This window comes from Puma concolor, chromosome A3 (assembly GCF_028749965.1).
Source record: "Puma concolor isolate L17-30 chromosome A3, mPumCon1.1.hap2, whole genome shotgun sequence".
NCBI lineage: Eukaryota > Metazoa > Chordata > Mammalia > Carnivora > Felidae > Puma > Puma concolor.
In genome coordinates this window covers 13,887,105-13,959,193 of record NC_141669.1, presented here as the reverse complement: position 1 = coordinate 13,959,193, position 72,089 = coordinate 13,887,105, and the positions used below count along the sequence as shown (strand labels likewise).

At 44.0% G+C, this 72,089-nt stretch overlaps 1 protein-coding gene and 1 pseudogene across 3 annotated transcripts; one reads left to right on the top strand and one right to left on the bottom strand.

Moving 5' to 3' along the window:
• Positions 1–26,235: 26,235 nt before the first annotated feature.
• On the bottom strand, positions 26,236–65,845 carry KCNS3 (potassium voltage-gated channel modifier subfamily S member 3). Of its 3 annotated transcripts, none has more exons than XM_086700071.1 (3): positions 65,665–65,845; positions 40,402–40,593; positions 26,236–28,248 (listed from the first exon to the last, which is right to left on the bottom strand). In XM_086700071.1, exon 3 carries the CDS (start codon positions 28,187–28,189, stop codon positions 26,714–26,716), a length of 1,476 nt encoding a protein of 491 aa, XP_086556197.1. In that variant the 5' UTR covers positions 28,190–28,248; positions 40,402–40,593; positions 65,665–65,845; the 3' UTR covers positions 26,236–26,713. The 3 variants fall into 3 exon arrangements, with proteins under 3 accessions (XP_086556197.1, XP_086556198.1, XP_086556196.1); XM_086700072.1 differs by having other exon boundaries at positions 65,669–65,845; XM_086700070.1 differs by lacking the exon at positions 65,665–65,845 and adding an exon at positions 64,907–65,072.
• LOC112864328 (10 kDa heat shock protein, mitochondrial pseudogene) lies at positions 55,746–56,089 on the top strand (annotated as a pseudogene).
• Positions 65,846–72,089: the final 6,244 nt, after the last annotated feature.

Genomic DNA, 72,089 nt, shown 5'->3' with positions numbered 1-72,089 from the left:
CCTTTATCTGTCTACCTGATATAAGGGGGAAACCCATGTGGGGAAAACCTCCATAAATGATTAGGCATAACAGGGGTGCCTGGGTGGCTCAGTCGGTTAAGCCACCGACTTCGACTCAGGTCATGATCTCACAGTTCATGGGTTCGAGCCCTGCGTCAGGCTCTGTGTTGACAGCCTGGAGCCTGTTTGGATTTTGTGTCTCCCTCTCTCTGCCCCTCCCCCACTCGTGCTCTGTGTCTCTCTCCTTCTCTCTCAAAAATAAATAAGCATAAAAAAATTAGGCATAACAGAAAACAAAGTGGTCTCAGGGGCCACCAAGGACACTAACTGGAACTGGAAACATATTACTGTCATACAGAAGAGGGGACTGAAGTCAGATTTAAAACATCAAGTGAGAAATCATCACAGTCCTGTCCATGCTCCTCCATAAGATGCCCTCACTCCCAAGAACACATAGCTTCAGAAAAGCTACCTTCTCCTCATCGGGCAGTCATGTCCGAGGGAGATTTTTCTGAATAGAAGAATTTGATAATTATCAAGTGTTGCAAGCTTGCAACTATTTGCTTAGTGGAAAAAACATTTCCAGCAACCAGTCATCCCTGAAATTAAACAAATAGCTTAGAATGATGGCTAGAGATGGGGGCCAGGAAGCAGTGAAAGGAATGCCTTCCATCTTGAAGGAAATAGAAAATGGAATTCGTGGTAGAATCCAGAGAAGCGGCTCTGAAGTCTGATCCACAGAGAACCCCTTTCAAGACAGCAGGAAAGATGCCTGTGGCTTTTTCAATGGGTGTATTGCACAAAGAGAGAAAGTGCGGTGCAGAAGCCCCAGGACAGTGCTCAGCAAAATGTGGGCACTTATGTAAGGTCTACCCCTGGTCTGCACCCTGGGTCCTTCCAAGTCTTCTATAGTGTCCCCGACAATGAGAAGAGTTTGTCTTTTATGACATTTTGTGCATGTAATCTCAAATGCCAGGTTAAGAGTAAGTAAATGTATGAAAACATAACATGGGAAATATATTTTATAATCAGAAGAATTATTAGTGTGCTTATGAAATGTAATAGAGGAAAACTTGAAATAGAGGAAACTTGGAATAGAGGAAAACATGAAATCATGTTTCAAGTTATTCAGGACAGCATTATTCAAGGAAACTTTTATCCCTTTTAAAACTTGAATTCCTGTAAAAAAGAATAAAATTGCCTCTCTCTGATTTGTGTTTTCCTAAAGATCCCATTTCACTTTTCCCGGGTCCTAGGGAAACTACCTTCACTCTAAATTTAAGAGTAAAACGTGGGGTAGGGGTACCTGGGTGGCTCATGGGTTTAGGCATCCAACTCTTGATTTTGGCTTAGGTCATGACCTCACGTTCGTAATATCGAGCCCCATGTTGGGCTCCACACTGAATGTGGAGCCTGTTTGAGATTCTCTCTCTCCCTCTCTCTCTTCCTCCCACCAAAATAAATAAAAAATTAAATTAAATTAAATTAGAAGAGTAAAAACAGGGAAAACCCCGAAAAAAATCAAACTAAGGACATGTGGACCAGAAACCAACAACAAATCATTCTAGAATCAACATTTTATCTTCAATAAATCCTGGGGAGCCACACAGAGCCCAGCCTCTACATGAATCACATTGAAAGGAAACATAAATCAGACCTTAGCAGCATTAAAGAAGAATGTTGTTGTTTAAAAGGCGGCATGAGAGACCAACACTAAACCATCCTCACACCTAGAAAACCAGTTGGAGGATTAACACAACAATCTGCACAACCTGAATCACAGAATTCAGCAGGTATACGGCACAGAGAGGTGAACTTGGGGAGCGAGAAGGCGCAGGAAGAGAGGTGCTTTTGCGAGCGGAGAGAGGATGGAGACTGGGGGGGAGGGAGAATACGGGAAAAGCACCCCTCCCCAAAAGCAGCTGGAGAGAAAGTGGAAAATTGGAAACAGCGGCAGGGACTAAACTAAAAAGAGAGAAAGGAGAAAGGAGAAAGGAGAGGGTTTAAATTCCATTAAGACTGTAAACAAGGGGAGCGCAAAGTCTGCAACTCCACAGCTCAATACCTGGCGGTGCTCTGGTGGGAAGGGCGAATCCTCAGGAACAGAGTGGGGTCCGGGAGCTTCTCGGGCCACACAGGGAAAGCGGTTCCACTCCTGGAAGGACATTTGGTAGAGGCTGTTGAAGCCACCTGGTCCCAGCAGACCCCGGAAGGCAGACACATTCGTTGGTGCTGGGGCAAGGTCGTTGAGGGTGAAGCCTGGTGCCAGATATGTGTTGCGATTTTCCATAATCCCTGAAATGCTGATGCTACTCTGTCTCACGATCTTTTCTGGGGACGGGCTGGCACCTGGCTGCAGTCTCGGGGCACAGGGAGCAGCAGGGTCCAGCAAGCATTCCTGGGTGCAGCCTACATTCGGCCATTGCTCATTCGGCCTCTGCTCAGCGAGACCCTTCCACAGAGGGGCGGGACGGGTCAAAGCTGCAGTCCTTCGGAAGTAAGGGGCTGGGGAAAACAGCCACAATTTGAGACAAAACTCGGGAGAGAGGTACTGCCTGGGGCCCGGTCATGGAAAGTGAAAAAGCGGGGAGTGAATGAAAGCTGAAGATAGAGGACCGATGCACAATTGCCGAATGGGGAGAACAGACTACGCCATTGTCACCACTCCCGCGCATGCGCATACACACCTACAAGCGCCACAAAACTCCACCCCAGTAGGCGAGCAGCGCCATCTAGTGGAGAGTGAAGCCGTTACACTGAGCCCCGCCCAACTGGGCCAACTTCGCTCTTCAAATATTCAAGTCTCACCGCCTGCTTAGTTTATGGACTATAAAGCGCTATATAGACTGACTTCTAGGGGAAAATGAAGTAATTTCAGTCCTACTTCAATCTGTTAGCAGGTCCATCTATTCAATTTTCTTTCTTTTTTGTTTCTCTTTTACACTCCTTTTTCTTGAATACAGAAAGAGAAAAAAATTCGTTTTTATTTTCAATTTTTAGGGAAAATACTTTTCTTTAATTTTTAGTACTATATTTTTTACTTTTGTGTAAATTTTTTTCAAATTCTAGTTTACTTCCATCATTTTATTTTAGTCTATTTCAGTGTATTCACCTTTTCAAATTTTCAAACGATTTCCTTTTTTTTCTTTTTTTTTCTGTTTTTCGTTTCTTTTCTTTTTCACGAATGCAGAAAGAAAAACTTCATTTTTACTTTCAATTTCTATTAAAAATATTTTTCTTTAAATTTTTTTACTATATTTTTTGCTTTTATGTAAATTTTTTCAAATTCTAGTTTACTTCCATCATTTTATTTTAGTCTACAACAGTGTATTCACTTTTTCAAATTTTCAAACAATTTCCTTTTTTTCCCTTTTTAAAATCTTTTCTCTCTTTTTTGTTTCTTTTCTTTTTCTTGAATACAGAAAAAGAAAAAATTCATATTTATTTTTAATTTTTATTTAAAATATTTTTCTTTTTTTTCTACTATATTCTTTACTTTTGTGTATATTTTTTCAAATTCAATTTTACTCCCATCATCTCATTTTAGTCTACTTCAGTGTATTCATTTTTTCAAATTCTCAAACTATTTCCTTTTTTTTTCTCCCTCCCCCCGCTTTTTTTCTCTACTCTGTCAAACCACTTTCAACACCCAGACCAAAACACATCTAGTATCTAGCATCATTTATTCGATTTGTGTGTGTGTGTTTAATTTTTTAATTTTAATATTTTTTTAATTTTAATTTTTCTACCTCATTAATTCCTTTTCTCCCTTCAAAATGACAAAGCGAAGGAATTCAACCCAAAAGAAAGAGCACAAAGAAACGACAGCCAGGGATTTAACCAACACAGATACAAGCAAGATGTCTGAACCAGAATTTAGAATCACGGCAATAAGAATACTAGCTGGAGTCAGAGAAAGATTAGAATCCCTTTCTGCCGAGATAAAAGAAGTAAAAAATAGCCAGAATGAAATTAAAGATGCTATAACTGAGCTGCAATCACGGATGGATGCAGCGGCGGCAAGGATGGATGAGGCAGAACAGAGAATTGGCGACATAGAGGACAAACTTATAGAGAATAATGAAGCAGAAAAAAGGAGGGAGATTAAGGCAAAAGAGCACGGTTTAAGACTTAGAGAAATCAGTGACTCCTTAAAAAGGAACAACATCAGAATCATAGGGGTCCCAGAGGAGGAAGAGAGAGAAATGGGGGTAGAAGGGTTATGTGAGCAAATCATACTGGAAAACTTTCCTAACCAGGGGAAAGACACAGACATCAAAATCCAGGAAGCACAGAGGACCCCCATTAGATTCGACAAAAACCGACCATCACCAAGGCATATCATAGTCAAATTCACAAAATACTCAGGCAAGGAGAGAATCATGAAAGCAGCAAGGGAAAAGAAGTCCCTAACCTACAAGGGAAGACAGATCAGGTTTGCAGGAGACCTATCCACAGAAACTTGGCAGGCCAGAAAGGAGTGGCAGGATATATTCAGTGTGCTGAATCAGAAAAATAAGCAGCCAAGAATTTTTTATCAAGCAAGGCTGTCATTCAAAATAGAAGCAGAGATAAAAAGTTTCCCAGACAAACAAAAATTAAAGGAGATTGTGACCACTAAACTGACCCTGCAAGAAATTTTAAGGAGGACTCTCTGAGGGGAGAAAAGATGAAAGCAAAAAAAAAAAAAAAAAAAAGACCAAAGGCAACAAAGACTAGAAAGGACCAGAGAACACCACCAGAAACTCAAACTCTACAAGCAACATGATGACAATAAATTCATATCTTTCAGTATTCACTCTAAACGTCAATGGACTCAATGCTCCAATCAAAAGACATAGGGTAACAGAATGTATAAGAAAACAAGACCCATCTATATGCTGTTTACAAGAGACACACTTTAGACCTAAAGACACCTTCAGATTGAAAATAAGAGGATAGAGAACCATCTATCATGCTAATGGTCAACAAAAGAAAGCCAGAGTACCCATACTTATATCAGACAATCTAGATTTTAAAATAAAGACTGCATTGGGGCACCTGGGTGGCTCAGTCGGTTAAGCGGCTGACTTCGGCTCAGGTCATGATCTTGCAGTCCGTGAGTTCGAGCCCTGCATCGGGCTCTGTGCTGACAGCTCAGAGCCTGAAGCCTGTTTCAGATTCTGTGTCTCCCTCTCCCTGACCCTCCCCCATTCATGCTCTGTCTCTCTCTGTCTCAAAAATAAATAAACGTTAAAAAAAATGAAAAAATAAAATAAAATAAAGACTGTATCAAGAGATGCAGAAGGGCATTATATCATAATCAAGGGGTCTATCCACCAAAAAGACCTAACAATTGTAAACATTTATGCGCCAAATGTGGCAGCACCCAAATATATAATCAGTTAATCACAAACATAAAGAAACTCATCGATAGTAATATCATAATAGTAGGAGACTTCAACACCCCACTCACAACAATGGACAGATCATCTAATCAAAAAATCAACAAGGAAATAATGGCTTTGAATGACACATTGGACCAGATGGACTTAACAGATATATTCAGAACATTTCATCCTAAAGCAGCAGAATATACATTCTTCTACAGTGCACATGGAATGTTCTCCAGAATAGACCAAATACTGGGACACAAATCAGCCTGAAGTAAGTACAAAAAGATCAAGATCATACCATGCATATTTTCAGACCACAACGCTATGAAACTTGAAATCAATCACAAGAAAAAATTTGGAAAGGTAACAAATACTTGGAGACTGAAGAACATCCTACTAAAGAATGAATGGGATAACCAAGAAGTTAAAGAGGAAATCAAAAGTATATGGAAGTCAATGAAAATGATAATACCATAACCCAAAACCTCTGGGATGCAGCAAAGGGGGTCATAAGGGGAAAGTATATAGTAATCCAGGCCTTCCTAAAGAAGGAAGAAAGATCTCAGATACACAACCTAACCTTACACCTTAAGGAGCTGGAAAAAGAATAGCAAATAAAACCCAAAACCATCAGAAGACAGGAAATAATAAAGATTAGAGCAGAAATTAATGCTATCAAAACCAAAACCAAAACCAAAAACAAAAACAAAAACAAAAACCCAAAACAAAACAAAACAAAACAGTAGAACAGATCAATGAAACCAGAAGCTGGTTCTTTGACAGAATTAACAAAATTGATAAACCACTAGCCAGTTTGATCAAAAAGAAAAAGTAAAGGACCAAAGTAAATAAAATCAAGAATGAAAGAAGAGAGATCACAACCAACACAGCAGAAATAAAAACAATAATAAGAGAATATTATGAGCAATTATATGCCAATAAAATGGGCAATCTGGAAGAAATGGACAAATTCCTAGAAACATATACACTACCAAAACTGGAACAGGAAGAAATAGAAAATTTGAACAGACCCATAACCAGTAAGGAAATCGAATTAGTAATCAAAAATCTGCCAAAAAAACAAGAGTCCAGGCCCAGATGGTTTTCCAGGGGAATTCTACCAAACATTTAAGGAATAGTTAACACCTATTCTCTTGAAGCTGTTCCAAAAAATAGAAATGTTAAGAAAACTTTCCAACTCTTTCTATGAAGCCAGCATTACCTTGACTCCAAAACCAGACAGACACCCCACTAAAAAGGAGAACTATAGACCAATTTCCCTGATGAACATGGATGCAAAAATCCTCAACAAAATATTAGCCAACTGGCTCCAACAATACATTAAAAAAATTATTCACCACGACCAAGTGGGATTTATACCTGGGATGGAGGGCTGGTTCAATATCTGCAAAACAATTAACGTGATTCATCACATCAATAAAAAAAGGACAAGAACCATATGATCCTCTCAATAGTTGCAGAGAAAGCATTTGACAAAATACAGCATCCTTTCTTGATAAAAACTCTCAAGAAAGAAGGGATAGAAGGAGCATACCTCGAGATCCTAAAAGCCATATATGATGATCCAATGCTAATATCATCCTCAATGGGGAAAAACTGACAGCTTTCCCCCTAACATCAGGAACAAGACAGGGATGTCCACTCTCACCACTGTTATTCAACATAGTATTGGAAGTCTTAGCCTCGGCAGTCAGACAACACAAAGAAATAAAAGGCATCCAAATTGGCCAGGAGGAGGTCAAACTTTCACCTTTTGCAGATGACATAATACTCTATATGGAAAACCCAAAAGATTCCACCAAAAAACTGCTAGAATTGATTCATGAATTCAGCAAAGTTGCAGGATATAAAATCAACGCACAGAAATTGGTTGCATTCTTATTCACCAACAATGAAGCAACAGAAAGAGAAATCAAGGAATCGATCCCATTTACAGTTGCACCAAAAACCATAAAATACCTGGGAATAAATCTAACCAAAGAGGTGAAAAATCTATACACTGAAAACTATAGAAAGCTTATGAAAGAAATTGAAGAACACACAAAAAAAATGGAAAAAGATTCCATGCTCCTAGATATAAAGAACAAATATTGTTAAAATGTCAATACTACCCAAAGCAATCTACATATTCACTGCAATCCCTATCAAAATAATACCAGCATTCTTCACAGAACTAGAACAAATAATCCTAAAATTGGTATGGAACCAGAAAAGACCCCAAATAGCCAAAGCGATCTTGAAAAAGAAAACCAGGGGGGCCTGGGTGGCTCATTCGGTTGGGCATCCAACTTCAGCTCAGGTCATGATCTCACAGTCCATGAGTTCAAGCCCCGCATTGGGCTCTGTGTTGACAGCTTAGAGCCTGGAGCCTGCTTCAAATTCTGTGTCTCCCTCTCGCTCTGCTCTTCCTCCACCCATGCTCTGTCTCTCTCTCCTTCAAAAATAAATAAAAACATTAAAAAAAAAAAAAAGAAAGGAAAAGAAAACCAAAGCAGGAGGCATCACAATCCCAGACTTCAAGCTATACTACAAAGCTGCAATCATTAAGACAGTATGGTACTGGCACAAGAAGAGACACTCAGATCAATGGAACAGAATAGAGAGCCCAGAAATGGACCCACAAACGTATGGCCAAGTAATCTTTGACAAAGCAGGAAAGAATATCCAATGGAATAAAGACAGTCTCTTCAGCAAGTGGTGTTGGGAAAACTGGACAGCGACATGCAGAAGAATGAACCTGGACCACTTTCTTACACCATACACAAAAATAAACTCAAAATGGATGAAATACCTAAATGTAAAACAGGAAGCCATCACAATCCTCGAGGAGAAAGCAGACAAAAACCTCTTTGATCTTGGTCGCAGCAACTTCTTACTCAACATGTCTCCAGAGGCAAGGGAAACAAAAGCAAAAATTAGCTATTGGAACCTCATCAAAATAAAAAGCTTCTGCACAGTGAAGGAAACAATCAGCAAAACTAAAAGGCAACCAACAGAGTGGGAGAAGATATTTGCAAATGACATATCAGATAAAGGGTTAGTATCCAAAACCTATAAAGAACTTATCAAACTCAACACCCAAAAAACAAATAATCCAGTGAAGAAATGGGCAAAAGACATGAATAGACACTTCTCCAAAGATGGTATCCAGATGGCCAACCGACACATGAAAAAATGTTTAACATCACTCATCAACAGGGAAATACAAATCAAAACCACAATGAGATAACACCTGACACCTGTCAAAATGGCTAACATTAACAACTCAAGCAACAACAGATGTTGGTGAGGATGCGGAGAAAGAGGATCTCTTTTGCATTGTTGGTGGGAATGCAAGTTGGTGCAGCCACTCTGGAAAACAGTATCGAGGTTCCTCAAAAAACTAAAAATAGAACTACCCTACGACCCAGCAATTGCACTACTAGTCATTTATCCATGAGATACAGGTGTGCTTCAAAGGGACACATGCACCCCCATGTTTATAGCAGCACTATCAACAATAGCCAAAGTATGGAAAGAGCCCAAATGTCCATTGATGGATGAATGGATAAAGAAGATGTGGTATATATATACAATGGAGTATTACTCAGCAATCAAAAAGAATGAAATTTTGCCATTGGCAACGATGTGGATGGAACTGGAGGGTATTATGCTAAGTGAAATTGGTCAGAGAAAGATAAGTATTATATGACTTCACTCATATGAGAACTTTAAGGGACAAAACAGATGAACATAAGGGAAGGGAAACAAAAATAATATAAAAACGGAGGGGTACAAAACAGAAGAGACTCATAAATATGGAGAACAAACTGAGGGTTACTGGAGGGGTTGTGGGAGGGGGGATGGGCTAAATGGGTAAGGGGCACTAAGGAATCTATTCCTGAAATCATTGTTGCACTATATGCTAACTAATTTGGATGTAAATTTTAAAAAATAAAAATAAATAAATAAATAAATAAAATAAAGTAAAATTTTAAAAAAGGTGGCATGAGTGCAGAGGTTTCTACACATCTCATTACTCAAAAAAGCATCCTAGAAATACCTTCAGACGTTGTTTGCCGTCTCTCGCTCTCATGCAAGCAGCTCTCATACCACCATGCTCTCTTTCCCTAGGCCCTCTTCCCTCATATGCACAGGACACACATTACCCTGGCACCTGACGTATGCTCCTTCCGCAGCCTGCTGTTCGCAATACCTGGTCATGTTCTTCCAATCCAGGAAAGGCTGAAGGAGCCAGAAGCGTCACACCTCCCTCATCCACTTTTACTCCCCCACTGGAAAGCCACCGGATTCCCCTTTGTAGAGCATTCTTCTCGTGCTCTGATCACCTTGGGAGAGACCCTTATGGAGCATTTCCCCCTCATTAGAATCGATGCTCCTGCTCTATCCTCCCAGAAGCAAACAACGCAAAGGAAATGGAGAGACAACACTTCCACAAAGAAAATTCACAAAGAATCCCCTCAAAAAACTGGGAGGAGTGAAGCACAAAGGCTAACTAGTCCAGGTGAAAGAACATAGACTATCTTTGTAGAACAGAAATTCCTTTTGGCCACCTTGGATAGAGAGTGGCTGGGCAGCGAGCAGAAAGAGCTGCCATGTTGTTGTTCTCTGGGTGGGGGAAAGGCAGGGTGGGCTCTGGAGATGGGACTTGGTTCAAAAAATGATGTGGCTGGTTTGTACATTGATGTCCATGGCAGCATTATTCATAATAGCCAAAAGGCAGAAGCCAGCACCCAAGTGTGTATCAACAGATGAACGGATAACCAAAAGGTGGTGTATCCAGACAACGGAACATTATTCAACCTTAAAAAAGGAAGAACATCCTGTTACATGCAACAACGCACGTGAACGTTGAGGACATTATGCTAAGTGAAATAAGCTAGTCAGCCACAAAAAGACGAATACTGTAGGATTCCACTTATGTGAGGTACCTAGAATAGTCAAAGTCACAGAGACAGAAGGCAGGATGGTGGTTGCCAGGGGCTGGAGAGAGGAGAAATGGGGAGTTGTTGCTTAATGGGTACACGGCTTCAGTTTTGCAAGATAAAAAGAGTTCTGGAGATTGGTTGCACAACAACGTGAAAATACTTAACACAGCTGAACAGTACACTTAGAAATTGCTAAGTTGGTAAATTTTGTGCTATGTGTATTTTTAACACAATTTAAAAATTTTTTAATGTGCTTTTTTAAAATGACATGGTCAGGAAGACCAAACGAATATGAGCGTATAAGCAATATGTATTGGATGAGAAGGTAGAGGTGGACAGACAGATGATGAGGCTGATATAAAAGTGCAAGGGAGGGGCGCCTGGGTGGCTCAGTCAGTTAAGCATCAGACTTCAGCTCAGGTCATGATCTCATGATTTGTGGGTTCAAGCCTCACATCAGGCTCTGTGTTGACAGCTGGGAGCCTGGAGCCTGCTTCGGATTCTATGTCTCTCTCTCTTCTCTCTCTTCTCTCTCTCTCTCTCTCTCTCTCTCTCTCTCTCTCTCTCTCCCTTTGCCCCTTCCCTGTTCACACTCTGTCTCTCTCTCTCTCAAAAATAAATAAACATTTTTTTTAAAGTGCAAGGGAAGGGTAGCAGAGGTGCAGTCCCCAAAGAGGCCGAGGGAGAGCCTCAGCCTTGAGCTGCCTCCCCATGCCCCTGCCCAGCCACTGGGAAGAAGCCTCAGCTCCTCTCGAGCTCTGAGACGGCAGATTTGGCAGCACTGTGCTCTGGGTCACACAGGCTGGCCTGCTGACCAGAGCCACAGCAGAAAATGGAGGGGGCTCCTACCTGTGCAGCGCAATCCTGCCGAAAGAGGACTGTGACACATGCCTGGAACACAGGCCTCAAGACTCTCCAGTCCCTCAGCCACTCAGACAGGAGCCCCAGTGCTGCCATACTTCATTCTCCTGGCATCACTGGGGTCGAGATCTCGCCAGGCATGTGACCCAAGAGGGGCCCTGTCACATGGCCAACTCCCGTAGGAAAAAAAAAAAAAAACTGGAATAGAAATATAAAAGGAAACCATTCTGGACACCGAGCCACACCAGACTCCATGGCACCTCTGCAGGTAATGGAAGGTGGGTGTACACAGGGGCCCCATTCTAGGGCCACTGCAAGTCTGGGCTATGAGACAATCTAAAAGATGAGAACTTCTGTTTTTCGTTTTTAAGTTTATTTATTTTGAGAGAGAAAGAGAGAGCACAAGTAGGGTAGGGAAAGAGAATTCTAAGCAGGCTCCACGCTCACGCAGAGCCTGACGCAAAGCTCGAACTCACAAACTGGATCATGACCTGAGCCCAAATCAAGAGTTGGATGCTCAACCAACTGAGCTACCCAGGCACCCCAAGATGAGAACTTTTAAAATAAGATCCCACTTTACTTCTGGAAACTTCCTGCATACTGTTCGCTTCTAAACTTGAGTAGCCTGTTGCAGAACAGTTGAAGAAGATTGTTACATGTCCCATTTATATGTCCTCACCTCATTTTCCATCTATTCTTACCACCCTCGCTCTCTCTCCACCTGTTCACACAGCTACCAAAGAGAGCTTTCTAGAATACAAATACACATAAAGTAGTCCAAGACTTGATCCACAGTAAGGAGAGGCAAAAGGCCCCAAAGCCGGGCTCCACACCCATGGCAGCTGATCTGGTGAGCCAGACACATATGCAAATGACAAAACCAGACCAGGTCATCAATCAGTGTGGGTGTGGGGCGACAGATGGTGCAGGATATCCCATTCTCCCAGACAGCACCTGCCCATACGGGGGACTGAGATGGAGCAGCCAGGAACAGAGTGCTGGAGGGGTCCTGAGCCAGAGTCCTGGGAGAGTACGGGAGAACAGGGTTTGGTGCACAAGCCAGACGGCAGGAGCAGGACTGCAGGGGAATCTGAGTCGAGAGTCAGGGCGGAAGCTGAAAGGGAACCGATTGCAAGCAAAGCAGGGGAAGCCAGATGACTACAGAAAGCCATGTTCAAGGTCTTCAGCTTGCCCCTGCAGGTGTTCATGGATGTGAGATAAAGGTCAGGACAGATTCCAGGGGCCACTCGCTGTACACAGAAACCCCACACTTAGCATCTCGACTCTATTCAATTTTCTTCTGCTAACTCATTTTTGTTCTTTCTCATTATTAGTAACTTCCTGATATTTGTTTAAGTTTATAAGTTGAAGTCCCCTGGGGAAGCAGTCAGGGCACGAATGCATATACTGCAGTCATTTTAATTCTGTTGTGACGTATCTTTGTAAACTACTTTAAAACCCTCCGCTAACAAGTGGGAGCACACATAATTAAGTACCATATTTTTTTAAGTTTGTAACTATGTAGGGTTTTCCATTTATTTTACACTTGCCACCTTTTCTTCATCTAATTCATTCTTATCTTCTCGTGTCTCACATCTCTCTTTTGATCTGTTCTGATCAAAGTCGGTAGCTGGGGTCAGAGCGTGTTCTCTGTACGCTTCCCCAGTATTTCGGTGGGGGGATGAGGTGGGGTGTTATTAAATAAGTAAACAAACAAATAAATGAATGTGGCCTGTTTCTATACTAACAATAGGTACCATTTACAGAGCACCTGCTGTTCACTAGGTACCTCGCCGAGTACTTGTCATTTCACGTAACCCTCCCGATGACTAAATTGGGTGGACTTCATCATCCCCACGTGACTGATGGGGAAACTGAAGGTGGAAGTAGTTACACGGGTCCCTCAGCTAGTAAGTGATCAGAATCCAGGATTACCAGAGTAATCCCCACCAAGTTTTGGCTTTTTCCTCTAACATGCAAAATGCGTACCTGTGTGCACACAGACACCCTATAGAATACCAAATCGTAGAAAGCACCGGAATGTGACAGCAATTGTAACCGGTTGCTCTGACGTCTCCAGGGAAGTCCCCATGTTCAAAGTCTCCCTCCTGGAACTCAGGCATGGGAAAAATCGCTTTCTGCTGCTCCGTGGTCCATATCAAGGCCATTTCCCAGCTAAGAACCACCAATTCACTGAATTGCACATCTCTTGAGAATTCACGGATGGAAACGATGAATGCCCACAGAGTCCTCAAACACGCTGCGTGCCTCAGAAAGGGGTGGCACACACCTCAGTCCTTTGAGGTTTCAGACTCATGAAAACTAAGCCACCCTGGGAAAATAAACTTGTTTATAGCCTTTCCTGGTAATGCTTGTTTTTCTCAAAACTGGCTCTAGGTTTGCATATACGGATCATTTTCCTTCATCGTGACCTTGAAAGCTGGCTTAAACTATCAGCGAGCAGAACCTACTTTCATTCCTATGGACAGAACAGAGAGGGATGGAGCTCTGTTGTGAAGATACTATGTTCTTCTCTGGCCTACTGCTTAGAATCCCACCACCCATGATTCCTTCAGGGAAGGAGGTCTCAGCCTTTGGGATCTTTATGAGGCCTCTCTGAAAATCAAGACGCCCTTGGAAGGACAGAAGGTTAGGCTAAATGGGATTCGTTCCCCCCCCCCCCCACCGCCAACTCTTTCTAATCCTGATTTTTACCTTTGACTAATCCCCTATGAGAAAGGGGTAAATCAGAGGGTTGGGAAATGTGCCAGGTGATAAGGTAAGGAGGAGCTGGAGAAGACAGTCTGTACCCAGAGCCAGCCCTGCCTACTGCCTTCCTCTTCAAGCCCACGTGCGGTAGTGACAACGAGGCCATGATCTGCTGAGCATCCACCATGAGGGTCTTGACTTAGAGATCCATAGATTCCTTTGTTCATAGAATCAACTGTTTTCCTTCACTCATTGGACAAATATCACTGAGGACCTATTACCCACTCTTTAAAAACCTACAGTCTAATGGAGAAAGAGACACTTACATACACACTTTATAGTACAATGGAAGTAAATACAGTAAGATATAGATAAATGATAGATGGTGGATGGGAGGGAGGAAGAAATCTATTTAGGAGCATTAAGTTTAGTTGTCTTATTTTTAAGGAGGAGGTAATTCTTGAGCTGATTCATAAAGGATAAACCGGAGTGAACTAGTAAGATGATGAGAGAGAAAGCTTTCCAGAGAGAGAGAGAGAGAGAGAGAGAGAGAGAGAGAGAAGTATAAGCAAAGACATGGAAAATCAGTACTGTGTGTGTGTGTGTGTGTGTGTGTGTGTGTAAACATCACTTTTAGTGGGAAGGTGAAGCAGAAGTGGCAGACCTGAGCCAGCTCTCAGAGGTCATGTGAGTAGAGTTATGGAGTCAGAACTTCATCCTTGGACAATGGGTACAAGTGATGGATTGATAGCGATAGTGACACTAACAAAGAGAGGAAAGTCAATGTGGGCTATGAGAAGGGAGATGAGATGCCTGTGTCTTGGTGGTAAAGATAGGAGATGTCAACAATTACTCAAAGAATCTGGATAGGGGGCGCCTGGTGGCGCAGTCGGTTAAGCGTCCGACTTCAGCCAGGTCACGATCTCGCGGTCCGTGAGTTCGAGCCCCGCGTCGGGCTCTGGGCTGATGGCTCAGAGCCTGGAGCCTGTTTCCGATTCTGTGTCTCCCTCTCTCTCTGCCCCTCGCCTGTTCATGCTCTGTCTCTCTCTGTCCCAAAAATAAAATAAAAAAAAAAAAAAAAAAAAAAAAAAAAAAACGTTGAAAAAAAAAAGAATCTGGATAAATTGTGGCCAGACCACAAACTTTCTTCAATATAAAGAAAATCCAACTCATTTTCTCAACTCCCCATTAAATGTGTAGGTAAGCAAAAGTCTCTCCATTTTTTTACTATGATATTGACTGAAATTCTGATCCCTATATCTGCAGGTAATAAGTATTCATACCCTATAGAAAAGGAAAGTAAAAGTCAATAAACAATAGCCAGATGGTTCAGAGGGATTGCCTGCGGCACATGACTAATAAACAACTGAGTCATGACTAGAACCCAAATCTTCTAGCAAGTCCAGTGTCCAGTGGTGGAGTACCTAGCCTCAGCTGTGACACAGCATAAAATGTTCTCCTTTATTTCACTCTCCAATGTATTCTGACTTAGAGAAATCTCTCCTGATCCAAAAAGACTTCTACACCCACCCACCCTAGCTCCCCATGACTTTTCCTTCCAAGAGGCCCTTTATATTTGCCGTCCAGACTATGTGATACCTGTATATTAGTCTGATATTATTTTATGACTGTTATTCATAACCACACATTGAAATTCTAGATTCTTGGAAGTACAGAGACCTATTGGGAGACAATTCATGTTCACAAGATGAGAAGAAACACAAGAGACCCATGAAACGCCTTCATTCTGGTCTACTTTTTCAAGGATATTTGTAGAGCAAACAGCCTTGAAAGATAGAGTGTTTCCAGATATTGCTGTCCATAACAAAAGGGCAGATGGTTTACTGTTCAGTATAATAAAGGTAAAAATCAGCCTCCAGAGTGAAGGACAGACATGCTTGCTTCCCGTTATGAAAGATTCGTGTTCCCTCAGCTCAGGTGTCCACTTCAGGCCCACTTTGCATCACCCTATGGAGACAGGCTCAGGGAGCAGATATAAATGCTGATATGCTAGTTATTTCCATTGCTGTGACTGATGAACTGCCCTTTGTCTCTGGCCCAGGAATCATGTGCCCTTTGCCAACATCCATGAATCTATGGCAGACTAACTTGTTACTATGCAAGCAGGGTAAATTTCAGACCCTTCGCAGTTCTCAACATGATCATGTGGAACAATTCTCCAGTCTTCTCCTGGATACCCAAGAGAATCTTCATCACAGAGCAGGGCCTCAACAATAACAGCAACACCAAGAAATCAGAAGCAAACAATTCTCAGTGCTCAAATTTGGAAGTCATACTATTGTATGTATTTAAACCCAGCCACTTGAGATCGTCAAAATCTTGTCAATTAAATTTCTAAATAACCATTAGTCATGGGACTTAAATTAGTATTGAGTCAGTGCATTATAGTCATTGACAGCATGAATTCTGAGGTCAAACCAGGTGCCTGGATTCAAATCCTAGCTCCCTAATTACTAGCTGTGTGACTTTGGACAAGAAATAACCCCTCTGTTTTTTACTTTTCTCAATGGTAAAGTGAGGATGAGAGCAACACCCTACCTCATGGGGTTGTTGTAAAGATTAAGTGGGTGAATTCATATAAAGCATCAATGCCAAGCACATGTGTAATATTATTATTGTACAGCTGCCATTCCAAATACAGCAGCATATTTCAATGGCATCTAAATTACTTTTAAAACTCCAGCTTTATTAGATCCACTGATTGCACACAATTTCCTGACATAGGCTGAAACATTTAACCATCAGAAATGAAGGACACACTGGTACAGCTCTATTGTAGAAGTCGGATGCTCAGTGAGGGATAGAAACCTTTGCCAAACCTTTTATCGACCATGGTGATGACTGTCAGCACTCAAATACCGCATTCATGAAAGTTATTTTGGGTCCATGTTGTTTTTAGAATCCCCCATTGTTTGAAGGCAATATTGGATCACGAATGTCAAGTCTGTAGCTGCCTAAAGACACTCCTAAGGCTCAGGTGTCTCCTGCCTCATGATGCACATGATCATCAGAGAAAGATGAAAAGGTCTGTACCAGCAATCAGTGAGGGATGGAAGAGGCTGCTCTTGACCTCAGAGCAGCACTGGCATTTAATACCACACTGATGAACCACTATGAGTTTATTCAGGCAAAGCATGAGGTGGAGAGCAAGGAGATTGTACCTCTGAATCATCTGGTTTACTGTTCACACTATTCAGATTCACTAAATAAATACCAAGGCTTCAGTTCATCTTATATAATGAAACCTTAGCCAAGAGTGCCATATTAGGGAACAGAAAGAGGAAGAAACTAATGTTTATTCAGCACCTCCTATGTGTCCTTAATGTGCATTATCTCAACCCTTTTGGGCTGTAATAGCCCCCTTTGAATAGTTGAGAAAATAGGGGTTTCAGAGAGGTTAAGTAACCTGACCATGATCAAAGAGAAGTAGATGGTGAAGACAGCCCCTGAACCAAGCTCTATACCCCAAGACCTATGCTCTTTTCCTTCCCTGTCTTGGGCACCATAGCCCCAGATGCCCATTCTACCACACCATGAGCTTCTTGTGAGCAAGAGAGTTGTGTCCTTATCACCCACATACATATATCTCAAAGCGAAATCTTTAATAATTTTTTTGTTGAACAAATGAAATTGGACATCCAGCAAAATCATAATAAATAATTTGGGTTCTAGAGGGAAATTACCAAGGATAAGTGCTCAGGGATCCTTTTCTATCATGCTGGGAAGCTGCCATAAATATAAGGGGCTTCATGGACTTGTGTAGAGTCCACGAAGTCCCTTATAGACAAGCATCCAGAGCCATAGGGCCTTCTGATCAGGAGGGAGGGCAATCATGCTGGAGGAACTAAAAATACACAAAAGAAGGTTCTATTTGAAGTCCCATTATATATACATCATGCAATACCTTAGGTTTGACATGGACTCCCAGTGCTAGTTGATAACTCTTGCTATGAAGCCTGGAATGAAGCCTGATCAGGCCTACATTGATCACCTGAGCTCATGGACTTCAACAGCCTGAAATGTCCAGGTGTCTCCCTGCAGGGCTTGGAGCAGGTGGGGCTGAACCAGCCGGCTGGTGTTTGGGGTTGCCCTAAGAGGCTGGCTGGGATAGACATTAAACATGGTCTGAAATGAGGAGACACATCAACTGAGGGTATGAGGGCAAATTGGAGTAAACAACAGAGAAATCGTTTGCCGAGTCCCAAGGGCAGATGGTGAACAAAAGTGAAAGCTGAGAATCGGGAGCCAGATCATACCCAGATCAACTGGAAGTTGGAGGGAGCAGGGAAGACGGCCTGGGTCCCTGGCTTCCAACACCATGGAGGGCTGGCCACTCACTTCCGTGGCCCGGCGAGGCGGTCGGTCTCACCCAGAGGTAAAGGATATAGCAAACATGAACCTTTCTTGCCTCCATCTCCAACAAAGCCAACCTATCCCCTTGAGAGCCTAGAAAGGATTCAAAAGTGCTGACCTCTACAGACCCGCCAGCAGCTGGGGCAAGACTTGTCTGAGATGGCTCTGAACACTCTCTATGGCTAGGCAGCAGGAGAGATCAAAGCGAGACCTGACAGTGCTAACCTCCTACAGCTCACCTTCCATGTGACACGATGCACCGGATACCATGACTCTTCCTTGGCTTCTGGAATCTGCTAGGGTTGGCCCAGGGATGAATGAGCCAAGTGTCTGACCCAGAGCCTTACACTCTGTTCAGTGCGGGATTAGAAGTGCACGTGCTAGAGTCTTCACCATTTATGGAGAGAATCCCTCGCGGCCACAGATTTGCTGACAGAATTTATGAATCCATCATTAGCTGTTCAGAACCGATGCGGTTATTTCTTGCCAGCAGTCAGGAATGAATGCATGTGCTGTGCATACTGACAAACATCGTTTACAGTTTATAAATACCATAGCACGTGCTCCCTACTCCAATGGGAACAGATCCGGTTTGCCTGCTGCAGACAAGGCACAATTTCATCGGGTAATTGCTACTGGAAAAGGGGCCCTGTGTGTGCTTCATACATCTGGCCTTACAGCACCATGGAGCTTTTCCATAAAATGTATATTCACGTTGGTACTTGGCAGGATTCATTTAGGAAGAAAGCTGTGTTCAAATAAAGCTACACAGCGCTTCAGGAACCAAATGTTCTGTTCATTGATTTTCTTTTAATGATGCAGTAAAACTCATCCTAGACACAAGAGTGGTTGCTTCTGCTCTTTGTCTTTCCTATCAGGGAAAGAGGGCCTCACGATAGCTTCTTCCTATGAAGTGTTACTAGAACATGTGTGAAGCATTTTTACATCCTCACAGCCATGATCTTGCTGTTCTCTTTTCACCCATTGAGACCCCGAGGCTTAGAAAAGTCAGGTGGCTTCCCCAAGCCCATCAACAGATCTGGAATGCAAACAAAGGTATTCCGACTCCGGGACCAGTGCTGTTTCCTATCTTCAAACCTATTGCATCTCAGTGATGTTTTCTGTTTTCAGGAAACGTTTACAATCCACTTAAAAGTTGCTCCAGCATGAAGTGTGATTCTTCTATTTTAGATGTATATTTCTTACTTTCGAATTAGCTTCATGTCTTTTCACACAATAATACTTCATAAATTACCTTTCTCCTGACACCTGTAAATGTCTTCACATCAAATTCTATCTAATCTCATTAGTGTACTGCAATCAGATGGAAACATACTTGCTCCTACACGAGTGCCGCCTGAGATAAGCCTAAAGGAGTCTTGCATCACGATTACATACGGAAGACCATTTGTGGGGTGCGTGCTGTATGCCAGGCACTGCACCAGACACTTTATAGAGAGACAGCCAATTTAATCCTTACACTATCTGTGTAAGAAGGTCGGTATCAACCCCAAATACAGATGAGAAAACTGAGGGTCAGAGAGATTAAAGAGCTTGTCTATGATCACAGACAAAGCTAGGATTACAACTCAAGTTTGTTTGATGCCAAAACCCATGTTCTTAGGCACTCTTCCTTTTTCCCAACCAACGTGATGCATTTGTATTAGCACGCCATTAAAATCAAGGCTTCTTAGTAGCTGTGTGACCTTGGTGAAGAAAGATGAATATTGACCCCTGCAGATATCCAGGTCCTAAACCCTGGAACCTGTGAATGTCACCTTATATGGCAAAAGGAACTTTGTAGATTTGATAAAATTGGGGATCTTGACCTGGGGACGTTACCCTGGATCTTAAATGTAATCACAAGTGTCTTTAGAGGGAGGCAGAGAGAAGTGTGACACAGAAGAGAAGGAGGCAATGTGACCACGGGTGCAGGGACAGGAATGATGTGTCTACAAGCCGAGAAATGTAGGCAGAGGCTGGACGAAGCATGGCACATACTCTACCCCCTGGAGCCTCCAGAAGTGCAGAGCCCTCACAGCACCTTATTTCAGCCCCTGAAACTCAGTTCAATCTCCTGGCCTCCAGAACTACGAGGCAATAAATCTCTGTTGTTTTAAGCCACTAGGAGTTTGTGATACTATCTCAGTAGCCATAGGAAACTAATACTCAAGAACATCATTTAAACCCTCTACTAAACCACCAACCTCACTTGGATGTTGGTCAACTTGGGTAACACCTAATAAATATCTTCCTTGTTTTCCTAGGGAAAACAAAAAACAAATACATTTCTCAAAATTGGGATTCTTTACAGCAGGAGAAGAGAGTACAGAGTGGAAATTGATAGGTTTGAGGAACACAGACATTCCTTGTTCCGGGGCAGTTAGCAACCGCTTCTACCTTCAGCGAGTGTGAAGCAAAGACAAATGAATTTTTAAGCACTTTTGGTAACTGTTCGCTTAAATGTAAACTGTAAGGTGTGTTCTCTCAGCCTCCAGAGATCTTTAAAAACTGAGGAAACAGTAATCTGTCTCACTAATTTGAGGGTCTCAGCAGAAATCATTTTCATTACTCCTTGAGGCTCCCTGCTTCCCTGTGATGCTTTAACACATAATTTGTGGAATTCTTTTACCTGAACCAGGTGTTCAGAAATGCCAAGTAACTGGAGCCTAGCAATTATGCAACTCCTTCTGATACCAGATATTAGATATTATTAAGAAATTGTTGGGGCATCTGGGTGGCTCAGTCAGTTAAGCGTCTGACTTCAGCTCAGGTCATGATCTCGTGGGTTCTCAAGCCCCACATCGGGTTCTGTGCTGACAGCTCAGAGCCTGGAGCCTGCTTCGGGTTCTGTCTCCTGCTCTCTCTGTCCCTCCCCCACTCATACTCTGTCTCTCTCTCTCAAAAATAAACATTAGAAAAAAATATTATAGAACAAATTGTTAATTTGGGGCCACATGGCTGACTGTTGGTAGAGCATGTGACTCTTGATCTCAGGGTTGTAATTTCAAAGCCCATGTTGGGCAGAGTTTACTGTAAAAAGAAAAACAAACTTGGGGCTCAGTCGTTTAAGCTTCCCACTTTGGCTCAGGTTCATGATCTCACAGCTCATGTCAGCTGTGCTGACAGCTCAGAGCCTGGAGCCTGCTTCAGATTCTGTGTCTCCCTCGCTCTCTGCCCCTCCCCCACTCATGCTCTGTCTCTTTCAAAAATAAACATTAAAAAAAAACTTAAGAAAAAGAAATTGTTAATCTTTAGTTTAATTAATGGCATTGCATTTGTGTTTAGAAGGAGTATTTTTTTAAAGATACTTACTGGAATACTTCTAGATTAAATGATATGCCTGACATTTGCTTGCAAAATACACTGGAGAGGAAATGAGTTGAGCAAGAGAGGAAATGAGCGTCTAATGAGATGATAATATTCACAGATGGTAGGTACATGTAGTCTCATGATGCTATGCTCGTAACTTTTGTACATGTTTGAAATTTTTCTAATAAAATGTAGGTAGGGAAGGAGGCAGGGAGGGAGCAATGCATTGTGGTTGTGGTCCTGTCTGGATCTAGTCTCTCTCTATGCCTCGAGCTGCACGGCCTCCGGTGAGTCACTCCTCTTTCTCATCTGTTAAGTGGGGAGGGGGGCCAGATGACCTCCCAGGTGCCTCTGAGCTGTCACACTCCTGGCTTTAAGCAGGGCTTAGCCCTCCTGTGTGCATTCTTCCTCAGCTTACCCCTCCATTCCCCTGTGTTCCTAAATGCTTTGGCATTCTTCCCGAGAAGGGCAGACTGTCAGATGCCAAAACGACCAAAGGTTAAGCCACTGGGTGACTTCCAAGCAAATCAAGTTCATGGATCTACTGATGTTCAGGAGAACTTTTACCCACATCACCCTCCAGCAATTTCAGGGGCCTTTACTCCTCGTCACCAGATAAAGTGAAAGAAATGGCTCTGCAAATGTCTTTAATAACCTAAATTACAAAAAAATTTATGTTTATTTATTTCTGAGACAGAGAGAGACAGAGCATGAATGGAGGAGGGGCAGAGAGAGAGGGAGACACAGAATCAGAAGCAGGCTCCAGGCTCCAAGCTGTCAGCGCAGAGCCCAACACAGGGCTCGAACTCACAAACCGTGAGATCATGACCTGAGCTGAAGTCAGTCGCTCAACCGACTGAGCCACCCAGGTGCCCCTGTAACCTAAATTTTAGAGCAAGCCAATTCCCTGTGTCCTCAACAAGAAGATCTCATTGGTTAGGACTCCACTGACAGAGAATAAGACCAATTCATTGGCAGGTTAAAATCTGATTTTGCTATGTAAATTTCTAATGTAAACAAAGTTAGAGGGGAACTAGCTAGTTTGCAGAAACAAAGTAGATTACATAAATGTCAGCGACAGAAAGGATTCTGGTGATTATTACACTTAAATCCAACCGAAGAAAAGAAGCTCAGAGAAGGGCTGGCTGCTGGGCCTCCTGATCACACAGCTCGTTAGCCCTAGTGCTGATACCCAATCCCCAAGCTTCCTGATGCCCACTTCTTCCTTAAAGCAGACATGCAGAGACAACCAGTCACAAATTTGCCTAAGAACATGAGAAATACCTTTTTGCTGACATAAGGCAAACCCCCAATATCGCATTGAATCATATGGAAGCTGCTGTTATTCTAGACTTTTAAAAACTGATAGAAGGGGCGCCTGGGTGGCGCAGTCGGTTAAGCGTCCGACTTCAGCCAGGTCACGATCTCGCGGTCGGTGAGTTCGAGCCCCGCGTCAGGCTCTGGGCTGATGGCTCAGAGCCTGGAGCCTGTTTCCGATTCTGTGTCTCCCTCTCTCTCTGCCCCTCCCCCGTTCATGCTCTGTCTCTCTCTGTCCCAAAAATAAATAAACGTTGAAAAAAAAAACTGATAGAATAATGACAATGTCATATGGTGCAAATCATCCTTTTCTGAATGCTAGAAAATGTTTTTCCAATATTAACCAGGGCACATAAACCCCAAGACAATGCACAGCACTGTGCCCTGCTCTAGATGGGGATAATACAAATTCCCCCCCAAATTCTAAGTTAAATATAAAACCAACACAAGGGGATGAGCTCAGGCATATACAAAAGCAACTGTGACTAACATAGGCATGGTTAAACTTCCACAGGAAAAAAAGGGGTGGGGAGACCATCACATCTAAAGGTGGAAGATCCTTTAACTAAAGAAGGGTGGTGGTTGCCAGAGTGGGGAAAGAGAGGCCCCAAAGGCAGAGATTAGCACCGTCTGCAGCTGGGATCCATCCAGTGGCAGTGAAGGTTCTATCTTTAAAACTGAACCAAACTCACCAGGATCTCAGACTACAGTTCCCAAACAGCTCAGGTATGACCTCCTCCAGGAAGCCCTCTCTCTCTCTCTCACACACATACACACACGTACAAATACATGTCAGCTGTAGCCCAAAGTCTCCCTGAGGGCAAGGACCATATCTCTGTCTTTTATTCCCAGTGCCCACCCTGAGCACCTGTCCCAGGAAGCACTCAGGGAATGCCAAGTGTTAGCCTGGGCAAGCTGAGACAGTAAAACAAATCTGAGGACATGGAAGAGGAGGTCACAGGGTAGGGACAAGGATTTTGAAAGAACTAAAAGACCAAACTCTCTCAAAGTGGCCTGGTCCCACTCAAAGGGACCCCAATGCCCAGAACTGATCACACCACAACAGGCGGTGCCAGAGGTAGGTCGATCGGGTTGACTGGCTTCCTCCTCCGCCCCTCAGTCCCCACTCACAGGCCAGCAAACCTGTGCAGTGGGCGTTTAGCGGCTGGCTCAACCCTTAGGCAAGAAGGAACCCGCCATCTCACCACGTGGGATGAACAACAGGTGACCTGCACGGACTGTGGGAAAGCTAAGAGAGGCATACACCCAAAAAGGCACTGCAGCTTTGTGTCACTAGAGGCCCAGTGACCCGGCAGGAATTTTGACTGAAGAGCGTGGCGGGGACAGAGGTGAGAAGGTTCCGGGGCAGAGGCTTCCAGCCAGTGAGCCCAGAGGGAGGCCTACTACCACCACTGGCAGGCACACGCTGCAGAGTGCCCTGGCAAGCCACCATCAGGGAATTAATTCAAGTTATAGGCAGAAACAACTCCTGTTCTGCTCCAACCAGAAAAGCTCAGGTAGAAGGTACAGGATTCTAGCTCTCCTTCAGTACCCACCCGCTGAGAGACATTCCTGAACTCTTGTGCCTGCCACTCACTCGTGCCCAGGAAGCACCCTCACAGTCTGCCTCTGCTTCAAGGGAATTCTAGAAAACTCTTCTCTGTAAACAAATGTGCCTGCTTTGTGGGTCAGGAGAGGACAGGTACATAGCCAGCATTTTCCCCTTTCGACTCACATCCTGGAAAGATCAGAGTCCGACAGTTGGTTGCTCTTTGTCTGTTCAGATGAACTCTGCCCTGATGTGTCCTTAAATCTACTCCCCAACACAGTGGAGCCAGAGGCAGTGTGATGTAGTGTTCAAAGCACAGCCTCTGGAACCTGGATCCTGGGGTCCTCGGCACGACTCCATCATTCACTGTGTGCACTGGCACTTTTCTTGCAAGCCTCAGTTTCCTCATCTTAAAATGCAGACAGGAACAAACCCTTGCCGATAGTGATGTTGTAAGCAATCAGTGAGATGATAACAGGCGGGGCACTTACATAGCAGCCAATTATCATTATTGCTGTTGCTATTATTACCATTACCATTACCATTACCAGTGCCATTGCTGTTACTATTATTACTATTACTATTGTTGCTGGTATTACTATTATTACTAGTACTATGATTACTAGTACTATTGTTGTTACTGTTACTGTTACTATTACTATTACTATTACTATTACTATTACTATTACTATTACTATTACTATACAAGCAGTCTTCAGCTACTTCACTACTAATTGGGAAATCTTTAATAAAACTGGATCCCAAATTCTATTGCTATGCTTCAAAACTATATTTACGCCAACATCAAAAAGGCGTTTGGGGGAAAAGAAAGATTTTTCAAATGGGCAGGGGATGACACACATGAATGAATAAACCTCCAGATTTAAAAGTGACTGTAAACTCTGTTCAGTTATATCCGTCTCAGAAGTCACGGAAACGTTAAGAGGAGAGATGAGTCAGAGTTATCTTCATCAGATAACCCACAGGCAATGTCCTTCTTTCAATGAAATGCATCTACAGACATAGGAAGTAGGGTAATAAATCCAGGCGGCTTTTCCATTCAAAAAGATCTCGGGGAAAGGACTCAGTCTGACAGCATGAGTTAGAGTCATATACATCTCCAAAATTAAGATTTTTCACTACATTCTCTCCACATGGGATGGAGTTGTTCTGGAAATGAATATGTATGTCTTCTTTCATCATGAGGGGCTTTTACATAAGATGCAGACATTACTGTCTCGAAGGCTATTTTTAAGTGGTGGCTTATTTTATAGCTCCTGGCGTAGCTTTTCCCAGTGATTACAGTTTCACTCCTCTGGCCATAGTGAATCATATCTGTGTGTTTGGACACCATTTCTCCTTCCTTCCACTCATGGAGTCTATCTCTGCCTGTGAATGTGGAGATTTACTCTGCTCTGCATACTTTTCAGGTGATGAGGTTTTATCTTAACAGGAGAAATTATAAAACACAAAATACACAGTAGAAACATATCTGTAAGGGCACATGCTTCATTCACATATGGCAACTTGAGTATGTCCCAAACCTGTACACGTGTGATCAATATACCCTGGACGGCATGGTTTCATCACGGACATGATCCTTCTGCCTGCCGCCCACCACCACCACCAGTCTACTGAACAGAAGAACTAGCCCATGGTAGATGTGTATCCAAAATTCAGAAACTAACAGAAAGGGCTCTTGATGCTCCAAAAAGAGCAGTTCCCTTCCAGACCAAGTTTGAACATCCTGAAATATACTTACTTGACGTAAAAACGTACAACCAAGACATTCTCCACACTGAATTAGGCAAGTTTATTAGGCTCCTAATTTCCATGTCTAGAACGTGAACATGGATTTACATGCATTGTCTCATTTTGTGGATCTTACATGCATGGAGTCTTCAGTCAGCCGGGCCTTTGATTCTACTTGTCAGTAATTTACAGTTAGCTCAATGTGAGTAGATGACAAACACAGAATGATACATAAGCCGTAGCAATAAATCCCACCCAGTCCCATTTACCTTTTTTTTTTCCAAAATCATATCACAACTCTCTCTTGTAAAAAATAAATTTCAGAACAAGGCATTTAATTCACTTTACTGAGAAAAATAAAGAAGATTCTATCATTTTGGAGCAATGAATGTCCAACTATGGCTGAAAGGTACACCCTGAGAATTAAATTATTTTAACGAACCCATTGAGGTTTATAAAGCTGTGTTAACCTAACGTCAGGAAGGGACACAAGATACAGGCACAAATGTCCCTGCTCATTTTGCTGTGCAATTCTCCAAGGATGCTGTGTTATAAACATCCTCATTGTCTTCAATGCTTGAAGCATCTGTAGAATCGGGATCGCTCACCACAATTCCCACAGAAGACAGACTGGTAATGAAGGCGTGCATCCGCTGGGCATAAATGTCCCTAATGTTAAAGTAAGGTAGCTCGTGACACTTCTCTGGTGGGTCCTCACTGCACTGGTCCACATCAATGTCCTTCTGCTTCTGGTAGTACTTGGAAAACTTGTTGAAGATAATGGTGATAGGGAGGGCCACCACCAAGATGCCACAGATGATGCACGTGCTGGCGATAAGCTTCCCGGCCAAGGTGACTGGGTGTGTGTCTCCATAGCCCACAGTGGTCATGCTGATGGTGGCCCACCACCAGCAGATGGGGATGCTGGTGAGGCTGGATGTCTGCTCGTCTTTCTCCACAGAGTAGATAAGCACAGAAAAGATGGAAATGCCCACAGAGAGAAAGAGAAGCAGGAGCCCAACTTCATGATAGCTGTGTCTCAGGGTGGCACCTAGAGACCGAAGTCCCACTGAGTGCCGGGCAAGCTTGAGGATTCGGAAAATCCTCATAAGCCTGAGGATCTGGACCACCTTGCCCATGTTTTCAATGTCCTCACTCTCTTCCTCCTTGGTGTCTACAGCCAAGGTGGCATAGAAGGGGATAATGGAGACGAAGTCAATTATGTTCAGAGGGTTTTTCCAGAATTTCTTTTGACAGGGAGCAGCGACCAGCCGGATGGCAAGCTCGCCAGTGAACCAAGCAATGCACGCGATCTCCACACCTTCCAGCACGGGGTCATCCACCTCTCCGTCCTCGTTCTGGAACTCTGACATGCTGTGCACACACATGGCCACAATGGAGGCCAGCACCACGCTCAAGGACGAGATGGCAATGAGCTTGGCAGACAGGCAGTAGGCTGGGTTTTCCATGCGAATCCAGATCTTCTTCCGGAGCTGACCAAATCGCAGCTTGTCAAACTTCTCCAGCTCCTTCTCAAACAGGGACGACTCTTCAAAGGAGGTGTCGGTACTCACGTCATTGCTCTTCTGGTCCCAGTCCTTCTCGTGGTTATCCTCCTTGCGTTCCTGGTAGCGATTACTGCAGCAGGAATCGATGAAGAGCTCGTTGATGCCCCAGTACTCGATCTCCTGGCAGAATGAGAATACGCACAGCTCCTCCATGACATGCAGCTTCCCCGTGTAATAAAAATTCAAAACGTATCTGAACAAGGAGGGGTTCCGATCAAAGTAGTACTCCTTATCGGCCACACTGTAGTCATCGCACAGCTCCAGGATGGCCTCTTCCGAGTGGCAGGTGAGCAGTTTTCCGAGTCTGGTGTGAGGAAACCGCAGGAGGGTGCTTTGGTCGACGGACTGCTTAAAGCCCCCCACGTTCAAGTTGACAAGTTCCTCGTCTTGTCCAGGGCGATGGAAAAACTCACCAAACACCATGGTGGATACAGGAGGCAGGGAGCTGGATGGGAAGGGAGATGAGGAAGTTCACGCTGCACCTGGAAGGAGCACAAGACGGCATTAGCACTGCCCCGTTGTGCCTTGCCAAGCTTATTTTTAATCTGCCCTTTCCAGGATGATGGGCTACGTGAAGAGCAAAGCAGGAAATGGAATAAGAAGGAAAAAGCATTATGCATTTTAACCGGAAGAAAATGAACGCAAAACAGATTGTTCTCCAAAAACTGGGGTTGATGGATCCATTTTTTAGGAAAAAGAAGACTGCCATCTAAGTTTGATGAACCTTCATTCCTAGTTCTTTATTTTTTTTAAGCATACAAAATTTACCTCCAGGCCCCCAAAAAGCAACGCCTTGTGGATCACTTACACAACACAAGCATCCCCAGTCTCAACCATGAGGCTCCCGCATTTGGCAATGCTCAGTTCAAACGTGACAGGCTGGTTGCTGCCTGACTTGTAGCTCACCTCTCCCTGTGCCCAGGTCTCAGTCATGCACCCTCACAAACAGTTCTCTTCTCTGCTCTGACCCTCGCCCCCAACCCACACATGATTAGGGGCTCAGCTCAGCTCTTATAAAAGATGTAGCTTTCCCCTTCTGCTCCCATGTTTCACTCCTTTAAGAGAAAGCCCCATTCCTACGTTTGGATGTGGACAATCAAGAGCATATAATTATCTCCCTGTCCTTAAGTACCCTACATCTTAAAGATATAGTTACACTTCATGGGATAGTGTTTCAGGTACATCCACAGAGAAGACAGTGACTTGGGGAAACCTCTATAAGTTAATTGCACTATCAGTTTCCTCATACAAACACTCTCCTCTCTCTCCTGCTCCCTCCCCTCGCAGACAGTTCCCCACACACTCGCAATTGCCCCATAGATACCCAGTCTATACTGGCCCAGCACATACTGCCTGTTTCTAGTTCTGACACTAATTACGATGTACCAGATCCATTTCTCAGGGAGAAAGGAATAGATTTTGACTATCACCCAATACAATGATACTTCCTCAGAGCAAATGGTGCAGAAAAAAGAAAGGTAGGAGACTATCATATACTAAATTCCTACAGGGTACTATTAGATGCTTCGATAGACACGATGCCATTTAATCCTGCCAACACTTTACAGAATGTGTACAGAAAAATGGATGCTCAGAGAGGTTGAGTCAAAGATCACAGTATAGGTAAATGGTAGAGCCAGAATTTAAAACCAGGTTGGATTAATGCAAATCCATGCTACTCCCACTATATACACCCTCTCCTCCATCCACTTTCTTCCTTATTATAATCCAATAATGCAATGTGGGAAATGCTATAACAGAAATGAGTCAAGCATCTCTGGGCTTATTGAGAAAAGAGCAATGACCCTTGTCATTGGTTACATTTGGCTCAAACATTAACAGTTCAAGCAGAGTTGACCAAACAAGGGGAATGGGCATTCCCAACAGTTGGCACCAAGGGTTGGGCATAAGCAAGATTGGGAAGAATCTTGTATATCAGTCTACAGAGTCTGGACTTTACCTGTAAGCAAGACCACTAAACAATCTTTTTTTATTATTTATTTTTTATTTTTTTAATGTTTATCTATTTTGAGGCAGAGAAAGACAGAGAGAGACAGAGAAAGACAGAGAATATCCCAAGCAGGCTCTGCACTGTCAGCACAGAGCGCAGTGCAGGGCTCGAACCCACAAACCATGATTTCATGACTTGAGCTGAAATCAAGAGTCAGACACTTAACCGACTGAGCCATCCAGGTGCCCCTAAACAATCTTAATCAATGACTGGACACAGCTGTCTTTGCCAACGGTGACTTAGAAAGACCCCACTGACAGTGGAGCAGGGGTCTGCTTGGGGTGAAAGTTCAGGGCCAAAGAGACAGGGCTACAACAGAACAGGTGAGAGGAAGGGAGAAGACCCCAACTCACATAGTGGTGGTGTCTGTAAAGAGGAAGTGACAAAAATCAAGGAAAGTTTATAATGTCAAATCAGCAGTACTTGGTGATTAATTTGAAAGAAAAAAAAAAGGACAGGAAAGTAGAAAAGCAAAACGAGAATGTGTTTTCTACTCTGCAGTAAGTGGATGATACGGGGACACTACTAGAGGAGGCAAAAAGATCAGGAAGGAATTTCTTGCCCCTTGTGTTTACGAAAAGCCAAGGCTGTGGGTGAGACAAGAGACTCCTCCTTTGAAATGGATGCACCAGAGAACACAGCCTTAAAGTCCAGCCTTCTGCCATCCAGCCCAGGAGGAAGCCTACAGTCATAAAGTATGCATGGGCATTCGCTCTCGAGACACTAACCGAACGTGCTCCCATGAGTGTGTTCCCATGAAACCAGAGACCACAGCATAGCTTGACATGCCATTTAATAGATTTGCTGACCTCTTCAAAATACTTGGGTTTTTTTCTGCCTCTGCTTTCTATTTTTAGTTAGATATCTTCTTTGAAGGGCCTAAATCAGAGCTCCTGGCTTGGTCCAAATATTTATGGAACTTCAGATCTCTAACAGCAGGCTTGAGCTCATGGCAAGTATAGTAGTAAAACGTTCCAAGGACCTAGTTTTAGCTAAGCTGGCACTAAGACTTTAATGGACATTTTCTTCGGGTGGCTTATTTTTCATCTCTTTGGCTCTTCTGGAAAGCCCCAGCAATAGAATGCCAGGGTCTGCCTTCATGACACACGTGCATAAGCCGGTCTCAGGGGGTGTGTCATCCACTTCCCGATCATTCTGCGGGCACTTTTCTACAGGACCCTGTTATCACCCTTGATGCCAGACTTCCCATTCTGTCCTCCTCGCTTTGCATTCGCTCTGTGCTGGTGAAAGAGAGCCCTTCGTGAGGCCCACTCATGCCTCAAAGTCTGATCATTAAACCAACACACATCGTAAAAGAAGGGGCTCCTGTTGGGGGCTTTCGGGAGAGAGGAAAAGGGAAGCATCTCCAGATCAGGTCCAATGCTTGAGCTCAGAGGGCAAGCTAAGATGTCCCAGGACACAGAGGCCAGAGGACGGGGTTGGTTTCCTTGGCTGTGTCCATCCCACAGCAGCCAGCAGGGGGCAGGGAAGAAAGAGTTCTCACCTTACCTTCTGTAGCTAGGCTCCCTGGCATGCAGACAGCCCCTTGCCAATCACAAACATCCCTTCTGTCATGTGTCCCTCACTACTACTCTGGGATTTTGCCAATGAGGAGGCAGGATCAGAAGAGATAAGTGGGCATAATGCAGCTATTAAGGGTTAGAACAGAGGCGCAAGCTGGGGTTCCTTACACCAATTCCAGGGCTTTGTACAGCACTGCCTCACACATCTAAAGCAACATAAAGAAAGGCAGATACTGAACATCATTATTTCCAAGTTTCCTATGTCAGACCAGCATCTATTTAACAGCCATTCATTTACTCCTACCCAGAACACATTCACCAGATCAAAGGTATATTTACACATATCTATGTACATTTATGATTAATATAAATTACACATTTATAATTTATTTATATATGTAAATGTATACATTTATTTATAGATGTAAACATATACACATTTATGTGTATTTATAAATACATAAACTTAAAATACATTAAAGCATTTCCTTTATGCATGTTCATGTGATCTATAATCCAAAAATTGCCTGCATCCTCTATTAATGAGTCTGTGGGGAAGTGGGTGAGGAGAGGTGGGCGATGCAAAATGAAGGGGAACCCTTTTGGAGGAGAATTTGACAAGATGTAGCAAAACTGTACAGGCATTTACCCTTTGCCCCAGCAATCCCTCTTCTAGAAATCTCTCCAAAGAGAAACAGACAAAAATTAAAAACACTTGCATAACTGGAAACAATCCAAACAGCCATCAATAGAAGATTGGCCAAATAAACTACGGTCTCTCTCCCTCTCCTCTCTCTCCCTCTCCTCTCTCTCCCTCTCCTCTCTCTCTCTCTCTCTCTCTCTCTCTCTCTCTCTATATATATATATATATATATATATATATATATATATATATGCAATGGAGTGATTTCTAAGATATATTATTTAAGTAAAGGGAAAATATGTGTGTGTGTACATACATCATATACATGCATATACACACACATACGAACACACACACACGCATGTACACACATGCTTATGTAAAGAAAAAGAAATGGCAAAAGGATAAACCAAAAATGAAAAAAGTGCCTCCCTATATGGGGAGAGAGGGAACAGGATATAGGGCACAGTGTTGGAAGCTGGACTTGGAACTGTGTAAATATTTTACATAATTATGAAACAAAATTAAATTTAAAAAAGACAATCCTTAAAAATGTAACCTAACTGTATATCAAGTTGGTCAGTAACTTCAGAGAGATAAATTATTCCAAGGTTTTTTTTCATTTGTTTATTTACTTTCGAGAGAGTGCAAGCAGGGGAGAGGCAGAAAGAGGGGGGCAGAGGATCCAAAGCAGGCTCTGCGCTGAGAGGCAGACAGCAGAGAGCCTAATGTGGGGCTCAAAATCATGAACTGCAAGATCACGACCTGAGCCAGGTCAGACCTTCAACCAATTGAGCCACCCAGGTGCCCCTCAAGGTTTTCTAAATTTAATTTAATTTCAATAATCTGACTGTACATCCATAGTGGTATACACCATAGGACAAATATAGTATAGAAATCTTAAAATATTTTTAGTATTCATGTTGGTATAATTATTCTGAAACTTTTATGCATACACATAGGTTAAAGCAAGTAAATGATTATGTTAATATCATTATCCCCCAAGATTTTGAGGGCAAAATAAAAGAAATATAAATATAAAATCAAATAAATAAAATAAAAACCCAATGATCCTAAATCTGAACTAGGAATATCATTATGGACTGGTAATTTAATTTTTCTTAAAAGAAAATCTTATTTCCACTGAAAAAAACCTACAACAGAATGACTATCTCCAGTGGATGCTCTGAAGCATCACTTATATTTCCCCTTTAGAATTGAAACACTCATTCTCACACTTGCTGGAAGTGTTAATAGCTAAAGGGCTCTCAGTTAAGTCCCTCTTTGGGAATCACCCTCAGCCAAAGAGAGCTGCCTTGCCCAAGGTCACACTCTTTCACCAGGCAAGTTCACATCCAGTGGCTTATGTATGGGGAAGCTACAACGACCCAGCACCTTTTTCTCAAGGTGGGCACCCGAGTTCCAGAGTTCCCGTAGGATCAGCTAAGATTTCTGTCACAACTTCATCCCAGTTCAACGCCTCTCCTTACCCAACCCTACTTCCTTCAATTCCCACTAGTATTTGTCCCAAGGGAACCTCCCAACAAACTTTCTGAACATAAATTTCTGTCTTAGTCTATTTCCCTGGGAACCCAACCGAAGACACCAAGTCAAGAGCAATGAACATCTCGAGTTTGTGCAGATTGAGGTATCAAAATACAATTTCTCACTAAAATAACAAGGGCTTCTTGGAGAAATAGACAATCCCAGGTCTGGGGTAAGAAATACACAAAATAAGCCTGGACTATCTTGTTACATGAGAAAGCAAGGAACAGAAGGACAAGGGAAGGGAAGGACAAGGGAATATTCAAAGGGACTCAGGACCAACTGGAGACTCACACTGGCCAAAGATTTGTGCATCAAAAAGAAAAAATCTCCAATAGACTGAAACACATCAAGTATGTTAAAATCCCCGAGTTCATAATAATATTTTTTAAGAAAGAAAGAAAGAAAGAATACATTGGTCACCTTTGAAGGGTACTAAAGTACCAACTCGTTACTCTGGAATGTGAGACAAAAAAGGAAATCAAACATTTATCTTGTTTTCCTGCATGAATTATACCTTAGGAGAACCATATAGTAGTTAAAGAGGGAAATTTTTCTTTATAAAAATATTCCAACTCAAAAACAATTGTAACAGAAACAATTAAAATAGTACACTAGAAAATATTTATCTAGATTGAAAAACACAGTTTGAAAGTAAAAGCATGAAAACAGTAACCAAAAGAAAGCAGGAGTGGCTATACTGATAACCACACAAAATAAAATTTAAGACAAAAATTGTTACCAAAGACAAAGAGCATTATATAAAAATAAAACAGTCAATTGATCAAGAAAACATAAAAATGACAAATATAGATGTACCCGGCAATAGAGCCCAAAAATACTATCTCTATTTGTAGATGACATGATTATGTATATAGAAAATCTTACAGAATACACACAAAAAATGTATTAGAACTAATAAATAAATTCAGCAATGTTGCAGAATATGACGTCAATATACAAAAATCCATTGTATTTCTGTACACTAGCAATGAGTAAACAGAAATATGAAATTTAAAAAACAGTTCCATTTATAGTAGCATCACAAAGTTATTATTTAGCAATGAATTTAACAAAAGTGGTACAAATTTGTGCCCAAACTACAAAATATTGTTGAAAGAAATTAAACAAAAATAAATGTACAGACATCCCCATATAGCAGTACTCCCCAAATTAATCTATAGATTGAACACAATTCCCATCAAAATATTAGCTGCCTTTTCTTTTCAGAAATTGACAGACAAGCTGATTCTAAAATTCATATGGAAGTGCAAGAAACCCAGAATAGTCAAACAATCTTGAAAAAGAAGAACAAAGTCAGGAAACTCATACTTCATGATTTCAAAAATTGCTACAAAGCTACAGTAATCAAGACAGGGTAGAATTGGCATAGGAAAGAGAGGGAGATCAACGGAGCAGAATTAAGAATCCAGAAATACGTCCATATCTACTGTCAACTGATTTTCAACAAGGATGTCAAGAGAATTCAATGGGGAAAGAACAGACTTTTCAATAAGTGGCACTGGGACAATTGGACAGCCACATGCAAAAGAATAAAATTGGATGCCTACCTCACACCGTATACAAAAGTTAATGAATCAGTGGATCAGAAACCTAAATATAGGTGCCAAAACTATAAAACGCTTATAAGAAAATACAAGCATAAATCTTTGTGAGCTTGGATTAAAGTGACTTCTTAGCTATGACACCAAAAGCGTAATAAAATAAGAGGAAAAATAGATAAAATGACTTCAAAAGTAAAATTTTGTGTTTCAAAGGACACTATCAAGTCAAAGGACAAGAATCAAGAAAATGAAAAGACAACCCACATGATGTGAAAAAATATTCGCAAATAAATTATCAATAACGATTTAGTATCCAGAATAAAGAGCTCTTACAACTCAATAATAAAAAGCCATATAACTTACTTTCAAATGGGCAAAGGATTTCTTCAATAGACATTTCTCTGAAGATATACAAATGGCCAAAATGTCCGTGAAAAGACGGAAAATCATTCGTCATTAGTGAAATGCCAGTTAAAAACACGAGATAACACTTGCCACTACTAGGATGGCTAAAATCAAAAAGTAATAATAATGTAAGCATTTTAGCATAATGCAAGTGTTAGTGAGGATGTGGAGAAACTGGAACCCTCATGCATTACCAGGGGTAATGTAAAATGGTGCAGCCATTTTGTTTTTTTTGTTTTTTTTTTTTAATTTTTTTTTTCAACGTTTATTTATTTTTGGGACAGAGAGAGACAGAGCATGAACGGGGGAGGGGCAGAGAGAGAGGGAGACACAGAATCGGAAACAGGCTCCAGGCTCTGAGCCATCAGCCCAGAGCCTGACGCGGGGCTCGAACTCACGGACCGCGAGATCGTGACCTGGCTGAAGTCGGACGCCCAACCGACTGTGCCACCCAGGCGCCCCTGCAGCCATTTTGGAAAAGAGTTTAGCCCATTTCTGAAAAAGTTAAACATAGAATTACCATATGATCCAACAATTCCACTCCTAAGTATATTTATAAAGGAACTGAAAATATATGTACAAACAAAACATATACACTAATGCTCATAGCAGCATTATTGATAATAGCCAAAGAGGGAAAACTACCCAAAAGTCCATATCCATTAATTGATGAATGGATAAACAAAATGGTCTATCCATTCAATGGAATATTATTTGGCCATAAAAAGGAATGAATTACTGATACGACAACATATTTCGCTGTAGATAATAATGTTTTGAAAACATTATTCTAATGAAAGAAGTCAGACCAAAACAGGCCACATATTGTATGATTCCATTTATATGAAATATCCAGAGTAAGCAAACCCATAGAGACAGAAAGCAAATTAGTGGTTGCCAGGGGCTGGGAGGAAGAGAGATAGGGTGTGAGTGCTAATAGGTATGTGTTTCTTTGGGGGGTGATAAAAATGTTCTGGAATTAGATGACTGTACAACCTTATGAATATACTAAGAACACCCCAATTATGTATTTTAAAAAAGTAAGTTGTATTGTAAATGAAGTATATCTCAATAAAACTATTCTTTAAAATAGGGTTCCATCTAATGGAGAAGGAATGATAGAATTAAAATCTCCCTATTTCACAAGGTCATCATGAAATGACAGATCTGGGTTGCTAACACCCAGATAAAAAGCTGGTGGGGAACTTTACCACAGCTACATCAGAATGGCAATACCTGAGCTCACTGATCAAGCCCGAAGTAACAGAAAGAAACAAGACACAATGTGCCTCATGATACACATGTGCCTCATGATACACAATTCTGCAGTATTTCAACAACAGCAACAACAACAAATCAGGCCTGAATTTTATTGAGAGTCTAGATCTGCCACTTGAAATCACATGGAGATTTCAGGGGAACATGTGCAGTGAGTGACACAGCGAAATCCAGACTGTGGGAAACTGTACAGACAAACGGCACAGACCAGATAAGCGACATATCAAACAGATCCAATGTGTGGGCTTTGTATGACTCCCGATTTTAACAGGCCAAATGCTTAAAAAAATATGAAAAACAGGGACGTTGGAGCACCAGCTAGATACATGATCATATAAAAGAATGATTGTTAATTTCTCAATGTGCTGATGGTATTGTAAGTATGCTTTTTAAAAGAACCCTTATCTTTTGAAAGTATATATTAAAATTTTATGGATAAAATTATACATTTGAGATTCATTTCAAAATAATCCATGGGGAGTGACAGAGTCGGGAGGGGTGGGGGAGGTGTATCTTACTCATACAAGATATGGCCATGGATTGATCATTGTTGCAGTTGTGTGATGGGTACAGGAGTTCAATGTAGTATTCTCCCTATTTTGGTACATGTTAAAATTCTCCATCAAAAATGTTTCAAGAAAAATTTACCACGCACCTTTTTGGGCCATGTACTGTGTAGTAAGTGCTTTCACACACACTATTGGTTACCCTTGAATTCCCAGCAACTCATGCAGTACCCGGGCACTAGGAGGGAATGAGGAAGCGTCATGGAATGAATGAAGAACCTCCTTGAATTCTCTAACAGTCCTTAGTGGTAGATCTTATATCCCACGTTGCAAATAGGGACACCTGAGATGCAGAGTTTGGTCAACATTATCCAGCTTTTGTGTGGCAGACTCTTTCCACTATGCCTCAAACATGAGTATTTAAATTTAAGTGGGAGGCAGGAGGGACTGGCTGACTTTTAAATTCACAGAGTTTTTTATCATCCTCATTAAAGAATGCTATACTCCTTACTGGGGGATTGGGTATAAGCATACCGAGGACACATGGAGTCTCCAATCAGGCACATCTGGGAGCACAAAAGGCATTTGGCTGCAAAGCTGAAAAATCAACTGCTATTTTTGTCCTCTTTCTCAAGAAGATCATTGGCTTCTGTATCGCTCCCCCTGCCTACTACTAACCCAAATTACTCATGGTGAGAACACTATCTACTGTATTTGGCTACCTTGTGCCTCTCGGTGTTTACAGGATTGAAAAGAAAGAAAAAGATGTCAAAAATCCAAGATATCCACTGAAGCTTAAAAGAAAACCTGCATTGATCTTCTCTCCAAGTGGCACCCTGTAAAAGGCTTTTCAAAGCCATTAACCTCTTACTCACCTCTTCTTAGTCCACTTCCCTCTCTTTTTGCTTTATGCTCTCAAACTCACTTAAAAAATACTCTCGGAACAGAGTCTTTTCAAGGCTGACAAATACACATGCACACAAGTGCATGAGTGGCTTTGATAATGCTCTGGCTTTGCTCGGAAAAATAACAAAAGCATAACAAACACAAGTCGGTATTTTTATGGGGCAGAACCACTTTTTTCAATCAATCCCACAAATGTAAAGAAAAACCTAGATTCCTTCTGCCCTCCCACTTGTCCAAAATCTATGTTAAGTCCTCCTATCAAATTAAAGCAAATAGGGCATTTTTCAGAATTAATACTGCCATCTTTTTGGAACATTCTTTTAAGAGCTGCATTTTATCCCATTAAATGTAAAAGAAAAATCACTAATTTTTAATTTTTTTTTTTTTTATTTTGAGAGAGAGAGAGAGCAGGGGAAGGGCAGAGAGCGAGGAAAAGACAGAATCCCAAGCAGGCTCCGAACTTTCAGCACAGAGCCCAATGTGGGGCTTGAACTCACGTACCATGAGATCATGACCTGAGCCAAAATCAAGAGTCGGATGCTTGAAAGACTGAGCCACCCAGAAGCCCTAAAAATCACTAATGTTTTTTAAAAGGTTAGGTCCTGCTAACTCATATTTCTGCCCATGGCATGTGAGAATATTCCAAATAAAACCAAGCAGATGTAAACAGAATTAGAAATCTAAAGTCAATCCACACCCATGAATGGAGGTATCCTCCCCAGGCACCTTCGCTGACCTTTGCTGATCTTCTCTTCCAGCAAGCTCCCTGTGTACTGGTGTGGGTAACATGTAAGGAAAAGAACATCGGTAATAGATAATGGGCCAGAGAAGATAAGAGGGCATGGTCAAATGTCAGTGGCATTGCATAGCCCACCCTATGTGTATTTGGGAATGGAAATGCTAGGGTTCCTTGCTTTAGGCCCTCGTGACTCAGTGTTGTTAGAACCAGTAAAATAGTGCAATTCTGAAAAACAAATAGCTACTTCTGAGACATCTAGAAGGTCATGCCCAGAGCCAGTGTATAGAATACATGAAATTTCAAAGAGCTTTCTGGAAGCGAGGCAGCTTCCTCCACCTGGAACAGTCCTCTTAGAACTGTATTCATTCCATCTGGACCTCTAGTTAGTGTGGCTGCTCCTCTCCAGGGATCCTGTAACTCATACAGCTCATCCTCCAAGCAGAGGAGCCTATCAACAGTCACATTATGTGGAGGAACCCACACACTAGTGGTTGTACTGGTGAAGTTCTGGAGTCCAGGGGAGGGAGTTCTGGAGAATCTGAACACACCTGAGCCAAATTAATAGGTCCCCTCCACCCACTTCCTCATCCCCTCACCTTACAACAGCCTGCAGGGCACTATTATTTTAGCATCCACCACAAGACAGTATAATGTTTTCACAGCTCTCCTCACCACCACAGACCTGACGATGGCTGTCACTAGACCCTAAGCTCTTCCATGGAAGGAATCATGTATTGCCACCTCTACAGTCTCAGCCGTTTATGCTAATTTCTGCCCATGGTCTAGTGAAAGATACTCTTTTATCTGGAAGAATTAAAAGGCTATCACTGTTTTCGTCCAAGAGCTAGCAGAATGATCTAGACCAGACAAGGTGAAATGAAATGCTTCCAGCGGCCAAACAAGCCGCTGGTTGGGCTGGTTGGGACTGTGGTGAACTCTCCAGAACATTGTTGTCCATTGTCCTTTGTGGAAGCAGAGGGCTGGTGCTCCAGGAGAACCCAGAAATCCTGATTTTTATGAGGGATAGCTCAAGTTTTATTAGACTTGATCCAACATGTTCCTAACGTTATGCGGCTCACACAAAATGTGTCTCCATGCCAGCTACTTCCGATAAGCCCCCAATCTGCAGCCTGACCCAGACTTACCAACCCAACTCCACAGTCCATTTTAAGCCAGACTGACTTAAATGGACACAAATGGAATTTTATCTCAATAATACTAGTGCTACTTCCTCATGTCTGAACTATCAATGTCAAAAGGGGAGATGGGCAATGTGGGCTACGGATTCTTCCAGAGCTGCCTTCGTGCATCCCCCAAAAGAATCCAACCTATTTCCTCCCAGGCTGGCTCTCTCCTTTCCTCCTTCGGTCACGTGCCCCAACTGCCAGTGAATTTGAGTCAGAATAGTCTCCCCGGTGTCTGACCTTCATTTTTGTCACTACATTGTAAGGCTCATTCTGCCCTCCCTTTGATAAGTAAAGGGGCCAGAGAAGAAGGTCAGTGGAAGCTCTTACCTTTGTGGTGTTGATGTCACACTCTCTGCCCTCATCCTGTCCAGTGGAATGTCCATCATCATCCAAGAAGCTCCGCCCTTCTTCCCTCGCAGGAATGTGTGGTGTGCGCAGGCATTTAGTGGCCAAAAAGGAGGGAAGAATCCTGTTCTCTGGTTGTAAGGGCCAAAGCAATCACTGGGAAATCACTCTCACCTGCCGAAGAAACCATAGGTCAAGTTTTGGCTCCAAGGAAGAAACACACCCAACATGTTCTATCTCAAACTCAGCAATCTGGGCGTTTTACTGATTAGACCTATATCTTAGAGGCCCATCTCATCTTAGGAAGTGGGTGGTCTTCTCCCCACCACAGAACCATCATCACTCCCACTGCACACATGGATAGAGAGGCATCATAGTCCCAGGACCAGACTCACAATTGCTCTCAGGCTCACAGACTCTCAGATCTTGACTGTAGTGGACACTTGGGACTCTCCACAGACCCCGAAGCCAATAAAACCTCCAAAGATAACACGAGGCACTAGAGACAGGGCTGTGGTCATTCACCTCCCACACATAATTTCTTCTGGGAGCATTATTTCCCTAGCTAATTCATCAAGGATATACTTATAAGCCTCTAAATGAATACATTTTAATCCATTTCAGAGACCCAGTTCTGAGTGTGACTGCCCTAATAGAATTAACAGTGCTGCTCTAATTTGAAATCAATTTCAAAGACTGGCCAAATTCGATTTTGCTTTATTTGTCCATTGTTGTATTTCACAGATCAGAAAGGACTACACAAGCTAGATCAGAGTCCTCCAGTTAAAACGTGTGTGCGTGTGTGTGTGTGTTTGTGCATGTGCGTGTGTATGTGTGTGCATGTGCGTGGGGGGGGCGGGTAAATTTGTATCAAAACAAAAGGACAAATTTACATTTCTCTCTCTGAATAAATTAAAGAAACCACAAAAATGTCCAGTTCCCAACAAGGTAAGCTGTGCCTCATGTTGATAAATTCCCATAGATTTATACTAGGATCTAAGCATCCATCCATTGATTTTCATGTTTTCAGATCAATGATATGTGCTACGCGGGGGGGGGGGGGGGGGGGGGGGGACAGAGGCGAGGTGGGGAGGAAGAAGAAAAGATTGATTCCCAGCCTCAGAAAGAAAATGAACGAAGTGCCTCTAGCTACGTCAGTCATCAAACAAGCATTCATTATAGTTTAAGATCTGCCTGGAATTATCCTAGGCATTGGGATTACAAACAAGATGCAGTGGCTGCCCCTCCTCCCCACCCCCCAGGAGCTCCCAGGCCCAGAACCAAATGTAATAAACAAGTAATGGCATCCCACCAACATCAAGGGGGCAATGGTGAGGGAGCAAAGCAGGAACACACCGGTCCCAACAATGGCCAGAGCAACACTTTGGTGTGTTTTCACCTCTAATAAAGATAACAAGGAAAGACCCAGAAAAAAAAAAAAAAATGCAGCTCTACCTAAAGGGAATTTCTGAGATGGGACTCTTAGCAGAAGAGGTAGAGAAATCTCAACAGGGATAAATAATATCAATTCAGGAGCTAAAATCTGTCCTTCTCCTTCTCCTCCTCCTCCTCCTCCTCCTCCTCCTCCTCCTCCTCCTCCTCCTCCTCTTCCATGGCCCCCCAGCAACACATCATTGGGTCAACCTCAGATATTTGTGTTCCACTAAAATGCAGAAATGCTGCTCTCCCTTTTTTAAAGGGTACAGCACACACATACAGTCTTTCCTTTGCCTACCAGATGCCTTTCCAAATGTAGCACATTTTAAGGGAAGGTAAGATTAATCTGGCTGGGAGATAATTAATTAACTGCAAGCCGCTTTGATGTGACTATATTAATTACTGAAGAGAAAAAATTAACAGCACTTCTAAGAAACCCCAAGCATTGCTGAGCATTGGCTCATCACAGAAGGGCTGGCCCAGGGACAGACTGTGAGGTGAGCCAAGTGTATCTTTTTTACAGAAACTGGTACCTAGTGGGGCCCTCCATCAATGTCTGATAAATTACTAACGTCCCGGGCTGCCTTTTCTCTTTCCCTACCCAAACTCAGAATTCTAGTGTTCTGCTTCATTTCCCATCACTATGACTCCTGTCAAAAAAACGAAAACAAAAACAAAAAACAAAACTGGATTTTTGGAAAAGATATACCAGTCAATACCTCTCAGTGTGAATTTATGCCAATTCACTCTCCTCCTAGGGCATTCACATTCTAAGGGTGACCTTTCCCTTGTAAAATGATAACCAGCACTTTCTGAGTCCAGTACAACATGCCAGGAACCTCCCAGGAGTTTCACACACGTATCACTTTAACCACCGTAAGTGTTAATTGTTGTGACTCCCCTTTTATAGGTAGGACATCGAGGCTCAGGGAAGCTATTTGTCCAAATGCCAGAGCCAGGATTCAAACTCAGGTAAGTCTGCCTGATGTCAATCAGCACAGAAAATCCAGTGGTCAGGGAAGGTGAAGGACTGGGAGAAGTGGGTAAAACATGGCCCAAACCAGCAGAATTTGGGAAAGAAAAATGTGTGCACCCAACACATTCTCCCCTTCCTGCTTAACAGCCCCACCAAATGGTTCTATCCTCCATGTTCCTACCACCTCTGTCTGAGCCTAACGGTTCAAAAGAAGAGAGTATTGTTTGTGACTTAGCCCTGAAGCAGATTTCTGACTTTGCTGAGTGATTCAGCAGGATTGGGGCAAAACACATCAAGCTTGCTCAGGCATTGCTCGCCTCTGTAGAACTCTCTTCGCAGTAAAAAGGGACATCCTCTCCAGCATCCTTGTGGATAGACCCTCCAGCTCACCTAGATTTCCTAGTGGGTTGACCACAGCACTCAGAAATATACAAAATGACTTTCTCCATTATGTAGAGGGAAAAAGTGAAGATCAACTCTTCCATCATCCAGAGAGCTGACATCCACTCTTGGAACAAAATGAGGAAAATCACATGGACAAGCAGACAGTGCACAGGGGTAATAATAGCTCCCTATGCCCTTCTCTTAGGACTCAAATTAAACTATAAAATCAGTGCCTGAGAGATAAAAGCAGACATTCCAAGTGTCACTGCTGCATAGGGCTGTGTCTTACGAACTTGCACAGAATCCTGAGTGTACCTGTTACTGCCCTGCTCACGTTCTTCTGAAATATTGTCGCCTCCGTGCTACCCAGTAGCTGAGAAGCCTCCAGTTAAGGACAGTGTTAAAATATCAGTCTTCGTATTAATTATCCCTGTTACACAACGGTGGTTGACACATTTTTATTGAGTCGATTCCTCTCCCCCACGGCAATGAGACTAAAGAGTAAATTAATTAAAAGAATCAATATGGGTAAGGAAAGGCAGTTGGTCAGCAAGGGAAGCAGAGGAGGAAAGTGTGAGAGATCAAAGTTGGTTGCCAAGAGCCATCCCAGCACTTTCTAGAGGTGTAATCCTGAAGATGTTGCACATTCCAGCCCTGATGGGCACATCTCGCATGGATTTTTAAGTGTCTAGACCTAGAGTTTCAGCTATCATTAGATACCCCAAACCCTCGCCTTTTCAGATTCTAGGCTCCCTGAGGCACCTCCTGGCAATTTCAGTTCCCAGGCACCTTGCCAACGGAGAGCATATGAGCTATGCTGCCAACAACCGTGTCCACTCTATCCGCTGGTTTTATTTATTAGTGGAACGTAATAAGGTGAGAAGAGGTTCATTCACTCAGTTTTCTGTGAGTTCCTATGAGAGTCAATCTGCTAGAGTCTGGTACTCTGAAAGTGAGTTTCTGAAGTTGCCGGGCTGAGAGCTTGACCTTGACCTGTGATAAGGTCACCAGGTAAAGAGCACCATCAAGCACCATCCTGACAGCCAGCCAGCTTCCCTGGAGACATCCTGACCTTGCAAACTTCTACAGAGTTTATTCACCCTCAACGCTACTGACATTTTGAGGCCAGGTAACCCTCCTGTGGGGGGCTGTGTCATGCACTTTATGATATTTAGCAGAATCCTTGGCCTCTACCCACTAGACACCAGGAGCACATCTCACTTTCCCCTAAGGTCGTGACAAGCAAAATTGTCAAATGTCCCCCAGAGAGCAAAACCATCCCCAGTTGTGAACCCCTGCTCTAAGGAGACCTCAGACACCTGTCTGGAAGCTGGGAGTTCAGAAAGCTCAGAATGGCAGATGGTACTAATACTTTGCTGACAGGGGCCAGGGATATTCCCCCAGACACTTGTTCTTTTAGAATTCAGTCATGGCATTTCTGGTGTCAGACAAGCGAAACTTTGCAAGTGAGCAAAGATAAAAGGAGGGTTAACCTTTTGTTGAAACTCGAAGCGTGCTTCGGGCAATTGGAGTCTGGAGTAAAGGTTAGTGATTTTCTCTGAGAATCTATATGATATTTGCTAACATTTTGGGGGGCAGAACTGACACACAGCACAACGCATTAATATAGTTGGAAAGATGGCTTACTACAGCTCTTCGCAGGTACAGGTCCTCCCGCTGACCAGACCCACTCCTTTGTTTTTTTAAATGTTTATTTATTTTTGAGAGAGAGAGAAAGACAGAGATCAAGCACAGGAGAGGCAGAGACAGAAGGGTGCAGGCAGTTCAAAGCAGGCTCTATGCTGACAACAGACAGCCCAACGCAGGGCACAAACTCACGAACAGTGAGATCATGACCTGAGCCAAAGTCAGAAGCTGAACCAATGGAACCACCCAGGTGCCCCTGACCAAACCCACTCCTGACCAAAGCTCCAATCTTGGAAACTCATCAATGTCCCAGGAAAAGTGCAAATACATGTTAGTTTTATAGTCTCACCACTATTTATCAATCATAGACTAATTTTCAATAAAATCTAAGAATAATGAAATAATAGGAATAATAACAAAAGGTGAAATTCGATGTTACCCCTATCTTGATTAGCTAATGAGAGTTGTGGTCTGGGGTTTTGCTTAAATAAAATTAAGATATCACAATCAGTTTGAAATCAGATTTAGTGTCCCAGAAAAATTGTAGTTATATTTAAATCCTATAATCCAAAGAAGTCAGAATAATACAACACTTTCCAGTTGATTCAGACAGCAGATTACTAAGAATATCCCTGACTTACTTAGTTTTTCCAAATTATCAAATTTCAAGATATACATTAATATGAGAAATCCTTGAATTAACGAACACTTTTTTAAAAATTTGCTGTGTCCCAAGAAGAAAGTGAAAACTTCTCAGGGTCTAATACATTCAGGGATTAAAAATAAATTTATAAAAAATAATAATGAAAATAAAATTATACAAGTTCTGGTCTTCAGGGAGGAAACCAGTAAGTGCCTTCCAAAGCAAAAGGCTCTAAATTGTACTTGAAAAGTTAATATAAATGATATTTTCTTGGCCATCCAGAATGAGCAAATGCAATACCATCTCCAGAAATCCCTAAGGCTTGAACCACGGGTAACTAAATACCACTTTCCTCTTCTCGGGTTTTATGTTCCTAGACAACCCTCCCTGGGGAACAGAGGGAGACGGCAGGCTGCTGCTGAGTCACTGAGTCACCTCCAAAGGCAATCTTCAGAACGGAGAGTAAGGAAAAGCCCTGTGGAAGGGTGTGCGCTTCAAAAGAGGGAGAGAAATCTCATGGTCACTGATCGTAGCAAGGTCATCCCCATGTGTTAACAGGGCTCTGGGACCACCCTGAGTGGCCCATATGGCTGCCACTATTCCACCGGACACCCCCACTTGCAGATACCCCCTAAAGCATGACTGGCTGAAATCTGGGGCTCAGGCTGCAGCCAGGTAACAGGCAGGCAAATCAGCCCACCCAGGGGCTTTAGGCCCTGTGCTCAGTCTCATTCATCCCCATGTTTTCAATGGCTGATGCATCAAGTGTCTGCACTAACACAGTGATAAAAAGAGCAACTCAAAGCAAGCAGTTCTATAGCGTAGAGAGGGAGAAACATAGCATGCCAGGATAATTGTGATTGGGAACAGGTAAACGGAAACCTTCTGGAGGACACTGTAGCAATGTGTATTACAAAGCTGTGGTTCCACCTCTGAGAATGTATCCTGAGGGAATGAATTAGACAAGTGTGCAAGGATGGGTATCCAAGGATGTTCACTGCATCAGTGGTTACTCATAAGCGTAAAAATTCGAAGGCAAGCTAAACGTCCATCAACAGGGAAATAGTCAGATTAGGAGGTAGCCATGTAATGCAACAGTCTGTGGCCATTAAAAACACCAAAATCATAATAATGGAAGGAGGTCCCGTATACTGAATCAGGTGTCTCAATACCGCTGAGTGTTTGCACGTCTGAACCCATTTAATCCTCATGACACTTGAACAGGTAGTATTTTTATTGGATTCATTTTACAGATGGAGAAACTGGTAGATAGAGAAATTAACTAACTCTCCAGGGTCAACAGCTAAGTGATAGCCTCATGGTTTGAATCTGAGCAATAACACTCTAAAGCCATCCTGTTAACTGCAATCGATGCTCTACTACCTCTAGATTCATGAGAAAATCATCAAAATATGCCAAGTAAAAAAGAGAAAAATAATTATAATACAATATATGGCATGATCTGATCCTTATAAAATATGTCTAACTTTACAAAGTGAAAAAAATAATCTATAAGAATATACACTAAAATGTTAAATGCATTGTCTCTGGGTGATAGAATTCAGGGTGATTTTTGCTTTCTACTCCGTACCTCTCAACATTGTGTGACTTTCTTTGCAAGCATTAAGAAACACTTGTGTAAACAGTCATTTCTATTTGGAAAATAAACAATTGAAAGTAGGCTTAGTCAGGACTTGGGGAAAGGAAGGGGGGTGGATATCAAGTGAACGTACAGACTTGGTGGAGGTGGGACCCTCGGCCGATGGACTCCTTGTGAGAATCATAAGCTTCTGCCGTAGATCCACGTCTGCTTTGTGGCTGGCACTGTCCCAGGGACTACAGAAGTCAAAGGACAACATGACTCTGGCCCTCAGAGCTTAGATTGCTTAGAAGCAGTTATAGGAGGGTACGTAGGTAAATAAATAAGTGCAGTACAGGTGGGAGATGTCAGGTACCCTGAAGAGAGGTACCAAGAAGGTTCCATGGAAATTCAGAGAAGGTAATGGGCCCCTCTGGGATCGGGAAGTAGGGAGAATGACAGGAATGGGTGGCATTTGACCTGAGCCTTGAGAGTGGGGTCAGACATAAACAAGTAAAGGAGACAAGTAAGTGTAAAAAGGCCGTTCTCCAAGGAGAGGAAGGAACATACGCAAAGCCGCGGGACTGGAAAGCTTGTGTTACGTACAGAGAGCAGAAAATAGTCGAGTCTGGCTAATGGAGCCCTATGACCTAGAGCTATTCATATAGAATATAAAGAACTCTACCTGCACTACCCACACCTTTGTGAGCCAGGAATCACCAAGGTGAGTGATATCCTTTAGGAAAGGAGAAAGGATTACAGGTGGCCATACAGAAAATCTGCTGAAACAGGGACCATAACTCAGGTCTCCTGAACTATTTAGCCACAAGGAAACCAGTCAGGGAGACATAAAAAAAAAACAAAAACAAAAACACCTCTTGGAGTTATCGTTGTTCCCAGAACATCTCAAAAATTAGAGGCTGGTGTTGGGTACAGCAATCCACCGGGAACTGCAGCGATCAAAGGTGGCAAACAGTGAACCCCAGTAGTGTCTATGGAAGCACAGACTGATCAGGCCAGAAACGTGGGCAACATTCCATGAATTCACCCACTTCTCTTTTGCACCTCCACTTAACAGAGCAGGAAAGCAGGGGTCGGTAGGGAGAATTCAAGAGGTCCCTGGATTTAGACAGGGGGTGGCAAAAAATCTTGATTTTTCACTGAAGTTAGGAATCCCCCCCTTAAAAATGCAGGCAGTGGCCCAGGGCAATAAGAGCAGTACCAGTGACTTCACCCCACTAGAAATTCCAGATAATCCTGTATCACAGCAGAATTGTTGCAGGCCTCAGAAAATAATCACATAAGTTCATTGTTTCTTTGAAATCACAGTAGTAACAGACCAACTGCTAGGTCATCCTTAAGGAGCTGATAAAGAAGCACACATATCACTAAATCATAAGGTGGTTTAACTGTTTTGGTAACTGTATGCATTTCCATACAGTTGGGTTCCTTTATAGTCTGTGGCTCTTATTTTTTGTATCTGAAAGCACTGTTCTGGAAAGTGGTCCCTAGGCTCCCAGACTGCCAAAGGGGTCCCTGGCACAAAAAGGATTAAGACTCCATTAGCTAGAGATCCTGTTAAAATGTACATCACACCATGTACTCCTGTGTTCAACTCTTCAGTGACTTCCATCTTGCTCAGAGCAAAAGCTCCCTTCCTCCATTTTATTTATCTGATTTCACCTCCTTCTCCTTTCTCTCTTTCATTCCCCTTGGTGTACTGGTGTCCATGCTATTCTTTAATCATTCCTGCCTCAGGGCCTTTGCACTGGTTGATCTCTGTCCCTGGAATGCTCTATCCACAGGGGATTGTATGGCTTCCCCACTCTCTTCAGGCCTGGACTCAAATACCTTCCAAATGAGCCCTTCCTCAGTTACCCTACCTAAAATACCCCCCAACGAAACTCCTATCCCCCCAGTCCTTGCTATATTTTTTCTCCTTAGCATTTATCACTCCCTAAAATAGACTTAAAGACATATACTCTGTTTTTTTTTTATCATATTTATTATTTATTCCCCCACTCAGATATGAGCTCAGTGCAAGCAGGACTTTTTATCTGTCTTAAATACCACCATAACCCAAGTGCCTATAACCTCGTCTGACACACAGTAGGTTCTTAAAAATGATTTGTTGAATTCATTAGTTAGTATTTGCCACATAGCTTGGCTACTGGCTGCTTCTATCCTATGTCGAATTTTAAAGTCTGTCTGTCTACTGTGCTATTGGGAGAAAAGAAAAATCACAGCAAATGTATTTCTGAAGTTGTGGTCACCACAGAAGAAAGGCAGCTGATTTATCAGCCACTGCAGAAGGAGATGCATTTTCTTCCTTAATAAAAAGGGTTTTCATCAAAGGCGAGATAGACAAGTTCACACACACACACACACACACACACACACTAGGTTATCAGATCAAGTTATATCATGAAACAAATACAAAAAAGTAAATGGGAAAATTGACACATGGCATACAACCAATAAAAGGCCCGTGAACCCAAGCTGCCATAGAAGTGATGCTACTTGATAAGACCATCACACAGATTCCACCTGGCAAACGGTAGGAGGAAATGGACAGCATACAAACACATGAGTAAATGCAGGTAGCAAGTCACCACATGGACACTGCTCAACTTAGCCAGCTCTGCTGAAACGCACAGGGGCCCCTTTTAAGGCACTGTTACTCAGACTAGCAAAAATGCAGGTAGCCTGGGAAGATCTGCGGCTGGCAGGGCAGCCTTCACAGACTTGCAAAGCACCTCATTCCGTTCCACACCCTGGAGCACTCTGTTTCAGTAAGAACCACCAAAGGAAAGCCTGGATTCCTTGTAGTTCCAAAATGTGAGTCGAGGACAGAGAAAGTACTATTTTATATCACATACATCCTTATATGCTCGACTCACTCACATACTGAAACTCTCCCAACCCCAACTGCCCTTCACAACACAGCTTCTTAAAATCATCGTTTACACCCACCCTTCCTTCCTCTTGTGCAATTCTTGCCCTGACACTCCACGAAGTGTTTTTGCTGAGGGCACCTCAGGATGACTTCTGCACCAGACCTACATGTCCAAGGCATGTGTCACTGTCCACTTCCCATCTCCCAGCCACCTCCCGGCCCCTCCCAGTTCACTGGTGCCACTTGTCTGACTACTCATTCTTGGCTTCCTGTGGCACACTGGCTTCACCTTCCCAAACCTGAAATCTGGGGTCACAAAATAAAATACCTGCAGGGGCCAGGTGCCTGAAATGAAAAAAAAAGAGGACATCCGGCCACGGTGACAAGCTGCAGAGCACCGGCCCTGCTGAAAGGGGACTGCTGTCCCTTGTTTGTGCACATCAGGTGGTCGGATTGCCCAGTCTGCCAAGAACACCCACAAATCTTGTTTTTATGTGAACTTTCCCAATTTTCTAAATGTTGGCAACTATTGGTTTTAATGTTTTACTGCTGTGAGCCAAATCAAACAAATCTGTAGCCGGATACAATCTGCAGGCCTCAGATCTGGGTCACTGCAGCCCCAGGGGCTCCTCGCATCCCTCTACTCCTCTCCCTGGGAATTTCATTATCTCCAACCCGGATCTCCCCACTACATTTCAAACTCTTGTAACTGCCTACTGGGCGTGTCCATTTGAATGTCCCATTGGGACCTTAAAATAAACATGTCCACACTTCCCTTCATCCTCTATTCCCCAACATTTCTCAAATTCCTTTCCTTTCCTTGTCCCTCCCGCCTCTGCTTTAATTCAGACACTCAGTATTTTTCCATGGTTTATTACAATACACTTCTAAGTATCTTCCCTGCCTTAGACCTCCCCCCATCCCCTACCTTTTTGTCCATCTCAAGTTCACACTACCTTCTAAAATGTGCAGGCTTAAAGTCCTCTGATAGCTCCCTTGCCCTTCAGAATAAACTCGGGATCCAGATTGCTTGAGTCTGAATCCCAGCTTCAACAGCACTAGCTGTGCAACCTTGAGCAAATCACTGAAGTTCTCTGAGCCTCTGTTTTTTCATTTGTAAAACATGGATACTAAGTATCACACACCACATAGAGCCATCATGAAGTTTTAAAATGAGAATAAGGGCACCTGGGTCGCTCAGTTGGTTGAGGATCCGACTTCAGCTCAGGTCATGATCTCATGGTTCATGGGCTCGAGCCCCACATCGGGCTTTGTGCTGACAGCATGGAGCCTGCTTTGGATTCTCTGTCTCCCTCTCTCTCTCCCCCTTCCCCGCTCATGCATGTGTACATGCTCTGTCTTTCTCTCTCTCTCTCAAAAATAAACATTTAAAAAAGAAAGAAAATCTTTAAAAATGAGATAATAAAAATAAAGCTGTCTGTCTGTGCTTAGTACATAGTAAATGCTCAATCGAATGTTAGTTGTCATTATGTTTCCTCATCCATTATCCTCACATTCCACAACCCAACTCAACTCTAGGACTATAAAGAATACCTGAAATTCTCCAAAAGTACCCCCGACTTCTCACTTATCTGCTCAGAATGCCCCTCAAGACTCATATTCTCTATCATATTCTCCAGAACCGAGCCCTGACCCCAGATCTCTCTCTACCCTAAAACCAGCCACTGGCCCCCTCCGCCATTGCCTGCCTCCATTGAATATATGACTTGCTAACCTGGAGTAGAACAATTTGCCAGAAGCCTCCACCACAGCACTGGGAGCCCCACAAAGGCGGGGCCTATTTTTTCTTAACCTTTGCATCCTTAATGCCTAGCAGGAAACAATGAATGAGTGGACGAACTTCTTTAATCCCCAAACCAACCTAGAAAGGCTGGCATTATTATGATCCACCATTCTGGATGAGGTTCAGAAGTGTTAAGCACACAGGAGAGACAGAGAGCCCAGTGCCCGAGCCCAGCTTTCCTGGGGAGGCCCGTGTTGGGGAAGCTGCTCACACTTTGCCCCTCCTGGCGGTGCTCTGCTGGCTGTCTTTACACACGAGGCTCAAGTCCTTAAAACTAACTGTACTTCTGTCTTATCCCCCTAAATAAGTGTGGGATGACAAATACGAGTTTTCATCGACTCATGCTCTTTCCACCAAGAGCTTCAAAATATCTACAAAGTCGTTGTAGATACACGCAATCAGTAAAAGAGTCAAATTTTTTCCTGTGCTTACCTCTATGAAGTATGTACACTCAGTCTTCTTTACAGTCTCCATTACAAAAATAATCTCTAGTAAGCCCTTATATGGCGCTTACATTGTACCAGGCGCTGCTTTAAATATTTCATCTACCTTAAGGTAGATGCTATTATTATCCCCACTCGGCAGATGAGCAACTGAGGCCAGAGAGGTTAGATAACTTTCCCACCGTAAGGGGCAGAGCTGAGATTCAAATTTGTAGACAAGAGCAGAGGCTGTACCTGGCCTGCCAGGATTTGAATCTCAGTCGTGCCAAGTTCTAGTTGTATACTTGGGTAAATTATTAAAATCTCTTAGATGTTTCCTTGTCTGTTGATCGATAGATAAGTACATGATAGATAGATAAATAGATGATAGATAGATAGATAGATAGATAGATAGATAGATAGATAGATAGAGATGGTATAGATAGAATAAGAAATATAATTTCACTTAAGATAAAATGATAATGCCTACCTTAAATTGCTATGAGAATGAAGCGAATTGATATGTATACACATTCAGAACAGTGCCCAGCACACAATGCAAGTGCTACACAGTGTTCATTATCATTATCATTATCATGTGAGTAAGAGCTGGAATTCTACACAGAAATTCTCCTATCCGTTTGATGTTCCTTTCACTCCGCCAGGTGCACACACCTCAGCGGAACCACCTGCAACACAGGGAAGCCGGCAGGGCCGTCCGCAGGGCCCTGGTCTCCCGTGCCCCTCTCAGTACATCCCTGGCTCCATTTCAGCAAGCACCATCCTTGAGTTCACCCCCCACTCCCCTCTCAAAAGCAGCAGAAAAGGCTACAAGCTTAGTCTTTACACGCCGGTGTGAAATAAGGCCTTTGGATAGTTCCCACATCTATGAGGGTTCTTGGGATACCAGCAGGAGATACTGGTGTTGGCTCACTAAACAGACAGGATTTTTGTCCCAAGGCAATCGGTGGCTCTCAGGGTCAAAGAGAAGTCTGAAAAAAAAAAGCACACCTGGAAACAAGCAGGAACTGGGGACCTTCTGAAGGTCTGCAAGCAGAAACTACTCCTAAAGGAAAGGTCTGGTCGGGGAGCCACTCCAGAAAGGACACATCCAGCGGCCTCTTCCAACCGGGAGCGCCAGACACATTAGGGCTTTTCCAAAGGATTGTAGAAAAGCGCTTATTGCTGCTGGAAGTAACAGACTGCTTTTGGCAAATCGTAACTCCTCAGCACATTCACAACAAACCCAGAGAGCCAAGTGTCTGTTGCTGTAGTAAGCTGCCACAGTGGCTATTTCATGGGGTGAAAAAACAAAAGTTGCATTTAACGTTTTAAAAGATACCATCAAATAAATACGATAGTTCCTTTAGCATCCGATCCATTATCTGGAAGGTAGAAAGAAATGTTCTTCTTCACAAACATCCACATCCAGCTCCTAGAAGCTATCCTGAGAGGATTTTTTTAAAGCTTTCCCCAGGACTATCTGCTGTGACTAATTCCATACTTCATCAACATGAAAAAAAAAAAAAAAATAGAAATAATGAGATTCCCCAGACAATGCAAGCCAAAAAGCTTTCAGTTGGACTTGTTAAAATTAGATCTCACACCTCTCTTTTTTCCAGTTTGTTTCCTAAACGCAATCTCCTCCTTGAGTTTCCAAGTTCTCAAGACAAGGAAGAAGGAGGTGGGGCAGAGCTGGAGGGAGGAAAAGGAGATTCTCTGAAGAGCACAGTATCCATGTGAGAGCACAGCTCAGGACCATGCCCCAGGAGAGAGCTCTGGGCACCACCCCGGGACAGGTGCAGACTTTCCCCAGAGAAGCTGAAAGAATGTCTTCACTCCACAGAAAATAGGAACGAACACTTGAAAAAAAGCAAACTTTGCATACCCTGAAGGAAACACTGGATTGCTTTAGCTGATTTTCACGCTCAAAATTTTCCATGTCTTGAGTTTCCTACTCAAGTTAGTTTAGCAAGGGGAATTCCAAACAGGTACAGGCTAGATCAATTTTGTAGCTTCTGAAAAAGTTAACAACAGAATGGTGCAAACAGGGTTTTTTTGTTGCTTGTTTGTTACATAAACAAGAGAAAAATAATGTGCCCCCCCCCCAAGGAGCCACCTAGTTCTTTTATTTGAAATCACAGATAAGCAACCCATTGAATTGCTAAAGTTCAAGTTCCTATAACATTTGATGAAAAGAGGCTAAAACAAAGAACATAACAAAAAATTAACTTGGTGGCAGATTTATTCTATAGCAGTAGTTCTCAAAGTGTGGTCAGGGGACCCCTGGGGTTCCTAAGACCCTTTAAAGGGTCCATGAGATAAAAAACTCATTTTCATAATAAACGAAGATGTTATTTTCCTGTTTACTCTCATTCTCTCATAAGTGGCCGAGGAGTTTTCCAGGGAGTATATGATGTGTGAGATCACAGACTACACAGAGAAGCAAGGCTAAGAATCCCCCTGCCTTCCATTAAACCAGACAATAAATACATTTGTAAAAATATAAAATAATGCTACTCTTGCATTGTTTTTGTTTTGAAAAAAAAAACAATTTTTCATAAAGATATGTCATTTACATTAACATGTAATGAGATTACTATTATTATTTTAAATGAATTAATAATTAATACTTTAAATTTTAACCTCTTTAAGATTTTATTTTATTTTAAATTTTTATTTTATTTTTTGTGAAACAGAGAGAGACAGCACAAGCAGGGGAGGGGCAGAGAGAGAGGCAGACACAGAATCCAAAGCAGGCTCCAGGCTCTGAGCTGTCAGCACAGAGCCCCACACGGAGCTCAAACTCACGAGCTGTGAGATCACGACCTGAACCGAAGTTGGACATTCAACCGACTGCGCCACCCAGGCGCCCCAAGATTTTTGTTTTTTAAGTTTTTTTAATGTCTATTTATTTTTGAGAGAGACAGAGACAGAATGTGAGTGGGTTAGGAGCAGAGAGAGAGGGAGACACAGAATCTGAAGCAGGCTCCAGGCTCTGAACTGCCAGCACAGAGCCCGACGCGGGGCTCGAACTCACAAGCTGTGAGATCATGACCTGAGCCTAAGTCAGATGCTCAGCCCACTGAGCCACCCAGGCGCCCCAGCCAAGATTTTATTTTTTTATTTATTTATTTTTTTTAAATTTTTTTTTTTTCCAACGTTTATTTATTTTTGGGACAGAGAGAGACAGAGCATGAACGGGGGAGGGGCAGAGAGAGAGGGAGACACAGAATCGGAAACAGGCTCCAGGCTCCGAGCCATCAGCCCAGAGCCCGACGCGGGGCTCGAACTCACGAACCGGGAGATCGTGACCTGGCTGAAGTCGGACGCTTAACCGACTGCGCCACCCAGGCGCCCCAAGATTTTATTTTTTAAGTAATCTCTACACCCAACAGGGGGTTCGAGCTCAAAACCTTGAGATTAAGGGTCACAATGCTCCACCAACCGAGCCAGCCAGGTGCTCCTAAAATGTAACTATTTTAATTTCTAACATATATATTGATAAATGAGAGTACGCACTGCAGCAGCCAGAGTGATGGCAGGGCAGGCATTTAGAAAGTTTCTTTACTTCTTTGACCAAATTTTAGTTGAAAGGAGTGTGTATGAAACTGTAACCAAAGGAGGCATGATGCTTCCAGAAAAATCTCAAGGAAAAAATATTGCAAGCAACAGCAGAAGCCGTTGGATGGGGCTCTAAAGGAAAGTGTGGAGAGATTCACCCAGTTAGTGTGGAAGTTGGACATCAAGGTCTCATCCCAGAATATGGAGGCACCAAACTAGTTCTAGAAGACAAGGACTTTTTATTTAGAGATGGTGACATTCTTGGAAAGTATGTAAACTAAAACACATTATTGAAATGGTATCGGAGCACCTGGGTGGCTCATTCGGTTAAACATCTGACTTCAGCTTAGGTCATGAGCTCATGGTTCATGAGTTGGAGCCCCGCATCGGGCTCTGCGCTGACGGTACAAAGCCTGGCTTGGGATTCTCTCTCTCTGTCTCTCTCTTCCCCTCTCCCCACTTGTGCTCACTCTCTCTCTCTCTCTCTCTCCAAATAAATTAACTTAAAAAAAATGGTACATGTAAAGCTGCCCATTCATAACTGAAGTTGTGAAATCTTTCATCATGTAGTATAATTTCTATGTCTCTATTTTATAATAAACTAATGGTATCCAAAAAATACTGATAGTTATAATTCACACTAACAGGAGCTTTGTGGGGGGGGGGGGTTCAATAATTTTTAAGCATGTAAAGAATCTGAGACCAAAACATCTGAGAATGCTATTTTTCATAGGATTAGAATCTCAATTTCTTTTTTTTCATCAAATTGTTTTTATTGTGAAAAAATACACAGCACATATAATTTACCATAGTAACCATTTTTAAGGGTACAGTTCAGTGGTATTAAAAGTATTCCTGGGGCGCCTGGGTGGCTTAGTCGTTTAAGCATCCGACTTTGGCTCAGGTCATGATCTTGTGGTTTGTGAGTTCGAGCCCCGCGTCGGGCTCTGTGCTGATAGCTCAGAGCCTGGAACCTGCTTCGGATCCTGGGTCTCCCTCTCTCTCTGCCCCTCCCCTCCTCATGCTCTGTCTCTCTCTCCTTCTCAAAAATAAATAAACATTAAAAAAATTTTTTTTTAAATTCCTAACATACAACCATCAGTACCTTCTATCTCCCGAACTCTTTGCATCTTGTCAAACTGAAACTCTATACCCAGTTACTACTTGTCTGTGGTTTGTCTACTTCTGTGCCATCAGCTGAGCTGCTCACACCAGTGAGCACACCTGTGGGGCACATGTCTGAGTGCACGGTGTGTGGAGCAGGACCCTGCTGCCAGGGGAGAGAACGGCCACCTCTCTTCTACACCTCCCAATCCTGGAGTTCCAGTACGAACCTTCTAGCTTCCCACCCTTTACTACTTGCCTCTGCATCTGTGGGCATTCTGAAACCTAACCCCGGTGTCTAATAAATGCTTACGTAGGATTTATCTCTGAGTGGCAAACCCTACCGTATGAGGGAAGGGCTGTAAAACAGGGCTGGCTTGTGCGATTTTAAATGATGTGTCTGGCTGACAGCAGCGACTGGCCAAAAGCAGCTAAAAGCAAACCCATTCATTTAGGACCACATGGCACAACTTCATCCTGTACCCTCGGCTTCTAAGCCCCACATAAAGGACACTGGGCGAGAAGGCAAGATGCACTAGAGCGTCCATATTTTAAGTCTGGGGGGCACCGGGAGAAGAAAACTCAGTGCCCCTCACCACAAAGATGCACGACACTGACGTGCTTTTTGATCAGATCAAGAAGTCTGGGGAAACTGCATAAAAGGTGAAGTTCTCAGGCATCATAGGAACTTCCATGAGGCTCCTATTTTTGCATATCCAGAGAGCCTATCCTGTAGATTTGTGATCTAAGGAGATGGTGAGAAAAGATGGGCATATGGAGACCCTTTCACTCTTTGACAGAAATGATTGACAGATGATCGATAGATTAGATAGATAGATAGATAGATAAAGATTAGGTAGATAGGACACTGCCACACAAAGATACTTTGCATTTACACATTTAGCCTGGAGGAGGAGAAGACTCAACCCTGAAATAGCCCCAGGGCTAAACCATGACCAGGCATGTCTAATCACCAAGAGGAGGAGGGTAGGAAGAGGTTTGAAGTCAGCAGCCTCATGAGGGTACCACACTTAGAATACTGGGAATTTTAAAAACCCACAAGAAAAACACGGCACAGAAGGTATATTTATTGACCTCAAAGACAAGCATACTGATATAACCTTTTGCCAGAACCCAGGCGCCTCCTCTCAGTCCAGACCTACCAACCACAGTCTGTAGCTACCAAGTTCTCCCATCCTTCTGGCCAATTAAATTGTTTACCTTAAGTAAACTGCAGGAAATGCTTTTAGGGTCACCTTGGCATGTCAGGGCTTAAGAAAGCCAGACCAGTCCACAGCAGAATGAAAGTTACACAATGTGGGCATGTTTGGGGCGCCTGGGTGTCAATCGGTTGAGCATGTGACTTCGGCTCAGGTCGTGATCTCATGGTCAGCGAGTTCAAGCCCCGAGATGGGCTTGCTGCTGTCGACCTGTCAGCACAGAGCCCTCTTGGGATCCTCTGCCCCCCTCTCTCCCTGCCCCTCCCCCGCTCATGCTCTCTCTCTTAAAAAAAACAAAAAACAAAACAAAACAAACAAAAAACAGGGTATGTTCATGCTGGCATTCTTTTATCTCACCACAATAATTATTTCCCAGGAGAGAAGTCAGCATTCCTGAAAGAAGTCATCAGGAAGCAGCAAATGGCTTAACTGATCTGGGGGTATCTTTCAGTTCTATGGTCCTATCTATATTCTCATTCCACACAGCTACAAATTGATCACTTTTTCAAGGCCCCATCAGGCTACCTGTGATGTTCATTCTTGATCTTTAGTCCAGCATATTCTGCTAAACATGGGTCCCCAGGTATCTCTCCTGAATCTTTTCATAAGATACCCACGGGTAAGGAGGAAGAGTCTCACGTGATGAAGAGCAGGTGGTGAGGGATTCCACCGAGACACAGAAAGTTGGCTTAACCATACCCGGGGCTCTCCACCAGGCCTCACTCCCACATATCTCGGTGGGGCTCGGCATCTCCACACCACCAGGCCTATCACTGGTGTCTCTCCATTTAAAGCAGTTGGTAATCATCAAAGAGCAAATGCTTCAAATCTCACCACAAATGTTCCACATACCCACTCATAGTTCTCCTAATTCAATTTATGAAAACGATCCAAATTAACACATCCGAATGATACGACTGAAGAAAAGTATCCATAGACAGATCACCTATTTTTTTTAAATCATAAAATCACCAGGCTGTGAGGAAAACAAGAACACAAACACACAGAGAAGGACAAGAGATAAGCTCAAATTTCCCCAGCAGTTAGTGACAAAGCCAGAACAGGATTCACATTTCTAATCTTCTAGAAGTGCAAGTGCCATATAACTCCAAGCACAGAGACGTGGACGTGTTGGTTCACTGAGGACGTGGGTGCAGTTCCCTAACCTCGGCCAGGGTGGCTTCCACACAGACGGGCATAGCCTCACACCTCATCCGGCACCTGCTCAGTCTCTCCAGTCCCTTTCAGAACCAACCTGCACAGATGTGGCCTCCACTTCCTCCCCTCGCACTCTTTTTCACTCGGTCCGAGCTGGCTTTAGGTCCTAACTCTCTGACACTCCAGTCAAGGAGGCTCCCAACTGCCACACCTGAGCCTCTCTGATCTGTTCTTCACAGGTGATCTTGCAGAAATATGAATTGGCTCCTGATACTCTCCTCCTACAAATCCGTGAGCTCCTTCCCACAGACCCCTGGATAAACTCTAAGGTCCCCAATCTGGCATAAAGGGTGCGGCATGATCTGCCCTTGTCCTCCTCTCCAGCCTCAACCCAGCCACCCAACCCAGCTCTCCAGAAGTTCCTCCAAGGCTCAGTGTGCATCCTTGCCTTCAAAGCTTCACATCCCTCCGCAGCCTGGAATTCTCATTTGATAAACTTCTCATTTGATCAACTCCTGTCCATCCCTCCGAATGAAAAGTCTCTTCCTCAGAAAGGTCTTCCCAGCTCCCACATCTTAACTAGTGCCTTCCCCATCCTTATTCCTCTCTCCTAGGAAGTTGTTTAGAGCACCTGCCAATCCTTAAATGTTTGTTTCCTTTTTTAAAATGTTTTCATCTTGGGGCGCCTGGATGGCGCAGTCAGTTAAGCGTCCGACTTCAGCCAGGTCACGATCTCGCGGTCTGGGAGTTCAAGCCCCGCGTCAGGCTCTGGGCTGATGGCTCAGAGCCTGGAGCCTGTTTCCGATTCTGTGTCTCCCTCTCTCTCTGCCCCTCCCCCGTTCATGCTCTGTCTCTCTCTGTCGCAAAAATAAATAAATGTTGAAAAATAAAAAATAAAGTGTTTTCATCTTATTTTTTTTGAGAGAGAAAGAGAGTGAGAGCATGAGCAGAAGAGGCATAAAGAGAGGGAGACACAGAATCCGAAGCAGGCTCCAGGCTCTGAGCTGTCTGCACAGAGCCCGACACGGGGCTCGAACCCACAGACCGTGAGATCATGCCCTGAGCTGAAGCCAGACGCTTAACCGACTGAGCCACCTAGGCACCCCTAAATGTTTGTATTTCTTTGTTTAATATCTGTCTCCCCATCCACCTCCCACCCCTACATGTCTGTTTTTTTTACCACAGCATACTAGCACCTAACAGTGCCTAATGCTGGGTAAGTACTCCAATCCTTGTGGAATGAATGCTTATACATATTTTTATATGTAAAGAGAATACATATGATTACATAAGTTCATTGTTAAGTCAACATTGATAAGCATCTGCTAGAAGGTCAGCTGAGCCCAGATGATCTGCTCAGGATGATGAGCAAGAGGCTTTCATTCACCAGGGACCTCCTCAAGCACACTGAAGCCAGCTGCTATCAACATTAACTGCTAATCTGTAACATTATTAGCTAAAAGCAGATGTTAGCCCCTTATCATTCAACATGTGTGCAATTAAAGATAATTTTAAAGGGTACCTACTCCAAGCAAACCATGGTGCAAGGCTCTGCAGGATTCCAAGGAGAGCAAGACCCCCTTGCCCACAAAGAAATGATAAGAGAAAGAAAAATGATAAAGGAAGGCAGGGACGGAAATTCTTCTAAGTCAGATTCTACATTTGATTGCACATTCTCAACATGTTATTGAATTCGTAATTGGGATTTCTCTCCACGTTTCCCATACCAGGCTCCTGAATGCAAAAATAAAACAACAGCAATAAATATTTTCTCCTCCTTCCCTGTGCCTCCTGACTGCCAAGAACAGTGCCCAAAAGCCAGTTTCAGGATGAAATTCACAATCAGCCACCTCCAAGGACCCTCCACATCCAAGGCCTTACTGGAGAGGCAGACGGATGATGTCTTTGGAGTCAGAAGACCCCTTGCTATGACCAATTCCAAGTGGCTCACTTTGCCTTGTTTTCTTCATCTGCAACTTGGGCTTCCAAACCACCACCTGTCCATTGCTTATCACACTCTGTTACTAGAACTTAAATGAGATAACCCTGCGAAAGTTTCTGCAAACTATAGTAGGCTATACAAATGTGACAGTTTGTGACTTTTATCAGGCAAATATTTAGCATCTTGTATTGACCTGTCTCATGCTTGTTAACCTTGAGTTTCCAGGTCCACTGTGTGTTCAGGCTCAGAGAACACACATCTTTTATTCTGCCTGCCCTTGGTATCTGCAGTACTGGGCACATGGCACCCACACAATAGATTCTCGTAGGTTGGTTACTTATCGGCTTTCTTGACGGATTTGACTCAGAAGACAAAGTGTTCTACGATTTTTCTGGATTTCTCATGGATAAGAAGCACTTTTTCTGGAAATAGCCATAATGTTTACCTAGCCCATGATCTTTATGATCTGTCTTCCTTTTTCCCAATTACATTGGAAAGAAGACTTTTTTGGCAAACGCCAAAAGAACATTTCTCTAATGCAGTTTTCAAGGTTCCTTCTAAGGATGAGACAGAGGCCAAAAAGTCACTCGGTAACAGCGAGTCACATCTGGTTGGCATAGGGCACAGTGTTGGGGCTGCAGGGATGAACGAGGAGTGCAGAATTTCACAGTCGCTCTGCACCCAGACTGCCAGGGATAGAATCTCGGCTTCACATAGTCCTACTTGTGTGATTTTGCACAAGTCATTTCATTTCTCTCTTTTTTTTTCTCATCTAAAATGGGGTAATAATTGCTACACTTATCGTGGTGAGCACTGTGTGATGTATGGCATGGTGAAATCACTATGTTGTATATCTGAAATTAATATAATATTGTATATCAACTATACTGCAATAAAAATAAATAAATATTTAAAAACTAAAGTAGGTAATAATAGACCCCCACCTCCAAAGGTTGCCATCTGGATGAAATGAGTCAATACATCGAGAGCTTTTAGCATAGTGCCTAGTAGAGGGTAATAACAAATATTAGACATCTAGATCTTGTAGCTAAAAAGACTGAGAGTCAAGAGATGAAAAGTGACTTAAGTCCAGGAGCCATAAAGAGATTGAAACCAGGGCTGGACCGCACATCCTTGTGGGCATTTCACCCAAGTGGCACTCTGGAGAATCTACCTTCCAGAAACCTGAGAAGCAAGGGCAGTAAAGACACCCACCTTCCTCTCTGCCTGGAACTACCCTGGATAGCTGCCCCTGCCTGCTAGTGGGACCCCCAAGCCCAGCCTCCTCTTTTGATCTTCCATGGGACTCAGAATATACCTAGAGGGCTCCCACCTAGTGCTGGCTCCCCAGAAACACTGTGATGAAGAAGGAAAGCCTCACTCCCTAATGGGGTTGTTCTGAAGATTAAATGAGATAATGCCTGGAAAAGTGCCAAGAAGAGTAGCTGGCATATGGTATGCAGTCAATAAATGTTCTCTATTAAAAAAAAAAAAAAAAAAAAAAAAGGAGGAGGAAACCCTGTGGTGCCTGCTCTCTCAAAGCTGCACACATTCCAACCCCAAATGCCAGACACAGGGCAGATTGAGATCTCGGGTAGAAGAGAGGGATGCAGAGTCCTGGAAGAATTACAGCAAAGGGCAAAATTCACTTAAGATAGAGGAGGTGTCTGGAGTCCCCATTCTTCTCCATCTTTCTTTAAAAAAACAATAAGGAAGAAGGAAAAATACTTAGCTGGTGCTTTGCTGGCAAACCCAAGCGTCAGAGTATTGGATTTTTAATATTTTAATATTTCTAAACAGAGCAAAGACTGCCTCCACCCCCTACCCTAATTATTTTTATACACTTGACCAGCGAAAGCTTGGCTTTGCCACACTGATGAATGGGCTTATTCAGGCTGGTTTTCCAGGTAAAAATGGCTCAGACACAAGCCAGAATTAAAACAGATCCCACAAATCTCCTTAGAATATTCACCACCTGCTTTGGATTCAGAGTTCTTAAGCACTTCAGGACCACCTTCTCCTCCCTACCCCAATATTGACAATCCCTAGTTGTGAAAAACACAAATTTAGTATCAGATCAAGAGAAGGAAGGAATCTGGTGGAAAAAAGAAAAGGAAGAACAGAACTAGACTGAGAGCAGAGATTAATGTCGTGCTGCGCATCCCCCAGAGCAGAGCCCAGGGCCTAGCCCAGGGGGAGCTGGTTGTAAACGCAAAGTGATGAATCCCCGCGGAATTTACCACCCAGGGAAGGAGGGAAACCGACATATTACACCAAATTCAACCACAAAATCAACTCCGCCCTCTTTCAGCCTGAACTATGTGGGGAAGAGAAGCACCAGGGCATCTCCCTTTAGCAAAGGGGCAGGTGCTCAGGAAAATGCTTGCTTCCTGTTTACCTGGGCAAGGTATTTGCAAGTAGTCTAAAAAGGGGGGAAACACACACGGTTCTATGCAAATAGTTATGCAAATCACTTAAGCAAATACATGAAAAAGGGAGGGGAAGGTTTCCGATCTGGTTTTCCTCACCTGCCCCACTCTTCAAAGGGTAAGATGAAATACAAAATCCAGGAGCGGGACGAACTTCAAGTCCGCTCTCTATGAAGACCAGGCACAACCCCGCTCCACCCGCTCACGCTCTGGCCTCAAACCAGAGCCCCCGGGTTATTCAGGTGGGTGGAGGCGGTTCTTCGCTGTCCTCCACCCCTGCCACGGGCTGCCGGAGTTAGACTACCGGCTCGGTCTCCCTTGTGGAAATGTGTGTGACAGCAAGGACGCAAAAGATGCTCCTTTCCCAAAAGACATGGGGAGAGACAGAGCGGGGAAGGCAGGGGGAGGGGGGGACGGGCGAGGAGACCGAGCCCTGCAATGCGAAAGGCTCCCAGCCCGGCTTGCCGCGGCTCCTGCCGGAAGGTCTGGCTTGCTCACCAGCCCATTCACATGTACAGGTCCGGCAGCTACCCCGAGGAGCGCGGGAAAGGGAAGTTCCCGACCCCCCACCACCGTTGCAAAACCGAGGAGTCGGCGGGCGAGTCTACATGGGCCCTGCAAGCCCCAAGCGTCTCCCACCCCGAGCGCCCCGGCAGTCCGTGGGCGCAGCGCCGCACCAGGACAAGGGCCCTGGGTGCGCTCTTCCCTGCAACTGTCGCGGGGCGCCTTGCACCGCTGTAGGGCAAAGGGGAGGGGAGGACTGCCAGGAAAGAAGGCGGAGCAGGCGGCCGGGGAAGCACTTACATTCGCGAGGAAAGCGCCTCCTCTCGAGGAAGAGAAGGAAAGGCTTCCCGGCTAAGGAAACGCCCCAGGGATGCCCTACGCAAAGTGCCGCCTTCCCCCCCGCCCCCCTCCGCTCCCCGACTCTCCCGCCTCCGGTCCGTCCTCTACCCCGCAGCTACCCACCCCACGTCCCAAAGAGGATCCTAGATACCCTCCCGAGGCCTTCAGAGGAGCCCAGCCAGTCTCGCCACCCGCAGCTCGAGCAACAGGCGGATCTTTAGGACTACCAGCGACGGCGGGCTCCGAGGACCGGAGGACGAGGGGCGCTGCGAGACAGGCGCCCAGCAGAATGCAAAGTCCCTGCGGGCCTAGACCTGCGCGGTCTTGCCCCCGTGACCTGGCCCGCGGGGCTGCTGGGGCAGCAAAAGGTGGGGAAAGTTGCGGGGTCGCACGGGGAAGTCGCCGGAGTGCGCGCGGAGGAGGGGACAGGAGCAGGTACCTGCAGGAGTCCCGGCGCCTCGAGCTCGCTCCGCTTTGCGACGCCGCCTGCCCGCGCTGCAGGAATCAGGCCTCGCCGCGCGGCCCCGCGCCCGCCGCGGCGGCGGCGAGGAGAGCGGGGTGGCCCGCCTGAGTCCGTCGGTCCGTCCCGCCCGGCGAGAGCTAGGCGCCTGGGAGCCGCGAATAGGGCGGGGCGGGACGGGGCGGGGCCGGCCGCTCGGCCGCCGCCCCATTGGTCGGGCTTCGGCAGCCGCCTGGCTTCGGGCCCTCCGCCCGCGCTCCCCAGGCGGAGGGCCCGGCGCTCAGACGCCGGCTATTGCAGGTTGCGGGACTCAGGCCGTGCGACCCGCGGATGCACGGAAAGACAGGCGGCCTTGCGGAGCGCGCGCCCCCGCCCAAGCCCGAGTGTAGAGTCACCCCCGGAGCCGCGTGCCCTGTCCGGGTGGGAGCAGGAGCGCGCCCAGTGCCTCCTACCTGCGCGCCCTCCGGGCTGGAGCCGCGACCCAGCGGGAGACCGACCACCTCATTCCGCGGCCCCGGCGCCTCCAGCAACTGCCTCTCCAGAAGTCGAGACCCAAGCGACACTCTGTACATTGGCCGGGATTCTCTTAGGAAGTGCCGAGGCCCCAACTTGTTTTAAAACAAAGTGCGAAGAAAAAAACGGCCCCGGTCCTGCCTGTTTACCAGCCGCCCCGCTGCCCGAAGACTCGTGCACGGTGCAGAACAAGACTGTTTCACACGCTCCGTTCCTCGACTTACCTACCAAGTCACATGCACTGAGCGAAAGGGGGACGAGTCGAGTCTCCTTCCCGAAGGATGGAAGAGGGGTCAGAGGGAGATGCCTTCGGCCGAGGTTGAGGAACAAACCCGGGCCTCAGCGAGGGCGGCGTGCGGTCCAGAAGGCGTTGCGGGCCCCTCTGCAGTGAGCAAGAACTCAGTGAACCGCCCGGAGGAGAAATGGGACGCTCGGGGACCCACCCCCGCGCTCCCCCGCCCGCCCCCAAACTGCAGATTTTTAAGTTGTGCAGACTTGCAATAATTCCTCAGAGCCAGCTGCTCCAAGCTGTAGGCTCCCAGTGTTCCTGGGTTCCCGCCCCACATCACGCAGTGGAGCAGCCGCCCCCAACCCAGCACCTGCTGACCACTGGCCTCTGACTAGCACCTAGCAAGACCACACAGAGTGAAGTTCCAGGCCCTGAACCAGGCACATGGGAGAGGACAGGGGCAAAGGGATGTACGGAAAAGGTGAAAGACACCTTCTTTGACCTCCTCCAAGTACCGGCTGATGTCTTTGGATTTTCACATTGTTTTTGTTTGATCAAAACCCACAATAGGAATCAAAAGGAGCAATGTTTACAGTATCTGGTAGGCTAAAAGGGGGTGAAATCTGCTCCTTACAGGGATAAGGATAGTAGCAAGCAGGAATGGCAGAGGAGAAGAGAAAGCACAACACAGTCTTTCCTCAGACACCAGCATTTTCATTTGGCTCATGGAAGGCAAGGTGGGGACGCAAGTGACTGGAGAACAGGTATTGGGGGCCCTGTGTCCCTAATCCCATTGTTCTTTGGCTCCCCCAAGCCTGTCCCCTGTTGTGGAAGAGGATCCAAAGCATTTGTCTACACTGCTGTTTGCAAGCCTCTGAAGAAGGTAATTTGCATATGCAATCATGATGTTTAGGGTAAGATCTAAGATTATTCTAAAAATACATTTATATTTTATCAGCACCTAAGAAGAATGCTTCCAAATCTCTCCCAGCAGTTAGCTATTTAATCATTTTAAATCACTAAGTTATCCAAAAAGTCCAACATTGTTTACTTGAGAATGAAATATGTTCAGAATCTTCCAAGCACTGCAGAAGGCATCTGCAGTGCAGAAGAGTCAGGGAGCAAGGTCTTTCTCATGGGTCTGGATGGCACCTGTGAACTGGAGGGAAGGCACCCATGATGGAGGTCAGAAAGCACCCCCACATGGCATCTGTGAAATCTGGAGACAGAAAGGACAGGCCTCCACTATGGCCATACGGGGGTGAGGTGTAGAAGGGGCACAGATTTAAGAGACAGACTGGGGTTCTCATCATGCAGTACCCTAGGGGGAGCCCCATAAGCAAGTCACTTAGTGAACATGGTGTTTCTTCTTTTATAAGAAAACTTCCTCCCTTACAGATGATCATGTGAAGCATATAGAATAATAAACAGGAAAGCATTGTATGGACCATAAATTACATGTCTATTCCCCCAAAGTTCACCCCTGACAGTTTACCAAGGTTGGGCCAGGCAAAGTGGCAAATGCATTCATACACACACACACACACACACACACACACACACACACACACACACACACAGAAAACCATGCTCTCCATCACTGCCCCCTCCTACTAGGGCTTCTTCCTCAGACCTCAGTCTCTGTTGCCACAGTGCCTGCTCTGATCCACTTGACTGCCTCTTTCCTCCCACACACCCATCTCCTTCCTACACCGTCTAAATGTCTTTATGCCACATGATATGACCCCATCCCCTTTTCATTAGCCATGGACATAGAAAAGCATCTGGGCAAGCCATGCATTAACCTATAAGGGGTTCATCATCAGCTGACAATAGTACTCACTCCTCCATAGTTTCCAAAGAGACTCCCAGAGTCAGTGAAGACATCTCAAGCAAATGTGGGCCCAATGCAGTTTGTCTTCTAGGCTTCCATATTCTTTCCTGCTCTGGACACTCCTTTTTAAGGTCTTTCTCTCTTATCCACTTACCCACTGTCCATGTTCTCCCTCTCCTCTTCCCTCCCAAACCTTTTCCTGACCCTTAGTTGTCTCTAAAATCCAAATGACAGAAACCCAGCTGAATGTCACCGCTGGAAGTAAGGGAAGTACTGATTTGCTTTTTAAATGGAAAAAGGTCTACGTGTGAAAATGAAGGTGTTCTCACCTCTGGCAAGAAGATGGTGAGTGAGGAAGCATTGGTAATAGTGGCTAACATTGATTCCATTGGTTCCGCTTATTGGCTTCCCTTTAGACAGCAGCCTGAGTGTCACTCCAGCCCATCTCAGGATGTGAAACACAATTCCCCCAAAGCACCAGTGTTTTTCATGTCGCCCTGCACTCACAGTGGTCTCCCTCTGCTTGGAATATCCTTCCCAACCTGCAGCCTTCTTTGCTCAAGCAACTGACTCTCTTAGGAGACCATTCAGTTTCTAATCACTACCCTCTGGAAAGCACCCACCTCCCCCCACCCCCACCTACCCTGGGTTGTGTACCTCCTCTCCATGCTCCCTCAATGCCTTTAGCTTCTTGCTTAGGTAGCACCCACCATATTGAATTTTCATTGTTTATCTTCAGCCAGGCAATGAGCACCTTGAAGGCTGAATTTCTAGGACCTTTCATAGGGTCTGCATATTTGTGCAGTGAATTACTAAAGGCTCCGTCATAGGACTGCTCAGCTCCATGTGCTTCTGATGGGAAGTGATATACTTTATTTCTTCCATCAGGTAAAGAGAAAACATATAAACCATCACATCAATCTCTGCTTGGATGCCAGGCAGGTCAAGACTAAATGTAGTTGGGGCACCTGGGTGGCTCAGTCGGTTGATCATCCAACTCTTGGTTTTGGCTCAAGTCGTGATCATGGTTTTGTGAGTTTTGTGAGCCTGCATCGGGCTCTGTGCTGGCAGTGCAGAGCCTGCTTGAGATTCTTCTGTCCCTCTCTCTGCCCACCCCCCACTTGCACTGTCTCTGTCTCTCTCAAAATAAATAAACTTAAAAAAGATAAGAAAAAAAAAAGACTGAATCTAGTTAATTAGCTAGAATGCTTTTATTTCAGATAATTGCTACAATGATTTCTCTTCTTTCACAAATTATTTGTAAGCTTACTTTAAATGTCCTGCTATATTATTTTTAGATTGAAAGTACCTTAAATATTTGTGGTGTTCAAGACCAAAGCTTGAATTCTAATCTTTCTCTGCCCCTGATCAGCTCAGTGATATCTCCTCTCAGGTTCTCTGTTTGGGTTTGAACAAGATGACCCCCAAGGTGTTTGCCAGTTCTAAAAGCCTTGCAATTCTATAGATAAAAGGACAAAATTTATAAATTATTAAAGAAAAAATCTCTGTAACAGAATATGGCTTAAGTCTTCAGGTGCAAAGGAATCCTCTTCTCAGGGAATTGGAGGTTTCCTCTGAGGACCCTTGAGCATTTCCCAAGATGAGTTCCATAGAACACCTGTGTCATGGTCAGAAGACTTTGGGCAAACACATACTGTGCTCCACTTGTCCATATTCATAATACACTTTAGCATAGTAAAGGCTCTGTCTATAAAAACACTCCAAGGGATGTGCTCATAATCTGGCTGCAACCTACCTTTTCAGTCACATTTCAAGCTCTTCACACTTTTCTTCCTGTCTCACTCATACCCACAATCCTCCCCTGCCCTGACGCACGCATGGTCCATTCTTACATTCCATCCTGACACATTAGATCCATCTTTCCCCTGTGCTCATTGTGTGCTCTCTGAGCCTTGTTCCTGCCTGAATCCTATTTCTATAATGCCCCCTCCTCTGCCTGGCAAATGCCAACTTGACCTGCAGTATCATTATCACTAGTTCTTTGAAGCTTTCCTTGACCCACAAATCATATTTAGTTGTTCCTTCTACTGGGTCCCCTTATACTTTGTACAAACCTCTAGTTACAGTCATATTCTTATAATATTGTCACCTTTTTGGATTGAGTCTTCTCAATTAAACTGTGGGCTCCTTGAAGGCAGGCACTATGTGGTATTATTTATCTCAGTATCTTGAGAGCTGGGTGCATTACAGATGCTCAGTGCCTACTTTAAGAATGAAAAGGTAGGGGGGCGCCTGGGTGGCGCAGTCGGTTAAGCGTCCGACTTCAGCCAGGTCACGATCTCGCGCTCCGTGAGTTCGAGCCCCGCGTCAGGCTCTGGGCTGATGGCTCGGAGCCTGGAGCCTGTTTCCGATTCTGTGTCTCCCTCTCTCTCTGCCCCTCCCCCGTTCATGCTCTGTCTCTCTCTGTCCCAAAAATAATAAACGTTAAAAAAAAAAATTTTAAAGAATGAAAAGGTAGGGGTGCCTGGGTGGCTCAGTCAAGCATCCAACTCTTGGTTTCAGCTCAGGTCATGACCTCACAGTTTCATGGGTTCCAGTCCCGTGTCGAGCTCTGCACTGGCAACATGGAAGCTGCTTGGGATTCTCTCTCTTCCTCTCTCTCTGCCCCTCCCCCACTCACACTGTCTCTGTCTCAAAATAAATAAACTTAATTTTTTTTTAATTTAAAAAAGAATAAAAAGGTGGATGAATGGTGGATGGATGGATGGATGGATGGATGGATGATGGATAGATAGGTGGATAGGTGGATGGATAGATGGATGAACTAAGGCCTTCAGACCTCAAGGAGAGTACAAGAAAGCAAACCCAGAGGTACCAAAGACCAAATGAATCAACCTCATGGTTTTTCCTTCTCTTGGGGTGTTATACACCTATTTTAATAATCCTTCATTCCCGCAATGGAACTTAGGGTCTAGCCTTTATTTCCAACTAGAAAAGTGAACAGTTGCTGCATGGTAGAGACTCCTAGGCACAACCCCGTGATCTTTTCTGTTTCTTCAGTAATAATATCCCCAGTGGTCACCTGGATCATAAGGTGACGAACTCTTCCTGGTTTCCCTAGGATTGTCCCACTTTTAAAAACCTTAAAATCCAGGGTTTCAGGAACCTAATTCGTCCAGACAAACCAGGGTCTGGTCATCCCATTTGATGGATGCCCAGGATAAAGTCTACATGTCCAAACCTGTGGGGGAGAACTTGCCACTAGGGGAGAGCACATGACTGAGTTCTTTCCAAGGGGGTGGTGGTGGAAATGGTCTATTCAGTCTCTGGGATGGAAGGAATTTTGTATTAAAATTTCTTTTGAAAAAATATCACAACTTTTTACTGCAATGGTAGGGTGACAAGAAGGAACCAAAAGATCTTTCTGGAGGAGCAAGGTGGAAAATCAGTGCCCTGCTGTCTGCTGGGAGAGCACTCTCTCAAATGCACCCTCCTCTTCCTCTTTAATTGCAGCTGCAACTACCCATGGATGTTGGGCAGCTGCAATGACTTCATGTTTCTTGCCTTTTCCTTTTTTTTCTCTTGGTCACAGAGGATTAAATCCCTCACCGTCCTCAAGTATGGCGTATTGTCAGCAGCAGCACACACAAAGCCTCTCTCCTGTTTTTATTATTTATTTATTCCTTTATTCCCCATTCCACACATGCATTGCCAGCCCACTCTCCACAGGCAGCCATTCTAATGTGCTTATTGATAACCTTCTGTTTCCATGTGTCCTTGTACAAGGTTGCTTTGAATGCATGCATTTTTAATTTATGCAAATGGAAATTTGTCCTTTATCTTAATCTTCTCGAGTGTTTCACTCCACACTGTGGTGGTTTTGACCTCCATCCTTATTGCTCTGTGTGCCTCTGGTCTGCTCCTCTTTTCCACTGTGCACATCGTCCCCTCCCCAATGACAGGTGCCCAGAATGCGCCACATTCTCCACCACCACCACGGCACTGGACTGGACAACCTCACAGGTGTCCCCTCATGGACCTGGGAAGAATGGGAGAGGTGTATACATACCCAACAGCAGGATTGCTGGTCATAGGGTATGGACAGGGTTGATAGAAATATTGAAATTTTATGTACTAGTTGGTAAACAGTCATGCCCTGAAGCTCCCTCAGTATCCTTCCTGTTGTCTCAGCTCCTTCTCCAGGATCCCCCAGAACTTTCCACCATCCTACAACTAAAGGGTCAATGCCTGGCCCAGCCAGAACTGACAGTCTTTCTAGCAGTTGTTAAATATTTTGACTCTTGCCCCTGAATATGCACATACTTGATTCAATGGTCCCATACCTTATTTCTTTTTTTTAATGTTTATTTATTTTTGAGAGAGAGAGATAGAGCGTGAGTAGGAGAGGGGCAAAGAGAAAGGGAGACACAGAATCTGAAGCAGGCTCCAAGCTATTAGTACAGAGCCCAATGTGGGACTCGAACTCTCAAACCGTGAGGTTACGACCTGAGCTGAAGTCAGACACTTAACTGACTGAGCCACCCAAGCGCCCCATTCCATTCCTTATTTCTTCATAAGGAATGAACAACAAAAAGAAACCCGAGGGTTCAGTCCAGTCTCTTGTC

Excerpts from the sequence above, each read along its gene's own strand:
- KCNS3 (XM_086700071.1), bottom strand. The coding sequence starts at position 28,189 with ATGGTGTTTGGTGAGTTTTTCCATCGCCCTGGACAAGACGAGGAACTT.